The following is a 72089-nucleotide window of genomic DNA, read 5'->3' on the forward strand; positions in this document are numbered from 1 at the left end:
GCACGGCGGTCATAACAAAGGTTGTTATCAGCTATAAGTCAAAGCAAGCATTCATCTTGTCATGCTTTATACAGTATATGCCAGATTGGTACATGTTATACCATGTTATAATGCCTTCATAAATCCAAGCATGTTTTAGCACAACAGCAAGCATAATCATTGGCATTATGAGTGGCTGTATGACGTCTGTGGTGTTGTGTAGTGATCTGATGTGCCATTGTTCCCATGGTGTTGGTCAGAGCTCTTTGAGGGTACAACTGCTATAGCTAGTTTGGAGGTTAATAGGTTTTTTTATTATTATTATAAAAAAAAAGGTTAGATTATGAGAGAATGGCTGTGAAATGATTTCTTGTTTGGACACCATGTAACGCTGACTAAGAAAACAACTGTTTAAACTTCATGCAACAGTCTTGGGGTCAAATTCATGAGGCTGGAATGGTAGACGTGCCAGCTTCTCAGAGACAACTAAGTGGGCTTTATGGCAGAGCATGTCAAGTTCCTAATGACATAACATTGCATTTGCAGCAGTTATTCACCATCACATCACACAGCACTGTAGCTGCAACCTCACTACACAAAATAGGCTCTAGCTCCTATAAAATGACAGCGTCTGTTTTCCCCATTGAGGCCAGACCACAAATGAGCGAGGCTCCACTAAAGAAAAAATCGCTGGACCCACTCCAGGGTTCACACACTGTTTAGTGTCTTGCCTCTCATTCATAAATGCAGACTCTAGCATTGGGCACTAGAGACATATGTAACATGTTTTGTTTATGTTTTTTTCCCTTTTGTTTGTTTTCTTACAGTGCTGCTTGTGACTGCTCCGCCTGCACACGGAGATGTGCTAAAGAGTGTGTGAGGAGTGTGTGAGGACATGCAGGTCTGACCTTGGAAAAAAAAAACACACACACACACTCTGGACTACACACACAAGGGAATGTCAGCCGTGCTTAAAATAGACGTGTGCAGTGTAAAAAATGAAAGTGTAAGGCATGCAGAGAACATTCTAGGTGTGCCACCGTGGCACACAACACCGTGAGGATGAGCAGACAAACCAACTAAAGTGGGAGAATGTAACTGATGTCATTTATAAGTGTCCCTTTCAGAAAATACAGCCTCTCCTAGGGAAATCAGGCGTTCTTCCATGGGTGGCGGAGAAAGCCTTTCGGAGGGACACAATGGAAAATGGATGTGTCCTGCTTTAAACTTCAAACATAATTTGATTGGCCAGGAGTTGGAGTTTCTGTGAGTCATCCTGCACCACAGAAATCCCCACAAATCATTGTGTGGTCACAGAGTCCTCTGCAATCATCACAAAAATAGCCTTTTACAAGTCTTAGACCTGTTTCAAACGCTGGTGAGAACATTGGTCTGGCTTTATTACCAACTTTTTAAGTGAATAGCTCAGCCTTGTACTGATGTAGCTTTGTCAGTTGTCTTCAATCATTTACTTGCATTTTCCATGTCATGTACATACAGTACGTCTATTTTTCCATTCCATCTCCTTCAAATGACAGAGCAACAGCTCATGTCAAAAATCGAATTACATTAGAGTTGATTTGAGTGTCTTACATGAGGTTCTACTTAATTTCAGGATTAAGAATTAGTGGAACAATTAGCCATATTGTTTAGAAAAAGTACTACAATTATGTGCCTATGTTTAAACGAACATGTGGCTTTCTTGTCAGCTGTTCAGTTAAAAATTGATTTTAGAAACTTGGAGTACTGCTGGTGGAATAATGAGAGGTTGGTGTCATGAAGGACAGACAACAACTCTCTGTACACTGACAAGTGCAAATACGATGCAAGTCTGTCCTTGAAATGTTTAGATTTGATAAAATTCTTTGACTGGGCTCCATGCGGAGAGAGTGAGACTTGGAGCTCCCACTGGGCGGATCTTATTTGCACAGACTAGAGCATGCTGGGTGCGGTCCAACACCTGTCCCCTGCCTGCGACTCAAGACTCGAGAGCAAACTCAAACAACTGGCTGCTGCTAATCCCATGGACTTGAAATGGCTGTCATCATCGGGAGCTCAAGCTGCCATCTTTTGCAACACGGCGCAGTCGGAAGAATGCCATACCAGTGACAAAGCTCTCAGGCCCAAGCAATATCAGCACACACTCAGTACAGTACTAGGACAAAAAAAGCAAATTTTCTCAAAAAAAAAACCTGATACCTTGGCAGGAAGTAAGCCATCCATATAACATTGGTTCAAATTTAGTTCAACAACAACAAAAGTATACATTTAACAAATGAAACTCAAACTCTTAGTTTGCCTCTCAGAACCCTTTTAAAAGCCAGAGCTTGACCTCATATCCCAGAGTGCACGGCGGGACAGCTCTGTGTGTCCCTGGGCAGCTCTGAGGCTCGGCCGGGTTGGTCTGCATCCCTCGTATCCTTCATACTTACAACCGTCCATCCACCCCTCCGTCTCTCCCCCCCTACGACTCCAGCAGACTGTGCCAGTGACAGACCTGCTGCCCTTTGGACTCCTTCATCTGTGTCCAGTGCGTGAGCTCCTCCTCGCCGGAGCTGTTGAGTCCCAAAGAGATCCAGCCGATCATCTCCTTGCGCTTGATGCTGCGCTTGTTGTACACGGACAGGATGAGCGTGACGTCCGAGAGCTGGAAGAGGGCCACCTGGAAGACAAACGTCTCCTTGTAGGTGGGGTTGGGCTGCCCACGGCAGATGGACGTCTTGCACTTGGACATCTCCTGACCCATGGAGTTCAGCAGGGTCAATTTGACGAACGTGTCTGGGAGAGGGCAAGTGAAGGAGGTAAGAAAAAAAAAGTCCATTAAATGACTGTCAAAAGAGAGCTTCACTGGCTATATTGGAAAATCCAACACTTACATAATCTGAGGTTAGATTGATATAGAAGTTTGGAGAATTATAGAAAAGTGTATTGTAACTTTATCTCTTTTGAGAAAAAAAAATGACCTCATGAGTTTAGAGCTTATGTTTGTCCACAAGATATGCACATATTCCTGAGAAATCACTAGCGTACAGAAAAGTTATAATGTATATCAATAAAATGAATTGACATCAACTTTTTTGACATGTTTGACTATCAGACATTTGTCTAAATTGTATTTTAAATCTTCTGCAAAATGCCTGGTTGGTGTACAATGTAGTAAATTCAGAGACTCAAATATCACATCTGAATGAAAAAACGTTCAGCATATCTGTCTCTCTTCAGTCCTTTCATTTCCATTCACTCCAACAAACACTCTCGGACCAGACTCAGTAACTCAGCTCAAATGGCAGGAAACTACCTTGCATTCTCCAACGCCTCAGTGAATGCGCAATCCATCGCCGTGACTCCTTTTTGTTTTCGTCTGGGCCTACAAATGTATTTTATGATAATGCAGTCTATTTTCAAAATGTCAGAGTGTGTCAGGGATATGTCAAGGGGCTTTCATAGTGTTGAGAGCCAGATGCTTTTTCGGAGGCGTATCTGCATGCCTTGAATAAAGTCTCGTTTCGCTCTCCTCTCTCACATAAAGAGACCAGCTGAAACACGCTTGATTTTCATTCACTCGCCAGTGAATAGGAACTGACAGTGGCGCTGTCAGTGCCTAAAGTGGCCGGCGGTAGTAGAACTCTTCCTCCGCCATTGTTTTTGAATAAGCCAGAGTTGGGAGTGCCAATTAATGAGCATGCAAGAGTGGCAGGCTGAATGCAGATGGGGCCAGAAGGACGCTGAGAGACAGTCCCTGTTTCCTGCCTCAGCTATGACGTCACACATCTGACGCCAACATCAGCTACTGACATGATGAGAAATTCACTCTAATTATCTATTGGATTGTTGCGCATCCATATATTAGGAAATCTGTTTTGTTTTTTTTAAAACTGTAAAACTGTAAATATATTTACAGAAATAATTCAAAGCCACATATTTTATGTGCATACCTTGTTCTTTTTTGTCATCATGTATTATTATAAACTGGTAGCTCCCACAATCAAACAGAAAACACTGACCACGTAACACTTTTGAGGTAAATATAAATCAAATTCTAAAAGCGCTGAGATCACATCCACGGACACAGTGAGCCCCTGGTAGCCACAACACAGGGAAATAAGACACGTCCTGTAACTAGCCAGGACACTTTGCAAACTAGTGCAGACTGGCTAGTCTACTGAACTGAACCAAAACAAATGGCACATGCTACACAAAGACAAGCGATTTCCACACATTTCCCAGGCAACATCAAAGATGCAAAGCAGCGAGGGGTCTACAAGGAGGCAAGGCGTGAGGGAAAAGCAGCGGTAACACACTGATATGGCACACACTAATGTGCATACACAGTATACCGTACGCGGTAGCACACAGAGTCAAGTGGAAAGCTTTACTCATGGATGGCCTACTTGGGAACATGCCCTCCAGCTGTTATCTACTTAGCCACTCTAAGGGCTATCGCTAACATAACCATCCGTGAGGGAAACTTTACCAATCTACTCCCACTGACAGTGTGAATAATGACAGGAAGAGGTGAAAACAGAAGCACAGAAGAGCACAGAAGAGAGAGAGAGAGAGAGAGAGAGAGAGAGAGAGAGAGAGTGTGTGTCTATGTGATAAGTGTCCAACATTGATAGTTAGGATAGTAGCCAGCAGACACACTTGATCTGCAGAGCTGAGAGACTCACCTCTAATAATATAAACCTGTCCACCTATCAAGTGCTTTAGACAACAGAATAGTCCATCTGACAACAAGGGTTGGGAAGCAGTAAGAGAAACAATGGACCAAGATGTCAGTAACAGGGTGAAAAGTTCAGGGAAGAAGATCAGAGTAGACAGCCAGACAAAACAATCAGAGGGGACAAAACAAAGAACAGCAACAAGGAGAGAGAAACCAGGTCAATGACATCACACAAGGCTTCAGAGTGCGTTTTTGTCAAGATGAAGCTCTCAAGTATGTTCTCTTTCTCCTCACAAGGCAGGGCAGCAGAGGTGATTGGGGGTAAAAACAGAGGGGAAAGTTTGCAGCACGTTGGTTGTGTTTTGATAGGATGTAATGATCTCAGTCTGTTCAGCACTTGCCTGAGTGGCACAGTGGCTCAGAAGTCAAGTCTCATCGTGCACATTCAATATTGTGTCTGTAGGACACCATGTGAAAACGCCACATGGCGAACCAAACAGTAACCATGACATGGTTATTTATATCAATATGAATAGGCAAGAGCCACTTGAATGGATGTGCTCACGTAATGGAATTTTATATCTAAATGTTAGGGTTCAGATGTTGGCTCTGACTGTTAAGATTCACTTAGTTCCATCCACTATCATCCACCATTATTCAAGCTGTTATTACATGTTGCAGTCATGTAATTTTCACCCGAATCATAGACTTCTGTGATGACCTCATTACATGCAGTACATCTGGTGCCAGATAGTCTACGAAACAGTTTAACAGTGGGGAGGAAATACTTCAACCTCTTACCAACTCTTTTTTTTTTTTAAATCTCAGTTGACATTAATAAAAATGTAGAGTTTTAGTGGAGCTGTCAAACTAGACTAAACTAGACTGAAAGTTATCTAACTACAATGGAGGAACAGCTTGCACAGCTGTGCGTCGCAACTGACAAGAAACTGCTTTAGCGTACTTACTGGGTGGCTTGTTGGCAGCCAGATTCTTGAAGTGGCTGCCTTTGATGATCTCCACGGAGAGACGGCCAGTGGTGGCATTGTAAACGAGACCCACCAGGATCTCTGGCGAGGAGCCCTGGCCCGCCGACTGGAATGAGGATGCACTCTCGCTGGACATCTCGGAGATGCTGACCTGGGACTCGCTGCCCTGGAAACCAAACACGGCAGGCAAACACACAGGCAGCAGATGTAGGTCATCAGTGGTTTAATTCTCAATATTTAACAGACCTCCGCTTGAGAATTCACTTAAGTATTTATCACAAAGACTTCTGGCCTATTTGTGACAGAGAGAACATAAACAGTACAAGTGATTGATTGGGACATCAAGGAGGAAATTAAAGGAGAAATCTGGAGATTTTTTACATAGACCTCTGTTTCTCAAGGTTATTGCCTGTACGAAAAAACCCTGTAAACAATCGGTTTTACCCAGATTGAGTTGCTAGTCCCAACAGCTAAAGCAGCCAGGCAGCTACAGCAGCGCTACACTTTGGGGGCATGTCCATGAGATCTATGGGAAAAACAGCCGGATTTCTCCTTTAAACCTTGGTAGCATTGCATAGTGTGTAAAACTAGGTAAAAAGGACTAAAAGTATCCTTCATATAAGTACAAGTTTTCCAGGCATAATAAAGTTGGCAGAGTTGCCTTTCAGTGAGGTGATGTGTTTGAAATCTGTCTCCTTCTAGGATCTCGTGGTATTGTAACTCACTGGTATAGTGGGGCAGGGATCCAGTATGACAGGCACGGACATCTTGCCCTGCAGGTTGAGTTTGGTGAGGTAGAACACCTTCTCGCCCAGCACCTTCTCCTTCTTCATGCGGCGGATGCTGTACAGGCGGAAACGCACGGCGTAGTTGCCGATCATCTCCGTCTCGACATGGCTGAAGCGGAACGTCTCCTTGAACACCGGGCACGGCCCCTTCTGGATGCCCGTCTTGGCCCGCTGCTTCTTGGTGGGCAGCAGCACCAGGTGCACCTGCCAGGAGATGTTGCCCGTGCGCTTGAGGGGCGGGATGTCGGTGACGGACATGACCGTCACCGCGAGCCGCTGGTCCCCTGAGTCATAGTTGAACATCACATCCAGGGTGCCGTACTGGGCCACCGGGTCCGGCTCGTAGCCTTTTGGGAGCTGGGCAGCCGACCCACGCGCTGACATGTCCTGAGGGTCAGATTTGCTCTGGTTAGTGGGGTGGGCATTGGGTGAAGCATGCGTATCATCACAGCATTCCTCTGGTGGCCCAGTTGGAACACGCTAACACAAAAAGCATCTTTCATCACAGTTTTTCTCTTCCTTCATTTCTCTTCTGTCGCTCTATTGCACACACACACACACACACACACACACACACACACACACACACACACACACAAAATGGGTAAAATTGCCACCGCACATTACAGTTGCATTACAGAGCTTGACATTTTTAAAGCTTGTGACCATATGGTTATACAGTGAAATGTCTTTTTAATAACTTTTTATGCCACTCCTGTGGCTCCTTTGCCAAGCAACAGGAGACTAATGTACTCTTGGTGGTGGCACCAGAGAAAAGAAGAAAAAAAAACACAGGGAAAATATCACCCAGCTACAGCGCAATATGCTGCATAAATAAACTTTCCCTCTCGGATTCTCATGGCATTTTCCCCTGTTTGAGCACCGTTACCATGGTTTCTGCCACAATGAGCTTGATGCACACAGCCTCCCTGCGTTTACTTGCGCTCGTTTGGCACTGCTTACCATCACAGTGATCATGTTCCAATATGGAATAAAACAACAGTGGTTTACCTTTTCACACACACACTGTGACAAAATATGATGAAATAAACCAGCAAGGGTCAAGCTACATTCCTTTGCCGTACACATATGTGTGCAGTGAAACATGATTTCCTATCATTTCTACACACTACTCGGTACACAAGAGAAGCCCTCAGTTGTGTGGCTGTAAGGAGGACTTGAGGAAAGCTGCTTAACCTTCTGTGCTGTGAGGACTACTGAAGCTGCCACTGAGAGTACTAATCCATAATGTAGCAGGTTAGTGAATGCAGCAACACACTGAATTATTTAATCGAAGTGAACTCGTTGACATGAAACATGTTCAGAGACATGCATAAAAGGGGAAACAGTTGCTCAGTAAGTCCTGGTGCCCTGGCACGGAAGGACATCACTTGCAGCAGTCCCAGTTGTACCTGATGCCCTTGACCAACATGGCAGCTACTCAATACTGATCATGTTTTGCATCAGGCAGGTGCAGCAGTATGTAATTGTTTTCGACAAACTGAATTATCCATAAAATGGAACAATGCACGCCAATATTTGTTGACTGAAACACAGTACGCATTAGATGACACATGACTCATGATGTCAGGGTCAAAACCATCATGCATCATTAAGTTAATCAGTATGGTATACGCATATGTGATCAGGACTAGTCATATTTAATGTTATATGATCCTCATACACAAAACAATCCCGTCCCTTAATGATCTAACTGATGAAGATGTGCGGAGACGTTAAGTCGTTTGTGCCAGCTGATCTGGGGCGTAGCAGGTTCGTGAGGCCTCACCTCGGGGCTGAGCACCGCCGTGCTGTCACTGGGCACGTCCTCCTCGTAGCCCTTGTTGAGGTAGCTCTCCGTCTCCTGGCCGCCGCTGCCCTCGCTCGGGCACTTGCCGTACGAGTGGCGCGGGCTGTCGCTGCCGTGGGACAGCCCGCACTTGGTGTCGCCCAGGTCGGAGGGCGTGCAGGACATGCGCGGCGAGCCGTCCTCGTCCTGGTAGGGCGGCGGCTGGAGCTCGTCCAGCGGCGGCGTGCGTCTCATGCGCTGGATGCAGTTGGCTGTGAGGAGGACACACGGGCAGGAGAGAGATGAGGAGAGAGATGAGGATCTCCATGGAGACGCTGCGCAGCACCAAGGGTTAAATGGAGAACAGCAACCGCATGACGAGTAGTGATAAGACCACCGTATCAAAATTTGGCAGGTGGGCTTTAGTTTGAAACTTCTAAAGCACTCCAACACCTTGTGATGGTATGCTTCAAAGAAGGCGTGGTGATTAAATTATGAACATAGGATACGGCTCTTGTAAGCCCATGGGCATAGCCCTGTCAGTAAAGGATTTCATTCTGATCCTGATTTCATTTGCCACCAGACATGTGCCGTCATAAAAAAAAAAAGTACAATAGCTATCTGACCCCACGAGACAGGGATAACATATTGGTGCGATATGCAACAATGTACTATGAGTAATGCTAGGTGCTACACACGCAGATCACGAGGACCATATTTCATGTGGTGACAATACAGTTGATCCACCACAACAGCTACTCTGAAGACAGTGAGGGATGAGGAAAAGCTGCAACGTATGGGAAGCCTGAAATGAATCACAAAGGCTGAAACAGCAATAGAAATCCGTCACTAGCACGCCTTACTGTGTCGTGCGTAATAAGGCCACTGTGACCAAAGAGGCTGTCAAAGCATGCTGTTGTGTCAACCACTCTTGAGTTATTGTTTGTAAGGACCCTTACTGTCACTCCCTAACTGACGTAACTCGCGTAGATCTCACAACTAAACACAAAGCATGCAGTCTGTTCAGGCTCCACTGATTCTGTACCCTTGAGTATACGGCTTGTTTTGTCAACAAGTCTCAATTTTGAACCAATTTATTTGACAATAAATCTAGTGCAGCGATTCTTCTGGTGAATGCAAGGGGACAATTTGATGGTAAAATGCCTCATTTGTCAGGAGTGATCACGTATTGAAACCGAAGCAAAACTCGAGAGAAAGACAATTTTCTCAGTCTCAATGGATTCTGGATTCTTCTTTGTGAGAGACTAAATAAGGCAACCACTCTCACAATGGTTCTTCTAAAAGTTCATGTTAGGACTCTCATTCAAACACGGAGCTCGACCTGCTTAAATAAAACATCAGAGATGCGAGCTGTAAAAAATTAACTAGTGTACATTTTAACCATCCTTATATGATTTTTTCAGTATCCCCCCTCTAAATGATTCAGCTGCCCCCTAGCCATCACTAAACATAGTCCTTAAATAAGCTCCCAAAATAGACTTTGAAGTGTAAGTGCAGTCATTTTCGTACGACTCTGGCCTGAATACTAGCAGTTTTGATGGCCGCTCCCATCCACAGCTCTCCCCATCGTACTCAACAATGCTCCGCCATGTCGGAGAGATGACCCAACACGCCTCCTGGCATCAGCGAGTACACATGTGAACTCCATTAAGAGCGGGCGGTGGATTGTCACACGCACATGCACACACACTCTCTCACACACACTCTCTCACACACACATATGCTGCAAGGGAACAGTGGAATGCGGCGGTGGCCGCAGGAATCTGCTGCCGATCAGGACGGGAGGCACATTAGGTGACCTCATCCCCACGATTATCGTCTGGTACCCATTAGCACAACCCCACTGGGATTCAGACCAGCACTCATAAACAAGGCCAGGCCTCAATGGCTCACAGAGCACTGGCAATAAAAAAGCCCCAGCGACAGCTCTACTCTCTTTTTTCTACAGGGCGAGCTGTTCCTAATGTCCGCTCTTTCCAGGCCTCCACACTGAGGGGACAACAGCATGAATAGCAACCACTTGAGGAACTGCGCAGCATTCAGCACCTTGGCCCTGCCACAAAAGGATTCATTCGGAATACTCTAGTTCTGTGACAGACATTCAAAAACGACCTCCTTGAATAGGCTTAAGTTTTAGTCCATGATTTGCAGCGATTCGTGTTCGTCCTTGAATGTCCTTGAATGAATTAATTAATGAATGAATGAAAACTTTATAGAACAATCAACTAGAAGTGCTCAAAAGGATAGAAAAAAGACAAAATAAAGCCCAAAGGCTTGTATTGTGGTCCTTAAGATGGAAGGAGAGTAACAACACATGGACTAAAACGCTGAGGACAAAGGGGAAAGGGATCAACTAATAATCACTGCAAACAAGAAATACAAATCAAAAACACAATAGGTCCTTGGCCTGAGAGTGTGGAGTTCAAACTCAGCACAAGAGGGGTGATGGTGAATTCTGCCCTTGCAGTGTGCTCTAGCAGAAGTGCAGCCTCAACTTGATAGAGCACACTTTTTACCCCCATTTAATGACTTTAAAATGGAGATCTGTGTGGGAAAGGCTTCTTGACGCGAATTTGACTGACACGGGAGGGTAGGATCTGATCAAACGCGAGACGCCATTTTTGAACCCCGGGCTGTTGTGATCCGAGCCGGGGGCGAGCGCCTCGTCGGCAGCGCCCGCTAATTGGGACTGTCACCGTCGCCCCGTCCCTTGCTGTCACAGCGGCTCAGCCTCGCGCTGCCTAACGAGGGGAGGATGACAGGATGAACCCTCCCTCCCCTCCGACAGAGGCATTAATGTTTGACGCCACACTTAAGGAGGGCTTCTTCTCATCATTGGCCTCCGTGTGACACTGCAAGTCGGGCGCGGCGGGGAGAGAGGCGGGGGGGGGGCCTGCTGGGAGATTTGGGAGGTGCTGCTCGTCCGATGTGACGCTAGTCAGCACTTTAAGGGCTGGCAGGGAAAATTACAATACCGCTGTGCAGCACGAACATGAATGACATCTCCACTGCCTCCAGTGGTAGTCCACTACAGCCGTGTCACCTTGAGACCTTCTGGTAAAATATTAGTGGCGGGTCCTATCTCGTGACCTGGTGCTGGAACAAGATGAATGACTACTGTATGTGATGCGAGTCTCTGATCTCTCGGTCTTGTCAGCACACTGAACTGAACAGGACGCATGGCAAAGATCTGGCTGCTGACTCCAGCAGCATACCTGGGCTCCATAGGAGAGGAGCGGAGGTTGAAAGAGAGCTGTCTGTGAATGTAAACAGAGGCAGACCAGACAAGTCTTTTATCAACCTGTCAACACGGATGTCATCTGTGGCAAGATGCTGTTTGTACTCTGGCTTGTCAAAGGACTCCAGACACTTCGGCGGAAGACACCACTCGCAACTTAAAAACAACAAAAAACTTTCTGGACCAAAACAAGACAGAAAAATAAACACAAGCACTGTTCGGCACTGGAGAATGCATCAAAGCGGGACGACTGGTCAGTTCTTTTCCCACGTGACGAGGCGAGGCTTCTTCTGGATCCAGCGAGGCTTCTTGGTGATCCAGTGGCTGCCCTGCTCTTTGTTTCAGGCTGCTGGAAACCGCACGTCTCCTGAGTGCTCGTGATGACGCTGAGCCCAGCCTTGGCCTCCCAGCATCTGCAGCAGTCTCCTCATGTATAATACACATGTCCTCCGGCTAAAGCCCTCCAGCTCGCTCCGTTTCCCAACCTCTCTCTCTCTTTTTCACTCTCTCTCTCACTCACTCACACACACAGGCACACACACACACACAGGCACACACACACACGCAGAGGCACAGAAAAAGAAAAGCATGTGGCAACAAGGCATCACTCTCCCTCTCATTCTCTCTGGCGCCCCCTCCCCTCTCCACTTCCTCTGAATCCCCCTCTCATTCACCCATCCCTCATCTCTTTGACAGCCCCCTTAGTGCAGTTGGAGAGACAGGCAGTGAATTTATCTCATCTTTTCTGACAGGTTCGTGTGGATAAAGACTCCTGCCTCTCTCTGCTGCCTGCCTGCCTGCATGCCTGCCTGCCTATAGAGCTGGCTGGCTGTCTGGCCCGGGCACACAGCGAGGGGATCATTTCTTTTCTCCTGCTCTTCTGTTCCCACCTGAGACGCACATCCAGCATTTTTCTATAATTCCTTTTCCCCCCCTCCTCCTCCCCCTCGATTCACAAATTTACATTTTCAAACAGCCTGAATTGTTTCACATTCAAATGCAGTGTGGCGTGTAGCCCAAAGCACCCCCCCCCCCTCTTTTAATCCACACCCTGCCTCATCCTGGCACTCTCCAGACCTGCCTGCTAACCTGATGTCTACGTTTGGGATGGAGGGGAGGTGAAAAAAAAAACCCTGCAGGAAAATGGCCGCCCGAGCATGACTTTGCCGTCTTCTTCGCTTTCTCCCCTCAGTCAAAGAGAACATGGCTGCCAAAGCATCTCCGGTGACGCGGGGGCAAAAGAACACCGCAGCCCTGCTCTCGCTCGGCTCGGCTCGCGCTCCAGCCCCTCCTTCTCCATCCACACCCCAGCCCCAGCCCCAGCACCAGCACCACCCCAGCCCCGCACCCTGCAGCTCTGCCGGCTGGCTCTGACATGAGGAGCCTGGGCAGGGTGCCCGGACCACCGCTCTCTCCAGGGGCGGGAGCTGGCCCCGACCACCTCGGGGCTGTCAGGGAGAAATGGAAACCAGCTTTTGTTTTGCACTGTGTGTTTTGCAGGGGGACACAGTGCTCCCTTCCAGATTCGCTTCACTCTGCACAATGGAAAAACAGAGCGAGTGTGTGTGTGTGTGTATGTGTGTGTGTCTGCACGTTTCTCAGAAGAGGCATTAAGGGGGAGAAGAAAATATAAATATATGAAAGAAGGTCAGGCCTGTCACGATCTCTCTCTGATGTTCAGTATCAGGTATTCAGTCATGGCTGTATCTGTGTGCCTCATGAAATTAAGATCTGCTCCTCTGCCAGATCAATGCAAACGCATTTTTAACCTTTCCTTTTTTTGGGGGCTAAACTGAGACCAGACTGTACTTGAAACACATCCGGGTGCGTAGCCGTAGCCACAATTTTCAGCTTGGCTTGTTTCGTAGAAGGAGCGAACGGCTCATAAAAGGGACGGGAGTACGAGCCCACCACACCTGGCACACATAATCCTGCGTGGAACAAAGAGCAGGCATCTCCACTCGGTTATGAGGCCCCGCCAGCCGACTTATGTGCTGCCAACGTTCAAATCAAAGAAATGTGGACGCAAAAAGGTATTCAGATGTTACTAATGCTATTTACCTTCTTTATAAATTGGTTCAAGAACAGAGGGTCGTTGTCATCAAAACATGCCCGTTAAGGTCTGCTCGAGCTGTATTTTGTGTCTAACTGCCTGAGCCATCACACAGATAAACTCATTGTGACTGCATATGATCCTAATTGGGCCGTTAATAAACATCAGGGCAGGATTAATGGGCTCCTGTCTTGTCCCATCCATCACAGGCCCCACCCACTCATCTGTCACTCCAGCGCGTCATTGTGAAGAACACACAACGCATTAATCAAGCACCAGTATGCAATAATGTAACACACGTCTCAGGTCCAGGAAAGCCATGTGTGGAGCACCGCTACAGAACTCCAGGACATAAATCAAGACATATCCTCCAGACAGAGCTCTTCACTTTTGGAAAGACCCAGGTGTCCCCCTAGTGGCAGCAGATTTACATACAAGGCATTTTCCAGACGGTCCGTTTCTTAAACATCGCTTGCTTTATAACGACCACAAATCCATTACTCTCAGTCAAAATAGTAAATCTACATATTGATTTGATAAGAGGCTATCTAACTTATAATGCATTTACGGTTTTATTTTGGTCTTTCTATACCTAAAGACCAGATGTCTTTATTTGGTTCTGACAAACATTCTCTGGTGCAGACCTGTCTCGGATTAGCATGGGGTCATATTCAGTTTACTCATGCTATACGCAATCACCGGTTTATAGGACACATGCGCTGCAGGGATTTGAATGATCACAAGGTGGCTGGCTGCATTTTCGATTTATCTCTTAAATTAATTCTCCTCGAGAATCCTATCTAAACAACACGTGTGGCACCTCTGAGAATACTTTTACACTTTCATAAAAGCAGCAGCTTAAAAGTGAAAGTGACAGACTGCACAGGATTAGTGTGATTTGGCTGGGGGCGCAGGGAGGCTCAATTGCAGAACTGAACAGCTTGTGGCGGCATCTTTTAAACACAGGGAAGGAAGGCTCTCTGTAGGATGAGACACAATCCAGCTCGTCAGGAGGGGAAGGTGAGCTGGCGTTGTGACTGGAGCAGCACTGGGTGTAGATTACAAGGCTAAAGGGCAACAGAAGATCTGTGTCTTTGCTAAAATACATATAGCATTGACTGATCCTTTTCTCCTACAATACAAACATTCCTCCTAATTTCATTTCAGTTTGGACTCTTGAAACATCTTCTTATTGCATGTTGTTTTGAAAGGCTATCCAGAGTGGTCACTAAACACTCGACAGTTGTGACCCAGATGATAATACTGTATGTTATAGGGTCTGTAAAGATATCTAAAGAGGAAAAGGAAACTATTCTGCTCAGATGTAGTGATGGTATACTATCAGGAAAGTAAACACTGTTCTTTGCATTGGCTAAATATAGGTGCATGGTGGGAGAAGCTAGACCCTCAAGGGACATGACACAGTTTGTAAACAATCTGCAGTCAAACAAAGTGTTCTAAAATTATTTCTCTTCCCACAAATATAAAGATAGCTCATTATCTATGAAACAAATCAATGAACTATTCTTATTTATTCTACCGATGATTATTTTATTTTTCCCCCAAATTATCATTAATTCATTATATAAACTAGCCACAACACATGCCTGCAACCATCCTCTACTGAAGTGTCACACTCACCACTGACCCTTTGGAGGAAAGGTTCACCACTGAATCCTCCCTCCCACTATTACATTTTGTACTGTACATATTTATTGCTGGTCACTAGAATTTAATCTTGCACTGTTGCACTGTTGGACTTATTTGCACTACCAACTTGACACACACCTCATACTGGATCACAGTACCAATCCTCAGTACATTCATGCACATCTTATCTATAGTATTTTACTGCTCCTTTAGTCATGTTGATTTGTTGATTTGCTTTGTATTTTCCTGTTTACATTGTATTGTATGTTGTGTGTGGTGTCTTAAGCTGCTGGGACCTTGAATTTCCTCTTGGGGATCAATAAAGTATCTATCTATCTACTGTATCTATCTATCTACATTACATTGCATTACACTACATTTTTAACCAAAGTGACTTGCAACATGGTAAAAACATTTAAAGCTTTTATGAGCAGTAAAAAAGCAATAAAAAGCACACAATAAGTGCAGCAATGAGTGTAGTAACTGCATTAGAAAACTCACCGTCGTCGGCCGAGGCCTCGCTGCTGTAGCCATCGTACTCGGCGGCCAGGGGGCTGTACTTCTGACGCGTCTCCCAGCCGTAGCCCTTCGGGTGGCCGGCATCAGCTGCACCCCCACGCAGCCCCTGGGAGCGGCTCACAGCCTCCTGGTACTTCCCGATCACCTCGTCCTCGCTCTCTGACGATGAGCCATGGAAGTCCCCATCTGCAAAGCTCTTATCTGGGAGCAGCGCACAGAGAGGATGCAGAAATCAGTGGAATGTGAGGCACTCTGTCACAGTTATCCTTTTCAGGCCAAATGCAGCCACAAGTGGATTTGTTTGTTTTTGTCTAATATGACACTGGTAAGAAATGAGATGTAAAAGTACAACGGATGCTATCATCTGCAAACCAAAACTGGACACAAGAGGAAGAAAACCTGACCAACTGCACTTCAATCTGTTCACCACTAGGGTTCAGCAGAGTTCCTTCTACAGATGAGACTGATTCCCAAAGTTTCCCAGCTGATAACCTCACCCAGAAGTGAGCAGACCAGATTACAACACCTAATTTACTGTGGACTCCACTGCACTTTCTCTGAACAATCATTATATCAGTATTAGTGTTAATTTTGTCACCTATTTTTAATTTAGTCATAGTCTTAGTCTTGTGACGAAATGTTCTTTTTAGTCTTAGTCATATTTAGTCATTCAATTATCATTTTTGTCAGTCTAGTTTTAGTCGACTAAAAGTCTCATAATTTTAGTCTTGTTTTAGTCAAAAGAAAACTCAAGGTATCTTAGTCAAGTTTTAGTCAAAACATTGTAGTCTTTTTTTATATACAGTAACAATATTTTTGAATAGGCTACTATTTCAGTCAAATAGTGTTTCAGCTATGTGTTTCACACATCTCAATTTTCCCCCAATAATGTCCAGAGCAGACCCAAAGTAGGCCTACGAATGTTTTACTCCGCTACACTAGATGGCACTATGCACCTAAACGCAGTCCCATATAGGGATGGGTATTGATAAGTTTTTATCAATATCGATGGCATTATCGATTCTGCCTATCAATCCAATTCCTTATCAATTCTCTTATCGATTCCCAAAAAATGTAGGCGCACCCACATTTTTCATTGCATCGCCTTTAATGCCAAAAGGTCACCTTTTATCGCTCTCCTTTCATAATGTGAATGATTTTTTAACAATAAGGCGTAGAAAAAGCTTGTCTTTATTTAAAACACAATAAGGAATATACATATTCTTTATAAAGAATTATAAAGATGTATATATAGCCTACAGTATATATATAAAATAATAGAATTCTTTATATATTCTAATCTATACTACTGACATTTCTGATATTCATGACATTCATGACTATTCATATGACAACTCTGCCTCTTTAATTCAGCTGTCGGCTTGAAGCCTCAAATTGTAAACAAAGTAGCATAGTTGGCTAGCTTATTATCGTCTACTGGTTGGACTGTTCAGTTTCCCCACGTGTGTTTAAGTTGCAAGGTAGGCTAATACTTTTTTTCCTTGGGACAGGCCCTTTTGAGTCTTAGTTGGAAAACATTGAGATGATCAGTCAACTTGAATGCAAGAGTTTGAATCAAATTTGTGCAGTAGCCTACGCTATGATGCTAACCGAAATTACAGTGTAATTATAATGTAGCTAGTTGTCTTCTATGCGTCATTGCTTTCACGATTGTGAATGTGCATGTCGAGGGGCGGTGTCCACTGAGCGCGCACGAGAGAGGGAGAGGGAGAGAGAGCGGGCCAAGGGGGTTACTTCTATACAGTTTGGCAAAGTTGCACGCATAGTCTACAATTAAAACTTGTGAAGGAAACGTATGCTTTCAGCGTCAGCCGTAGCCTACTACAACTAATTATGATATTTAAGGATGTCATGCATATTTGTATTCGTTCGTCTCCCGTTTATACCAGAAAGTTGACAAATCAAGGTGCCACATCTGTCGAAGAAACGTCATCAATCGTGGAACGTCATCAAGGAAGCAAGTTGACATAGGAAGCCAGTTAACACTAGCCTCGCGAGCCATCCACGTACTTCCGGCCAAGGATTAGGTGCGTTTGCGATGAACTGCGGCTGACTTAGGCTGGCTTCATACGTCAACGAGAGCTGCAGAGTCTTAGCAGGAGGGGCGACTAGCACACGCAGCTCATCCCGGACAGTCTGACTGAGCTTACGTACCTGAAGTTACTCGCGAGAGACCTGGCTGGAGACCTCGCGGTAGATATCGCGGTAGATATCGCGGGATTCTGTATTAAATACAGTAAAACTTTTATTCTTGCTCATTAAAATGAGCATGGTGACTGACGAAATAAATTGATATGATGTGTTTAAATAAACCACTGTTGTCATACAGTTAACAGGCCTGCATTGCAGCACATTAATTAAATATCAAGTGTTTTCCGTGTGTATATATTTAACCAACAGCATAAAATAGCAGAGTATCCTCACGTTTTCAGTAGGCTAGCCTACCGCTGTTCCAGAAATCACAAATAAGAAGGTATCCGTTCGATTTCTGTTCATTTTAGCAGATTCTAACGTAAGGAGCAAAGATTCTAGAACAGAGCAAGATGGATCACAGGGATAAGCTCTAGCGTCATCCCAGACGTTGGTTTTAGTGCAGTTGAACTGATTCGTCTTGGTCCGCTCTAGTGTCTTGGGTAAGGAGGCAGAACGAGACACCTGTCATACTCGTCATGGGGAGATTCTTCCAAACGGCCCTATCACAACTTTGAACTGACGTCATTGGGGTGGGTTTTTAGGCGCGTTCAAGTTGGCTGCGCAGCACAAAAACTGCGCAGCACAAGATGCACGTGGTTAAAAATCTGTCCACGATGGTCTAGATGGGCGTGTTTTCGACTCGGCAGTCGGTATCACATGGCCTCAACTTATCGCGGGAGCAAGGCGTGGCCAGGCGGCTGCTCCGCAAAAGAGCAGCCGGTTTGGAGGTACTGCGGAGAGCAGCGGAGCCTAGACCCTGCCTTCATGACGTCAGGTCTTTGCCCTAATTGGCTTTTACATCCCTGACGTGTGTGCAGGTGTTTAGATGCCTCCCCATATCCACAAGAGCCCGTGCGGGTCCGTGCCTCGTGATTCGTCACATGGTCAAGTCTAGCCAAGTCTACACTACGGGAAGTAGAGAGTGTACAACTTCATAGCAGCGTTTGCATCCCCGCCCCTGCTGCCACCGGCAGCTCTCGTTGCTGCAAAAGGTCATTTGGAGTTGAACTTGAACACGGCTTTTGCCAGCGCAGTTGCTCAAAAACGAACTGCGCTGAACTGCGCTGGCTGAGCTAAGACGCAGTCTCCCGAGATCTTGTAAGGACATGTGACATGATGTCACGGGGGTAACTCCCACCGCGACTGCAAGAAGTCGGACATGATTTCTAACCAGTTTGCATTTCGTCTGTCCCAGTATGCACTCTGTTTAACCCAGCATGCATCACATCAAGTCAGATCTGCGCAGATTTTCGTCAAGTCAAACGCACCTATTGCCTCCACTACGAGTCTGGCCGTGCTCCTCTGTGGAGCATTCTGCTCGGTAGAATTGTAACAGAACGCCCCCCCTCCAGAAAGCAGCCAATAAACGAAGAGACGGGTTGGTGGGGGCGAAAGGGGGAGGGCGCTCGTGACGATGACGTTAAACGCCTGCGCTATGTTGTTATGAGTAACTATCGCCGATTGGGTGAGAGCTGTCCAATCAATTCAAACCAGAACTGGGCGTTACTTCCCGCTTCCTGCAAGCGCTTCAGAGCAAAGAAATTCCAGATCATAATACGAAATGAAATGGTAGTATTATGGGATGGTCAGGACCAGGCTAAGTTAACACATAACACCGGGCAAAGTTAGCACCCCTCGTAGGCTGTCGAACACATGACACTCTTGGAGCCTAATCCCATGCTTCACGGACAAATGTTTTAACATATTGCTGGTATTACTACCCTTACACGATAACAATATACTACACTGGTTGCAGACGGCAGAATTTTCATCACGTTTAGTGAAATGGAGCCAGGCTTTGGATCTCTTCCTCCTCTCGGGGTTGACTTGTAGTATGAGTCGTCGCAGCCACAGGGTTACAGCCAGCTCTAAATTAACACCCGCCAACCCGCCAAATGCGGGTAAAAATTCATTTTGGCGGGTATAAAAAAACCTTTACTAGCCACTTTGGCTGGTGGTGAGTGATAGAAGAAAAAAATTGCGTCCTGATTAGAACGGTATGACGCCGTCGGCACCCCACCGAGGGCCGCAACAAACTTTCAGTTTTGCACCCGTGGGCTGCGGGACTGCCATCAGGGGTGTCCAAACTGCGGCCCGCCGAGCATGCATTAGTTTATCATAAATCCGGCCGGCCACGCACTAGGTTATCATTGTCTGTTCGCTATTTTTTTCCCAGCAACGATGTTGTGGTTAACATAAAGTAGGCTAAATGCTTTAGACTCTTCTTAGAGAACGTTTACATTTACAATGTCAATATCAAAACAGCATGTTAGATGATAGGCTACTCTTTGAAATATCTGCAGCAAATCTAATTTGCGTTATGTTAGGCTACTATATAACGTTACTCATAACGTAATTGTGAACGTGTTTGAATGCGCATAAAAGGGAGAGAGGGCACCAGCTGGCTTGTCATTGTGACAACTGATATCTCCTTTTTATAAGAAACGTAACAGAAAAACGCAAAGACAACAGTAGTTAGGCCTACACTACTGAAAGCTAAACTGTCAGAGTGCAGGCATAGCAGGCACTGAGTGGAGCCAGTAAGAGTCTTAAAATGACAGTGCACCATTTATAAATGAATTAAACAGCATCATATTAACCGTATTTCTTAACAAATGTATTTTCTACAACAAAATAACTTTCTCATTATTATCATTTAAATAATTATATGTTAATAGGTCAATATTTAATGGGTTGTGGAGAACAAAAAAAAAAGAATGTGGCGGTGCTTGGGAGGTTCGGGGTGTGTGAGTGGTATGGGGTCTAATTTTGGTCAGAAAAAAAATGGCTAGTTGAATTTCTGATTGGCTAGTAAGAAAAAAGATCTACTAGCCAAGTTGGCTGGTGATGAAAAAAGTTAATTTAGAGCCCTGGTTACAGCAACAGCGCGTAGCTAGCATACAGGAAAGCTGCTGAATTCATTTGGACTATTTTGAATGCTTAACAGGTTGCATAGAAATTCTGTCTTCTCATTTTGTAGACGAAAACGAAGAGAGATTTTATCTTAGTTTTTCAATCATGCAAAATATTTTAGTCTCGTCTTTTTTCGTCAACAGTAATGCGTTTTATTATATAGTCTTAGTCAGCGTTTCAGGACATTGGTTCAGTCTCGTCATCGTCTCGTCTTAGTCTCGGGAAAAAAAGGTCGTTGACGAACATATTTAGTCTAGTCTCGTCTGACGAAATTAACACTAATCAGTATAACAACTGTTTGCATATTGTTATTGAACAGATGTTTTTTTTTAAACTTAAATAACATGTTTGTTGCTGGTTCTAGATAGATAGATAGATAGGTAGATAGATACTTTATTGATCCCCAAGGGGAAATTCAAGATGACTTCTTTGGTGTTTTATCTGATGCATACAAAGCATAGAAATGAAAGAAAAATGAAGCATAGAAAAAAAACAAAACATAGAAATTAAGGGAAAACAAAGCATAGAAATGAAAGAAAAACAAAGCATAGAAAGTAAAGAAAAAACATTGTTTTGAATGACCCAATAAAATCAGTCATGCTCTAAAACAAGGCACTGGCTAGGGCAAAGATCACACACCACACCTGCATAAATATTCATGATGGATTAGGGACACTCTGTCTGCCATCCTAGAGCCCCTCCAGACGTGTACATATCGTGAACACATTGTCCACCAGAAACCTAAGCCCCTGTTAGTCTGTGGCGTGGGTAGAGCTTATCTGTCATCCAAGAGCGACAGATGAAAAGCCCAGGAGTTTTTTTTATATACACTTTTCCCCCTAAACACAGAGTAGCTTTTTCTAAGCCCTTTGTGGGAGAAATTGAGAGAGAGTTGAGCATTTGGTACACAGGCAGGTCTTGGCAAGGGTTACCACTGGATACCCTGGTCATTTGTTTCAGTCAGCACCAGTATAAAGCCTTCACTCACTATGCCCCATCAGTGAACATTAATCACTGACTTCTGCTATGCCAGATACAGTATGCCAGATAATGTTAAGCCATGCCAAACAATGTCTCTCTGTATCCATCAGATGCAGCATGAAAGGTTGACAGGAGTCTGCATTGGCACAGTGGGTGAGCTCCTGCATACTAATCTCTCAGCAGGAAGTCAAGGGAAGAGACATGCAGCTGGTTGAGAAGACCAGAGCGGAGATGACAGATCCAGGGTGGAAGTCAGAGCAGATTAGGCCAGTTGACAGACACTGGCAAGATAAGAGAAGCAGTTCACAGAGCAGTCGGGCACTCAGTCCCTCACCTGGTCCCCTGGCACTGCCTCGCTTTGGCCTACCCTTGGAGCTGGATGAAAGGCGTTTGATGATCTTCTCCTGGGTCTTCTTGATTTTAGTCGAGTCCTCTTCTTTCTTGGGCGTACCGGTTTTCAAATCTTCCTGGGAAAGTGAACTCTTGTTGACAACTGATGATCCTTGAGGTGTCAGGAGGCTTTTGTTATCGTCTGAACGGTTTATTTCTTCAGAGCTGGTCTTTCCTGCCTTTTGCGAAACACTGTCCTTCTCTTTGAGACCATCGGGAGTTTGGGACAGGTCACTCCCCGTAGAGAAAGTCTCTGTGGACAGGTCCGTGCCTGTCCCGTAGTCTGTGGTGTAGGCTTCAGCGTGGTGGCTGGACTGGCTCAACGAAGTCTTGCTGTTGAATGAGGCCTTCTGTCTAAGCTGGCCTTGCCCAGGCATGGAGCCTCCCTCCTGGGCTGAGACCACCGTGTGTGGGTAGGGCTCCAGGGAGGCCTCCAGGGCAGCCGCTTGCTTAGCTGCAGCGTCCTTCTCAGCCGCCTCCATCTTCCACAGCCTCTCCTGCTCCTTGACCTGCACCTTGTGGATGACGGTGTTGACCTGCTCAGCTAGCTCGCCACTGACACTGTAGGTAACATCGCCGATGGCAAAGGCCAGGTCGTCCACCTTCTCCGAGACGGAGTCCAAGATGGAGGAGATAGAGGAGATAGAGGGTAAGCTCTGCTGAAGGCTTTTGAAGAAGGCCATGATGCCTTTGGTAAGGCCTTAACTCTGCCTGGCTTGAGGATTTCCTGGATCCGATGTACAATATGATGGACTTTGAAAGAAATTCTCCGGAATCAAATGGGAGATTTTCCTGATGGATTTCTATTCAGTTCACACATGGGTCTATGTGGAAAAAGACAACCAGCTTGGAGTTTAACAAGCATATTCAGTTGTCAAGTTCATCAAGGTCCTTTCAATTCAACAGTGTCATAAGGATAAAAAAAAAAATAAGAAGAACAATCTTAAACAAATCCTTTACTTCCCATACACAAGTTAGTATGCCAGAGAGATCTATACCATCAAATCCCATCCCAGAAGAACAGTGTACTTTGATAAAAATCCATATACTGTACATTTACCAAAAGGTATCACAGGCGAATCTCCACATTTTAGTGTAGTACACTGACATATCTAATCTTTACTTTCGAACAGTGTGTTCTCTATTTTAGTCCCCGTCTCCCAACATAAGCCCTAGACCCAGCCCCATTCATCCCCACTGAGGGAGGGGGAGTCTCTCTGGACAGTGTCCAGAAAAGCACTGGGTCTCATCTACATGCAGACAGGAGCCAGGAAATTAATCACCGTGGGATTCCCCAGAGTCTCCGGCCTCTGCAGCCTGCTCTTAAGCCTGGTCGGACACACGGATTAAAGTTGAATGGTCGGTCACCAGTTGCGCGACGACGTGTTGAAAAGCTGGATGCTAGCATTGATGCTCCCGGGAAGAATTTGATTACTTTTCACCAAGTATAAATTATGGAGCGTCTTGAGTCAACTGCTGCCTTCCGACAGAGTGAGATACAGAGGGACAGCTGAGACGAGAGGCTCAGCAGTCTGCGACTGTGACACTTGCTTAGGCCGTTGAAGAACTTAACACTTTATCCGTGCCAACGCAGTCGCTTGAACATTTATAATGCCGTAGTGGCGAGGGACAATCCGCCCTGTTTCTCTCGATCGACTCCTCTGTGGCACACCCCAACGACCGCACTGCACTGGATAGCGGCCCACTCCTGACTAATGCTATGCAAATCCAGCGCAGACATTTGGAAAACTCTGAATTATACACAAGATACCATCTGTGTTTCCTGACACTGTCATATTTATAGCACCGACTGTGTGCTTCACAATCACTGTGTGCTCTCTACTGATTTATTAGTTCTCCTCCAGCACTGTGGCCTGTTTACAATCAATACAACATGCTCCATATGAAAACTAAACATTGTGAAACAATACTAACTCTGCCCTGCATACAAGCTACAAGCACCTCCACATACATAAAGAAAGAGAATCCATATGTTTAATGGGGAGAGAAATGGAAAGGTTAGCTCCTCTTTTGTGACCTGGTTTTATATTGAACTGACGCCAACCCTGTTTCTGAACTCACATTTGTTTTTTATACGTGAATATGGCAGTGAATAAGACTGGATAAAAGCACACTCATTAACATAACAGTTCTCAGCATACTTCTCTGTATTTAATTCAATAGGTAATTTACCTCTCTGTATTTAATTCTACTACAGCTGGAAAACCCAAAACATTAACAACATGCTTCATATGGCATTCAGAACGGATATATCTTAAAACTGTTACATGATGGCATGATGTGCATGGGGTTGGTTTTGTATGTCCAGAAGGAAAACACAGCTACGTCTACCTACAGTTCTCAACGAGCTTGTGCAAATGTGCTCCAGTGGCTGAGAGCGGTCTCAAGTGTTCACCCAGAGGTGTTACATGAGCCGTCATGATTCATTATTGACCATATTGGTTTGCCCCTGGTGTCTGACCCCTGTGATCAATCACAGAAGTTCAGCTCACCCTTAGCTTTGCTTTGCTTAGTTATGGACAGATTGATAGAGACAGGGAGACAGTCCCTCTTGTACTTCAGAACCTTTTCTTTGGCAACTAAAGCTAAGTGGGTTTTTACACTGGCCAAACAGATTAGGCTAGACACTACTGGCGTGTCCATGAGCATTTCACTGCTTTCTTTACAGAAGTGCAAGATTTAATCTTTTAAAACGCAGCTGCAATACCTGACAGATTTAATTGGACAGAGTGATAAGCACATAGAATTGTGCTAGTAGGTATTTGTGTACGTGTTGTCTGAGAGAGTGTGTGCATGCATGAGTGTGGATGTGGGTGTGTGTGGGTGTGTGTGTGTGTGTGTGTGTGTGAATGTCTGTCATTGCCAAAAGTCTAGGACAAGCACGCCCCGGCAGCTAATTTGATACCCTTTGGAGAATGCTGATTACAGCTCGATTACATCTCGTCTGAGACGCTGGCAGGCATTAGGTGGCCTTATCCCATTCTGGGCCATCACTGAGAACAAGCCTTCAGCCAACCATAGCTGGCTCTGATTTCAAGTGACAAGTCAGACTTTCAGTTAAGAACAAAACAACAATGGACAGATGGACAGAAAATGAAACAAACTGCCAAAAATCCTGTAAATTCAACTGACAGTTTCTGTGGAGGAAGCATGTCCATGGCTTGTGATATCTTATGGACACATATCAAAGAAAAATACACATAATAGAGGGAGAAGCTGTTCAATTGTGGCAGGCTTTATACAGTACTGTAGCTCCAGATGTCCACGTGGGATGAACTTCAACGTTTGGCCTCAGTTACATAACTCCACACGTCTTTCATGACATACTCACCTTGCAGTTCCTTGCTTTTCCTGTAGTCATCAAGGCACGGCAGAGGCCCAGCGTTCTCCAAGGACAGCTTGTTGTTGAGGTATAAAAAGAGCAGGATCATGAGAACGATGAACACCCCAATGGCCGTCAGGAACCCCAGAGCCTCAGGAGACACTGCACAGACAAGGGCAAAGGAGTGAGGAACTGCAGTGGCCTCAGCCACATCATGTATCACAGCATCCGTTGTAAAAACCTTGAACCGACAGTATGCAGCAATTTGGCACTGTTTAAGGTACACAACTAGTGTTGTTCTCGTCCCATTAGTAGCCATGGGCTACTACCGGGATGAGACCTCATGTGTCCTACATAGGGCTCTATTCTGGGACTTAGCACCCTGTTATTCTCAGTACCGGCTGCACTGTTTGCACAGTTTTTGCATGTCTTTGAGGTAACTAATTGCACACAATGTTGATGTCAGCACGTCAACACATGAGAACAGCACGTGGACTACACTGTAGACTCAGCAGCACTTGTTAAGATGAGATGCAGCCATCTGTGACTAATGTGTTCTTACACATGAGGTGCTCTTGATGACCGACTGCCATCCGTAATGACTCAAACTGTCACAGCAGGAGACAGACAGCTCAGGCTCCTCTGGCCCTACACAGGGTGTTGGCGTGTCAACACTCTTGCCAGTCGGAGGTCACGTCAGAGCTATGCACCGAATGACTGAGCAATTAAAAACAAGATGGCGACTTCTAATTAACACACTGTTGATGCTACGATTCAGCAATGCTACGTATGCTTCTCAAAGCATCATAAGAATTGTTTTACAACTATTTTTGTGGATTAGTTAACCATTCACTAATGACTTCTGAGAACAAAAATTCCACAGCCATCCAACACTTCATTTGAGAAAGCTATGAAAGTATAATTCTCGGTGTACGGAATAGATTTGAGAATCATGTTCATCACATACTTTCCGGGTCACACCAATTTATTTATCCCTTTCCAAAGTGTGCATCCAAGTATCTGTTCCAGTTGCAAAGCCATGCATGACTTGGACGCATTGTGTCACTGGCTCTGATTCAAAGACTGAACGCAATTTGGTCTTAGATTACAAAGTCAGCGCAGCAGAACGTTTCACTGGAGATTGGAATGGACAAACACAGGCAGAGCTGTCACTCATTGCTAAAGAACACCCGCTCCTTAATGGAAAAACAGAGTTTCATTCTCTTGCCTCAGAGAATCGGACTCTGTTGAGCTTGTCAATACATTTGTTTTGTTGATTGCTCCAAAGGAGCAATGCACTCTTGAAGTGCTGTAATTTAGTTAAGCCTTAGTACCTTCCGGAACTGAAGGGAGAACGTCTTGTATTTGCACGCATTGAGTGTGCTTTGAAGAATGAATAAAATAATTGATATGCGATAAGCGTATGTTTTTTGTGATGAAAATGAATGGGACAGCTATTTATTGTTTGCTTTGATTTCATATCCTTGGTACTATTGCATGCTTTTCAGTGTATTCCATGCTAGGGCCCTAGCAAGTGATTTCTAAACATGATAGTTTATTAGCATATTATTTCTAAATGGGAAATTGAAATAAGGCAGATATGCATGAACCTTAAGAGAAAAAAGACAGGAAAAGTTTCTGCTCACTAACCTGACAGTACAGAACTATTGGAGCAGAACAGACCAACAGGTGAGGGATGCTAAGAGAGAGATGAGCACAATGCAAGGCAGCCAGCAATGAGAGGAAGGTTCTGCCAAGCAGGAGGACGGGGGTTAATGGGGAGAGATGGAAAGGTCACCCTTCAAAAAACCATGCAGCGGTTGCCATGGCGGCTGTATGCGTAGCACCTGGGTGTCGAGTTGCTACAGGTGTCTCTGATTAGCGGCTAGGCTGTGTTCTCTCGGCGAGAGATGGGGCTTGAGTTAAACAGGACGAGAGGCTGGAGGATGGGATGCCAGTGTCTGCCACAGCCAGGTTGACTCACAGGGATTTGCGAGCGTCTGTTTTGTGTACGGCTGAACAACATGCTCCTATTTTGAGATGTGCCTAATCGGAGATTTTATACAAATATGAAATTATAAAAATGTGAGAAATTGCCAAGCCAAACGATTATCAAGCACCTATAAATAACACATAGCAGTTGGTATTTTAGTCAGAAAAACAAGCTTACGCTCAAGCTCAAAGGTTTTGTTCAACTGAAACCAAAATGGAATTTTGCCTTTCTCAAGTCTCACGACTCTTAGATTGTGGACTTTCTCAAGTCTCAATTCCGTAGTCTGAGGTGTCTATCTGATACCTGTCTTTGGACTGACTTAAGGGCCAGTCTCTTGATTGGCCACTTGTAGACAGATCCTGTTGTTCTGTGCCGGCATTCAGCCAGATTAACTAAGTCTCAAGAGTCATTCAATCAGGCCTTTCGTTGACATCCGCCTAGGCAAAGTGTCAAGCGCTCTGATTTCAGCTAAGATATCATTTTCACCAAAGTTTTATAGAACATTGCACATTTTGTGTTGTCTGTGTCAAAGTTGGTGTCTTTATGATATATTATTGAGAATCAACCAACTTCTGAGGAGGTTACAATGTCCTACATGTGTTGAACTACAAAAGTGAGGTACATCTTCTAAATCAATAAGACTCAGGAAGACAACAACCCAATGTCTGTTGATGCCCTTGTGGTCATCCCTCACCCACTCACTGGATTGTCAGCTCATTCAATCAGGCAGCCAGAGATGCCTTTCATCTGCTAATGAGTACCTGCAGCACATCAGAGTGACCCAACAGAGCCATGCCAAACTAAAGGACATCAGAGGGAAATGTCACGTGTGTGGCTTTAGGCCGGTGGATAGGGTCCATATTTCTGCATCATACAGTGGGGACGAATGCATGCCATTTATAGCAGATCATCAGCTCACTGATGTAACATTCTATCAATTCAAAAACAGATTTAGCTGAGCTACAGCTCAGGAAGGCTGAGTTGGTCATTCATGATAATCCTCTGATATTGGTAAAGCTGGTACTACATCACGTTTTTGCTGTCAGTAATATCTGGAAAAGGTGGACAAAGAGGTGAACAAAATCATGGTTGTGATTTACAGGCCAGAGAAGGATAACCCTCTTCTCTAATCATCTGACCAATCTGATGGCAGTGGGTCAAGGAAATATGAGCATTTAATGTTGTTTTAGTCCATTTCAATATTGCCAATCCCATTACGCTGAGCATCAAACGTTGCTGAGTAGTTCAAAGATTTATGGCCATGTCAGAAGAATAAAAAAAAGTCAAGAGCATTCTTGCAGTGTGTGTGTGTGTGTGTGTGTGTGTGTGTGTGTGTGTGTGTGTGTGAATGTGTGTGCGTGCGTGTGTGTGTGTGTGTGTGTGTGTGCGAGAGAGAGAAGAGGGAAGGAAAGAGTGGACAAAGAGAAAAAAAGAAGGAGAGAAGAACCATTATAATTTTCTGAGATGAGAAAGGAGGATATTATGCTATTAAAGCACACCATCCGTCAAAACAGCCTATTGCTGTAACCCCTCAAATCACACTGACACCGTCTAAATAATTCAAATGCAACAGAAGGTGCAACAGAATCCTGTCCCCAACTCCCCCTTTACTATTTGGGTAGACGTGCGCGTGTGTGTGTGTTTGTGTGTGTGTGTGTGTTTGTGTGTGTGCTTGTGTGTGTGCTTGTGTGTGTGTGTGTGTGTGTGTGTGTAGGGCTGCACAGAAATGACAGGCGCTCATCCCCTATCACTCAGCGTACTGGAGAGGGTCTCCTCTCAGTGTCTAAATGTATGCCAAGGTCTGGTCATTAAGGCGGCTGCTCCCATCTGGTCTGGCGGCCGCGAGGCCGAGGGGGCGGCCAGCTCCTGCTCCAGGGAGCATTAGAGGTGATTCCACAGCCGCGGGAGGCCCCTCTGCGCCAGGACAGACAAGACCCAGAGGCACGCAGGTGCGGCTACTCATTACGGCCTTCAGGAGCTCCGCTTCTTTTGCTTGCGTAGAGCGATAACAGGTTGGTGTTGTCTCCACTGTTGTCTGTTGTACTACAGTGTGTGAGTATGACATTTCTAAGATTACTTATTATGCCTATATGTACTGGTAGTACCACATATTTGTATGGTAAAATTCAGAGTTCTTCCTCTAATAAAAATGTGGAGCTAATTTGATGTGAAAGTTGAGAAATGTCTCGACTCTTGTGTCTTCGAGTGTGATAGATGGACAGGGGGTGTGAAATGCGCACCGTCTGGCCTCGTTACACAAGCGTGTGATGGAAATACTGTGTACGCCTGCTGCTTGACCCTTAGTGTAATGGCCATCACACCAGCTCCTTCTGCAAATCAGTGTCAGCTGTCAGCAACAGATTGCACACACAAACACACACATCACACATAATACACACACACACACACACACACACACACACACACACACACACACACACACACAGAGACAAGACACAGACACATACCACACAGCACAGACACACAGACACACACACACACACACACACACACACACACACACAAACACACACACACACACACACACACACACACACACACACACACAAACTATGGGTGAGATATAACTGATCAACTTCACAGTAGGAGCCTTTAGAACCTGATATGGCGGTATGCATGGCATTGAGAATTAAGCAGAATTATTATCAAATCAGACTCAAAAGGTTTGTGTGGAGAAAAGGGATGAGGACTAATTCACTGATGTCTTTGAAATGCTTTCATGAGTCATGATTACATCTTTCAAAGGCCTATCTCTCTGAATCAGATGTCTGCAGCACACATCATAATGATTGATCCAGAGATACGATGCTTGTGTGCCAGATAGTAAAAGATAAAAGGTGCAAGTATAATTAATTTCTTAAGAGCTCTATTAAACATTAAAAGTGATGACAGTGAAGCTCCTCATGATGGCATGATTCCTACTACTGATTGAACTATCAAAAGTGATTCTTATACAACAATTAACATGATTTCATAAAAAATATATCACATACAGGACACTTTTCAAACGTTTCCCATTTTTGGCAGCCACTTACTGAATACATAAAACAAATCTCTGGACACACTATTACTCATTGTACTGGAATCTATTTCATACAGTCTATGACTGGAACACAAGACTTGTTTGATACTTCATTAATTTTACACTTGGTGCACATGCTAGTCCTAGATGTACAGTAGTCTCTGCACGGTAGCTGAAGTGTTGCAGAATTATACTTAAATTTATTTATTAGGAGTATTTATTTGTAGTTCTTTTGTAGTACTTTTTGGTCTTCTTCTTGTTTTTCTTTTTACTTTCATATATGTCCTCATCAGTGTTAAGGTTCTAGGGTTCTAAGGTTCCATTCTAGCGGTTGAATTTGGTTAAGGTGATATTCAGTAATATAACTTTTATACGTTTATTTGTCTGTCTTGTATGTCTGTGGTGTCATGCCAACTTTGCCTTTTGGTTTTTGTTAATCTGCTATTTTATTATTTGTTAATTTTTGTTTGGTGTCTGTCTTTGTATGTCTTGGTGTCACGGGTATACAGGCGATTACGCCGATCCGTCCGGCATCTTTCATCTTGTGTCTTGTTATTTTGTAAATTTGTTTGTTCATTGTTGCCACGGGTACGCTGGCGACTACGCCACTCCGTTCAGCACTGTCTATGTATTTGTGAAGCGCTTTGCGTTGTACTCTGTGCAAGTTAAATGCGCTATATAAATACAATTACTTGACTTGACTTGACTATAACAACATTTTTGGCATACTGAACTTGAATCTGAACAGATTATGTACAGTTTATGAAACAAATAAAAATATAGGGGGATCATACGTTCCCATCTAGTCCTTACTGGTCCTATGAGTCATTGGATTTCAGGATTATATTTGAGAAATGAATCAAGGAGAAATAGTTAAGTTCCCCCAGAACCAAACCAACCAGAAATCTGGCTTCTGGTTTGGGTTTTATTTGTTTTGATGGTTCTTGTCAGCCATTTGCTGCTCCTTTTGTGGCTTTGTGTGGCAGTCCAGAAACAGGCCTCTCGTTCTGCCTCCTCCTTCCTGTCTCCAGCCTCTGGCCTCAACACTGTGTCTTTCTCTCTCTCTCCATTCGTCCTTATGAAGCTTAACAAATTGGGGGAGCAGTTCATTAAAATAAACTGTTGAACCATCTTGATGTTTTAAATGTGAGCTCACTTTTTGCATAGCCCACTTATTGCTTAAGTCAGGTGTTGGTGATGCAAGACTACTCCTTACACCTTATGTGTGCTGATGTAGTCTACTCACCCAGAGTCAAGTCCACTTCCAACTCTTTGTCCAGGAATGTGTCCAGATCATCCAGGACATTTAGGGCTTCAGTGCTATCCATGGGCGTAGTGCTTTCCTTTTCATAGCTGTCCACTTCGGCTTTGGAAGTCTGGACCTCCTTTGCCTCATTTATTAGGAAACTTTGAAGTTCTGACTTCCTTTTGTATTTCCTTTTCATTTCATCCACGTCATCTTCAGTGTTACTTTTCAAAGTCTCCAGTTCATCCAAAGCTGACAGGACATGTTCTGGGAGCTCATCCTCGAAAGTCCTCTTGTCCAGTCCATTCTTGCCGTGCTCAATTTTCTTCTTTAGCTCCTTTATAAGGAGCTTTTGTAGTGTCTTTTTGGTCCTCTTTTTGTTTTTCTTTTTAGTGTCATCCATGTGCTCATCAATGTTGACTCCAAAAGACTCCAACTCTCTTTTCAATTCCACCAGTCCGTATTTTTTTACGTGTCTCTTAATTTTTTTGTCTTCATTCTGCCGTGTTGCCAGGCAGCAGGCTAAAAACCAGCAAAACTTCATTGAAATAAGATCACTAGAAATCACTGTTTGAATAACAAATCTGAAAGCAGCCAACTTCTACACAAACTCAAGCAAAAGTGAACAAAAATTCCAGTTTAGCCTGTGCAGTGTTCTATGGCATCATGAAGTTGCCTAGCCACCTTTGTGATCCTAACGGAATGGTTTGACATCAGACTATTGTTAGCAGTTCAATGCATCATTCAATGGAATCTTTGTATTGTCTCTCTTGACTCTTTTGACTACTTATCCTCATATCCATTTGACCAGTTTATTTATTTAATCTTTCATACAAAGTGCTTTACTATATATAAGAATATGATCATTCAAATTTTAATAAAAAAGATAGGAGGATGATTCATTGCCATCTTATTAACCTACTACAATACCCTGTGCGTAACTTGGGTGTCATATTGATGACCGACTTAATTTCTCTAAACCTGTAGCATCAACTGCAAAATCATGTCGGTATACCCTTTACAACATTAGGAAGATCAGACACAAGATTCCACACAGCTTCTTGTACAGGCCATGGTTATCTCCAAGTTGGACTATTGTAATTCGCTGTTAGCTAGTCTACCTACTTGTGTATTAAGACCATTACAATTGATTCAGAATGCTGCGGTATGTTTGGTCTTCAATTGTTTAATTGCTATTCTCCTACATATTCATTGTTTATTTCTCATTAGGCTTGAAATTGTATTGTTTATTGATAATATTGCTATTCTCCCTTTTTTGTAATTGTTGTTAAATTAATTTGTATTGTTACATATTTGTATGTCGCTTTGGACAAAGGTGTCTGCTAAATAACAATAACCATATCCATAAGGTGCTGCAAACTACATTTTATGTCTCCACAATCTCCATTGTGGTCTTTTGATGAGACTCTTGACATGATGCCGAGATCCCTTTTTATTAACCTGAAAGGCCTACAGTTGTGCAGGTATTGAAAGTCATAATACTTTTGAACAGAAAATTAATGTTAATGTTGATGAAGGGCTGACGCCTTCCCTCTAGGACTATTACTAATGTGATAATTATATTCTAAAGGCTGCAGCACTTAATTAAATACATCAAATGTGTCCTTTATAACAAGACAAAAGCCTGTGGTCTGCAGCAATGGCACCATAAAAGTGTTCTAAATGAATCCTAGGACCATAAAAGGAACACAAGAGAGAGCTCCATAACTCTCAATACTGAAAGATGACAGACTAATCTGGTGGAGGGACAATGAGATCTCACTGACAAGATGCACATTTTATTCTTATTTCAATTTACTACAGTAACAAACTCAATAAGAGCAGGATCCACAGCAGACCTAGTGTTTGGCATACAGTATGACCATGCCCATCAGGAGTGCACGGGTCCGGTCACAAGAGGCCTGCACTTTATGCCCGATATTTAAATCAACCCAACAGCAACTCAAACCGCAAATTCATTTAAGAGAAAATGAAACTCTCCCAGCGATCCTACCCGCTAATTTACCAAATGTGCGCTTTTGGTTGATGTAGTGTATCCATGCAGTAATCCTTATTGAGCTATGCAAACTTTTACATAAACAGGAGCAGAAAGCCCTCCTTTCTCACATCTGCAGTGCCTACAGGTGTACGTCCATACGCACTGTATCCTACCATCAGGCTACAAGGAGCGACAGAGAATTCCTCTGTGTCACTCCAAGTTGGCCAATCATTATTTCCAGACTCTTCACTGCACTGTAGCATATTAGCAGCATGACATTAGGTCAAACTAACTCATTTATTTGTGAAACGTTATGCAGTAGAACTACACACAGCTGGGCATGCTGGAGAGAGAGTGAATGAAAGCGCACATGCAGAGATTGTTGGCAACCAGCTAACAAGGATGAGCTAAATCACTAAAATAAGAGTTCAAGGTCATGGACATACATTTGTCTTCTGAAAACAGAAATGATGAAGGCAGCAAGGTAGGCAAGAGAGATTAATTGCTGGTCAAAGAGCATAAGAGGGACTAGATTACATGCTGAATGAAGCACAACGCTTTACTGAAGTTACAGTATACTTTCTAAAGTCACAGACACAATGAACTAAGATAACTTTTATGCGCATATGCATAAACCTACCAAAGTTTATGCATAGATGGCTGTGCGTAGTCTCTGTACCGTAACATTTATTCCTGCAGACACATTTTACCCATGTCATCCCTTATGAGATATGAAACACTCACCAACACAAGTTTAATGTAGGTTATACATGGCCTGCGTGGGATCATAAAGATACCGGTGGTAAAGAAGCAGCATTATTTTACTGAGCCACTTGTCAATAGGTCTTGTGCCTAGCTAGCCTAATAAGCTGTTCCAGGTCAGTCCCCCATAATATAAAGCAATATTGCTTGCTTGAGGTCTGGGAATTTAAGTTACTCATTATTCACTTGAATGTCTATTATTCTGAATTCTCATGTCTCCAGCTTCTCTACGGTCTCCAACTTCATTCTTCCATCACTCTGGTAGCCTGACAACTTCATGCTGCATCTATTGAAGTCTTTTAGCTAATGATACCTTGAAAAGCAATTATGACGTGGTCGTCCCCAGTGGTGCCCACTAAGCTCCCAGAGAGATTGTAGCCTAAACAAAGACTGCAGAATGCACATGGTCCTTTTAGAACAAAATTAAAAAGCTAAGCAGAAAAAAAAAACAGGCTTTTGCGTGCCATCAATAATGTAGATTAAGTAGGCCTATCAGATTTTGGCAGCACAGTGACTTCTGCCATGGCTGTGTTTATTAAACAGGATCTTGTCTACCCAAGCAGAGATATCAGTGAATGGATAAATCAATTTGGCAAACGCCAGTGCTCCTCCCTATGTCAGCTGACAGGAAATATCCTCCAACACGACCCAGAAAATACAGACAAATTAGTATTATTACCTCTCTGAGGTAAGCCATTTTAATTAAATACAACAATGCTCCAACAAGACTCGGTTAATAATACGCTCCTCTTCCTTTGAAGTAATCGTAGCCTTCAAAAAGATGAAACGCTTCACCACTATGGAAGGTAGCAACACAGAACAGAGCACTGAGTTTCAAAAGCCATGTCTTGTCTGCTCTGAAGCATTCCAAGTGTCTGTCCTCGCGGTAGATATTTTTAACTGAGACGTGGCATGGCACATCTCCTCCATGTCCTCGGAGTCCGTCTAATGACGGCTGACATTTAAAGGCTGCACACCCTGCGTTGTGGTGCGCGGCGCCCCATGAGGAGATGAGGATGCGTGAGAGGAGCGAACTCCAAATGCGCCGCATCCTAAAACAGCTGCAGCTCTCAGCCTCTTAATTAAACATGGGGTGAGCTCAGGGTTCCACTGCACCATGGAGGGGGAAAAAAAAGAACCTTCACAGATACCTTCACCCGGCAAGCAAAATGAAAACTCTATTACCACTCTACAAGCTGGGCTGTTAAGAATGCACATCTTCATCTCTCTCTGTGAACCCCTCCACCACACACACACACACACACACACACATACACACATATGCATATGCACACATCCATGCATACAAATAGTGGTAGTGCTTGTGGCATGTAAGACATTGATCCTGATAGAGGAAGCCACTGTTTACTTTCTAATCTCATCTGGAAGTGACACAAAGGTCAAGCACACTTTATTTAGAGCACTAAGCTGAGCATAAGCACACAGAGGCACACAAGGGTCTGCTCTGATCTCAGAGTTTAGCTTCTATCTTAGGGCCATTATGCCGCATTGGACTTATTTTACATGTCAAACCAAGATGAATACATATGAATACACACACACACACACACACACACACACACACACACAGTACACACACACACACACACACACACACACACACACACACACACAAACACACACACACACACCACTTACTAATGCTTTCTTTCTCTCTCTCACACACACACACACACACACACACACACACACATAACACACAAACTGAACATTTGAGAATGCAAGCGTCACTGAACTGTTGAAGGCTGTTGGAAAATAATAATGCAATCTCGGCGAAACTGAATTATACTGTAAATGACATAGATGCAACAACTATAACAATACCAAAATGCATACAAATGACATTTCTGTGACAAATGATAATGCACTGTTTGTGGTCAAGCTTTCTTACAGACTAAATCCAGTCTGTAGCTTGCTCACCAGTAACACCTACAAATGCTACACATGTTATGTAATGCCAACACCTCTGTTGCCCTGTGGCTTGGCTATGTAGGTGTTCGACAGCTCTGACTTGTAGTAACACTATTTTTGCTATCTGAACCAAACTATGGTATCATGCTATCTTGCTATAGCTGTAAATCTCATATCCCATCCCATCAACTTTTATCTATGAAAACGTATTCATTAAAACCTCTAACCAATGAATCATCACCTATAAAACATGTCATCTGAATTATAGCAGTGCCCAGGGCAGAACATCCCACTGGCCCAGGACATGTTATAGGCTATCAGGGGCATTAAACTCCTCAGCGTGCCACTCAGGGCTGTAAAGTTGAGCCCTTTCCACAAACGGCTTGTGGTCACGGAGCGACCACAATGGAATGAGTGTTCAGTTAAGAGATCTGCTGCAGCAGCGTGTAGATTTCACATGTAATTAAACTTTCATGTCTGTAATGGAGCTCCCGTTAGGGCCAGTTTGGCCAAAGTCACAGCTCCAACAGGAGCCTCCCCCCTTCAGCTGGTTGTTATGTCTACAGAGTACAGACACCTGACAGGCCACAACAGCTCCTCTTTGATCTCAGCGATGACAAAAGGAGCATAAACATAAACAAACAAATAAACAACAAGCCCAATTATATCACAGGGCCCCTCCTCAGCTGCCCGGCTATTTTGAGGCCCTGTAATTGATTTACTCGCGGGCATTTGCAAAGAAGATGTGATCAATGTGACGGTAATGCATTCCTAGTGCACCATCTGTTTAGCTGTCCCCTCTTACACCCTGCCCATTTCTCATTCTCTTTTGCACATCACTCTCTTCCAAAGAGGCTGTTTGTGTCTGCGTTTTTCATGTAATTCAATAATTGGTAGAGGTTTCTTTTATTTGGATGGATGAAAAGGTAATGAGGTAGACACTAGACAGAGTGGTAGAAATGCCACCAGACACTGGCTTTGTTAGAGCCAGACACACATACCTACTGCCCTTGTTGATCTCTGGACTATATCGTTATTTTTAGGAAATGGAGCAGTTTTAATTAATAGCGCAGCCATGCTCTTCTGTCTGAGACTGAAGCAACAGGCTCATAATTACACGGTTAGCGGTGGCTGTGGATTTTACTATTCATTCAACAGTGTGAACATGGGTCGCTGAAACCAGCATACACACTTCACTGGGCGCATCCTAGACCTCTATACAGGCATTGCATTCTGAGAGACATTTGTCAACCGTAACTGTGTCATCATCAATAACAACAAAGAACAATTGCTCAGATTGGAGATATAATGACAGTGGATGCACTCAGTTGGCCAAACATTGACTTTGCCGAGATAAATTGCATTTTCTGCCAGACAGCAACCTCCTTAACAAGCTAAATATCTCACAAGGATAAAAACAAAGAATGCCATACATCAAAGCTTTCAGTAGGGGATGGATCTTATTGATCCAACAAAGGGGCCTCACATCACTTTCTATCATTTTTGACAGCAGGGTTTCAGATGAATACACCAGACCTATGGCGTTAAGATGGTCATAATGTACAGACAGGTATCTATAATGGCTTGGGGAGAACAAATGGGCGTGTGGACATGATGGACTGGTCAGACATGAAGTCAGCATTTTACCAGATAAAATTCACACTTCCCTTAATGTTCGGGAGAGTGTGTAAACAGCAGATGTTGAGAAGTACAGTAATAGAGAATGAAGTTTGAATTCTGCCTATAAAATGATGTGCTATTTTTTTGTTTTCTCATAATCAGGATTTTTATTTCAATATACCACAATACCTTACTTACAGTATGCATAAACATCACCTAATAAAATCAGCTATTGTCTTATAGTCTCTACAGACTACAGCTCGACCAATAAGGGAACTTTTAGCACTTCTTTCCCTGCATCCCAAACGCGTGGCTGGGGCCCTGCAGTGTGCCTCTGGGACTTGTGTAGGGGCTCAGCTCGGGGTGCAGGGAGGGCTCCGGCAGCTGATGCGCAGTAGCGCAGGCCTAAATGTACTGCAGCGGATGAATCCAGGTCATCAGACTCACACTCGCTCACCCCGGCCAGAACGCAATCTGGGACGAGGAAGATCAGCCGGAAAAGTGAGAAACAGCTGTGCCCTGCAACAGGGCTAGTTTCTCAAGCAGGCCAGGTACAGGAGGAGTTAGGGGTAGACTGAGGGGAAAGTACGGAAAAAGGGTTCCCAAAGTCGCTCTGCCCGCAGGGAACTTGAGGGTGTGCAGATTGATGGCTGAGGGCTATGCCCTAAAACATGGCCTAGCATACAGTATTTTCTAGCACAGCAGTAAAAAGTTACTTTTAGCTTTGATAGATTTGGGTGATCTTACAACCAACATGAGATTTATGCTACATTCTCTCCATGTTAGCTTGCTGTGTACATCTTAATGCTGCCTTGCATATCGTAGTGATATAATGTTCCGGTTGTGTACATTGTTTTAGAACCTGTTCTTGAGCCTGATACTTACGTTTTAACTATTCTGGAGTGACATTGAAACAGGGCTGAATTTGTAACTGTAGTATTACAAGTTAGTGCCAGTATCATTTTTACCTCTGGAGGATCTGAAATCATAGAACCAGCCATATAAAACGCATACAGCTAAACATAACATATACAGTCCATCACAAATAGCAGTATTGTATGTACTGTACTAAAATGTCTTTCTCTATTTTTCACCAAACCACAGGTGCCTTGGTGCAGATGCATAAAATGATTCTGAATGATTATGATTGCCTCCTGCCCTCCCTCTTATCTCGGCCTGTTTCGGTTGGCATGGTAACATGCACATCAAAAAGCTCTGGCCATTTCCAAATTGCACACCAGCGCAGACACCCACACGGAGACGCAGCATAAGCCCTCTCAGGGTCCCACGCCTCCCACCGGCACCACCAAACCCTGGCGGCAAAGCCGCTCCGCCGGACCAAAAGCACATCGCGATCGAAACCGGCGCCCCCAGCAGATGAGCTCAAAACCTCTGTCCAAAAACCTGCTCCAAATCACCCCAACTTTGCAGACCACGGAACTCAGAGCAACACTAATGGGAGAACACAGTTCGTCGGCGGCAGCAGCCTCCGGCAGTTCGCGGAGTAAAAAGTGACTAATTTCCACGAAGAGCCAGAGAGCAGCAGACAACCTGTGCATGAACATGACAATGTGGGCTTTAATTGATATTATTACCAGGCAGGAGTAAGTGGCAGATAAAAGCCAAATGCCACCATTAGTCTGGAATCATGTGAAAGCTGCTTTGCTCTCACAAGCCAGACACAACATCAACAAGTAAAAAGCCAGATGGACACCGGATTTGCTGACAGTTCGGGGCTTCTAAAGTATTATTGATTCAAGTAAGAATTTAATATCCTTAACTGAGGAATTTTATGCAACCTGAAGTACAAAAGTAGGAGGAGGATATCACCTGAAATCACCATTTAAGACTCCTAAACGGTGGTAGGGGAGGAGAGCCTTTATGCGCTTGTCATGGAAAATTCTTATAGCATCAAATTGTCTTCTAAAAAAAGACTGTCGTTAAAATGTATTATGACATACATCAGGGTGTATCAAGTTAGATTAAAATGGGGCCAATTATTGAGTACAATTAGTGTGACACCATTTCCGGAGCTGAAAATGTCAACAGCAACAAACAGGACACACAACGTCTGTCTGGCAGAGTGAGGCTGATAGTAGACATTTCCAGCTGTTTGCTGTCACTGGAAGTCTCTTGTCAGCTTAGGTCAGTGTGTCTGACACTAGTTAAACGGGGCCTCGGGAGGAAATGATCTCCCTTTGCTCAGTTAATCAGCTCATGGAAGACTTAGGTCTGTGTGGAGGTCTAGGAGGAAGAAGGGCGGCTGAAGGGAGAACACTGGCAATTCATCACTGGACTAATGCTGCACATAGGGGTTAGGACATCAAGCCCTGTATTTCTCTCTATTTGTCTTAGCTTCCTAGATTTGGCTTGTTCCTACCAGAAAAAAACAAGTCTACACAAGAACTGAGGCCCCTTAAGAACACACTGTTTTCTCAGCCTTAACAGCTATACACGGAAAAACTTGGAAAGCTGATTTTCAAATCCAGTATCATCATACTGATTTCATCTCAGATCCTAAACTATACTTTTAGTAAAGTATAGCATAGTATAGTATAGTTAATACAGTTAACTAAACTCCTCAACAGAAAAGACACAATACGGTTCAAAATCAAGTTGTACTGCTTGTCTATTTTGTTGGAACTAGAACTTATTCTAGAGGAGAATGTTAAAACCAGTTTTGTTTATCAATGTGCATTGTGGCAACACGAAATATTGCTTACATTTTTGTCTGACATTTTCAAGTGCATGTGATGCTTGCAGTGCCATTGAATCTAAATCTCTACATCATTAACAACATTCTCGCCTAGTGTAATTACTTTTGAAAAAGATGAGTATTCTGGTATCCGCAGTCATTATCCAAGATGTCCACACTAAACAGGGTGAAAAAACAAATAACACATAAAAACGACGGAGACGGACACATTTCCACATGACTTAGAGAAACAGAGAGTGAGGTCTAGCAGAGGACATGACCTGGTGGTGACCCCGTATGCAAGATGAATATATCTGAGAGAGTACTATGCTGTGAGTGTAGTTGATGTCTGAAGGTGACAAGTTACTGGCCACAGATAGGAACAAGTGAGATGGCAGCCATTTCAGATATTGGGGTCCATCTATGACCTGCTTACCTTTTCGGATGCAGATGAGTTCATGTACTCCACAATTACGTTCGCCACCTGGAAGAACAATGCATGTTTTAATGGTACACACCTAGGACATTAAACGAGGACAGACAGAAAAAAAAATGCTGACATAGTAACAGGCAAAACTGCACCAAAGATATCCAAAAGGCACAGGGACATTACACCAAAAGACACACATAAGACACCAGAAAACATTTGATGGATGACAGAAATTAAAACGTTGAAACCGTCCTACTGCTGGAGCATACATTTCAGTTTGAGGTCAGTTAGCTCATTAACTTTCAGAGCATACGAGAGAGAGAGAGTACTGTAATGCTGCTGTCCCTCCATCGATGACCATCTTTGCTGAAGCAGAATTTAATGCAAATTGATCACAATATTCAAACCATATCGCTGGGCAAACAAATGAACATCTGATTCAGATGCTCATATAGTCTATTTAATAAGGCATGAAATTGTGTTCTCTAATCAGACATCTGTCCTAGCCACCTAAGAGGCCAAGCAGGCCAATATCCATGCAGAATGCAAACAGCTGGTAAGCCATCCACCCTGCTGCTCACAAGCCACCATGATCCATGATCTACGCCAAACAGCTTTATAGTCGGGTGATATACACGCTGGGGTATGGAGATTCAGCGAGCGCTGTCAATTCATAAAATCTCCCACAATATTCATTTGCTTTCAAACCCACAAACACTGCATTAAATATAAACATAGTAATAGTATGGTTGAGCAAAGGACAGCAGAATTAGCTTTTGCAGAACACTTTCTTGTCCAGGCCACTGATGCAGGATTAGGTTTTAAACTGCTCTCAGCTTTCAAGTTCAAGTGTTCATCAGATGGAATAGTGACGGCAAGTAACATCTGAAATGGACACCCATTAATTAGCACTGATATTTCCATTATGTATTGGAGAGAGTAAAGCTAACCACCCTCTGTCCCCTAATGATGAACTGAGAGCAATCTGGGTGGCCTCCCAACACAAGAAGCAGAGATGGAAAGCAACCTAGTGGGCTGGTACTGCGGTTCAAAATCAAACTAATAGAAGCTACCCAACCACCTCATTATTCTCATAAAGATAGTCTTACCCAATAAACTCAATTACACAAGTTTGTCTTTATGGCTATGGTGTATTAAGCAAAAGTGTTAAGGTCTTAGGGAAACATAAGCCCTTTGGTATTTTAATAAAAGACCTTTACCACACATTTGCAAGCACTGCACAGAGCCTCCACGCCAGTATATTTTGGGGGATTTTGCTGTGTCTTCACTTGACCTCTGTCTGCAGGCTAAGGTCAATTGAATTAACTTAAAATAGTCTGGGATTTAAGTACAAGTAAGTGTATTAACTGATTGAGAATGCCATTCCCACTATAACTTAAAGAGAGTTGCCTGAAAACAGTGGATCATTCTGTGCTGTGGCTTAGATGTGAATTTTAGGTGTGGCTTGGAGGCCCTTTGAAAAAATGCTAAAGAAAAACATCAAAATCTTACTGACATGCATACATAAAATACTCACAGCCACCTTTAAATAATATAGACCAAAGGCAAAACCAGCAAAGTTCCAAGGTTTTCAAACACAGATTATTCTGTGCTGTATACTGCATAACATGCAAAGGTTTTCTGGCTCCCCGACAGCCATTTTGTTAGTGATGTGCAATGCCACAGTTGAATCAGTGTACACATAGAGGACCTAATGTTTTACTTTAGCTCAGATCAATGGAACATCTGTGAGTGGGTGGTGGAGCATGAAAGCGCCTGATATTCTCCCCACTCTCTAGCAGCCGTACACTGCTACTGCTGCTACACTGCTGCTTCAGGCTAATTGTCATTTTGTTAGCAATGGTTTGAAACAACAAATAATTTGAAGGTCACAGAATAATAATAATAATAAAAAAGACAGATCATCCTTATACTCAAAGAGGTTGTGCTCTAGCAAAAAAAACCAAGTATATACAAAACTGGCCTATTTCATGCATTTCCTGTGCCCTTTCAAGTTAAAGGGATATTCCGCCATTTTTGGAAATACGCTCATTTTCCACCTCCCCTCGAGCAAAACAATCGATATTTACCTTGTTCCCGTTCATCCAGCCATTCTGTGAGTCTGGCAATACAACTTTTAGCTTCAGCCTAGCATAGATCACTGAATCGGATTAGACCATTAGCTTCTCGCCTGCTAGCTTCATGTTTAAAAGTGACTAAGATTTCTGATAATTTTCCCATTTAAAACGTGTCTCCTCTCAAATTAGAAAGTGCAATAAGACCAACTGAAAATGAAACCTGGCGTTTTTCTAGGCTGATTTGACATGGAACTACACTCTCATCTGGCGTAATAATCAAGGCAACTTGCAAACGTACCATAGGCGCAGTGATATCGTACGCAGCATCTGAAAATAGTCCCCATAGACATCAAGCAGTAGTAGTGCCAGTAGCTGCAAGTTGCCTTGATTATTACGCCAGATGAGAATGTAGTTCCATGTCAAATCAGCCTAGAAAAACGGCAGGGTTCATTTTCAGTTGGTCTTATTGCACTTTCTAACTTGAGAGGACACACGTTTTAAATGGGAAAATTACCAGAAATATTAGTCACTTTTAAACATGAAGCTAGCAGGCGAGAAGCTAATGGTCTAATCCGATTCAATGATCTATGCTAGGCTGAAGCTAAAAGTTGTATCGCCAGACTCACAGAATGGCTGGATGAACGGGAACAAGGTAAATATCGATTGTTTTGCTCGAGGGAAGGTGGAAAATGAGCGTATTTCCACAAATGGCGGAATATCCCTTTAAATGATCATTCATGTATCCTCTCTACTGCAACAGTCTGCCCTCCTGTGCCTGGCTGTTCCCTAACGCTCCCCTTTACCACTTGTGTACAGCTGGCGTGGCGCATTCGCATTACCTGTACCTGCTGAGTACTGAGCCAATCATTCAAATGTCTTAGCCATGGCAACACACAAGACAGGACAGAGCCATTTCACTAACCAAAGACACCCACTGCTCTGGCTGAAAAAGCTGAAATCCTTCCCAAAAATACCAGCAAGTGAACAACTCAAACTGCAAACTCAAGAGTCTGAAGGTGCATCATGTTGATATTCTCGTAACTTGGTCATGACTGTTGAGGGTTTTTTTGGCCCTTATTTCTTATTTTTCATCTGATTGAGAAATGTCTCAATGGAGTGTGGGTGAGGCAGCAAGTGTAAACTAAGCCAAGGTGGTGTGATGTTTTGCTGCTAGACTTGCTGTTCTCTCCAGCAGACAGCCACACTTGTATTTTTAGGCTTGTCCCAGATTCAAAGAGGAATCTCCGGCTGCCTGCTGAGGAAATGCAGACTGCGATTTTTCAGGAGCCTGGAGCTCTGCTGAATGCAACACAGCAGCGTGTACGAAAGGTGTGAGTGAAAGACTAAGGTGTGAAAAAGAGAAAGAGAGACAGGAAGAACGTTGACTGAGCTGCCTTGAATAAGGTTCTGTACCCTCCAAACCCAGTCAATAATGTTGAGCATACAAACAGCAACCCCTATGTAACAGGCCTTACTAAAACCCTCTCTCACTTAAACAAGATTTTTGGCCTTTTCCAAAAGAAAAAATCCACCAAACTTTTTCAAGTTCTTCCCCAAACTGATCATCTGTTTTTAATGATGCAACTTGTTGTAATTTTAAAAAATAAATGCATTATTTTTGCTGTGATTTCAGCTTTGATATTGAGCTTTTTGAGTTTTGTGTATGCATTGCAATGAGCAAAACGTCCACATCTTCTCCATGTCTGAAATAAAAAGTATTAATTCCATACTTTTCCAGACCTGCACAAGCACTTTGGCTATACTGTCCTTCGTTTACTCCTTTATCTACAAGTGGCAAGCAACCACTGCGAGCTGCTGTTAAATGTACTGTCGCCACAGGGTCAACACGTCTGAAAATATCATCTTTTCTGCTTAATAAACTGTGATACATGAGATTACGTCCCCACAGCCAGTTAACTGGCGCAGTCTATTGATTGGTTGCCGTGGCTCAGTAATAAGATTGTAATTCACCACTTTGAAATGGTGAGACAGCAAAGTAATGAACAAACACGAGAGGCCGGGAACGATATTATGTGCCCAAATGAATATGAGAAAGTGGATGTGTAGAGGAGTCACACTGTTAAATTAAGCCTAATAAAACATATCGACCACATGTCGGGAGGGGAAAGTAATACAGACAGAAGGACAGGCAAGAAGAGAGAGGAAGTGAGTGTGTGTGTGTGTGTGTGTGTGTGTGTGTGTTTCAGAGGGTGATGGTATGCGTGCCACTGAAAAAGAGAAGAGAAAAGAAAGAAAGAGGAGTGAGTGCTACTCACAGTTATCGCTCCCGAAACGCTTCCAATTAGCATTAGGAGGACTACCTTTGAAGTCTCAGATAAATTAGCTACATTATCTCAGTGGGTAATGCTATATCACTGAGCTAACAAGGTGGTAAGACCTCTATGTGAAACTGTCTGGGTATAAATACCCTCAGCTGACAATCAAGCTCAGTTTGAAACTCCCTGGCAATACTCTACGGAAGCTCTGGCCCCCTCTTCCTCATGTTAAGGACCAACAATTCTATGGAATCTGGACTGATTGAAGACCACACCACTAGAATCATATGAAGAGAGATGACAGTCTGTTCCTATTTGGGATGTGTAATCTCTAACTTGAACTAGTAGCCACTGATGTCCAGTTATGTCACTGGACAGTGGAATTGACTTGTGGAAATGACAATAATATCTACAGTGTAGCTCTTTTCAGTATCAGTGTTTATCAGTTGAAAATCTAGAACAGTCCACATGGGACTTGGCTCAACCTCACACTGGTCTGAGTATTGGGATTACTGAACCTCTGGAGATGCTGTGCAATTCATGAGACTCACACATTCACTCCCTGAGGACAAGATGGGCTTATTTGTTTTACGGATGACAGAATCTTATACGGAACATCCCAGCACTGTCTCGTCTGTGTTGGCGATATCTGACATGCTGCAGAGTCCTGCTACAAAGGCTCCGGTGACAGCATGCCACTCAAGCACAACGTGGTCAACGTGTTGCCATGGCACAGGCTTTTGAGAGAAAGATGGCAGAAATGTCCTTTAGCGCTTTCCTTAGAACTAAGGAAAAAAATTTTTTGTGAGGGCTAATTTAATTAATCAAATACTGCTAGGGTCATTTGTTACCTTACCAGTTGAGTTACCTGAAAAGTGACAAATGAACTGCTTTCACAGAGACTGTACCCATGAATGATGTTTGCTGTTCACTTTTCACACACACTGAACAGCTGACTATATAACGCAGTTGGGCTGTATAATGCAGTACATGATTTAATGACATTAATGGGGAATTAATGACATTAAATCAAAGTTTAACAAGACCCCTGCCTGCTAACTACGATAGTTTATTTGCATTGTTACATTCATTCTGACAAAAACTGCAATTACCAACTGCGCTGGCTCCAAATCCATACCCTTAGGGGACACTGATAATGGAATGGATTATTTATCTTTTTCCTGTGTGTGTGTGTGTGTGTGTGTGTGTGTGTGTGTGTGTGTGTGTGTGTGTGTGTGTGTGTGTGAGAGAGAGAGAGAGAGAGAGAGAGAGAGAGAGAGAGAGAGAGGGGGGAGAGAGAGAATCAGTAAGATGAGTAAGAATACAGTGATACTTTTGTGATTGTTCTGAATGTCAGCATCAGTCCAGCTTTGAAAGGCCATACAAAAAACAGTAACACAATAAATTATATATTTTACATTTATCTAATCATGGCATCACACCTCTCCAAAACAATACTCATACCATTCCTAGCCACACTTTTTTTGTCTGTATGTAATCCTTGGTCCCTCTGTTCTAGGACAGAAACAACAGCTTACAGGGTTACCTCTAGTTACTTGGAACCAAACATAGTCATTTTAACATGCAATCCACACCCTGAAAGGGTATCCTGATCCAAACAGACTTGACAGCGTTTAACTTAATCCTTGTCTGGCCTTGCCGTACAAGGGCCTCACCTGAGGTTAATATCGAATGGCACGCCAGAGAGCACTGTGCTTCTCGCTTTCAAGTGGAGTCTGTTGACTGTTGCAATGTAAATCAATGGCACCGCTGCCACCAGGGCAGCAAGGCCGACACCAAGCGCCACACTGGGCATCACCATGAACAACTTGTCTTGTTGAATTAAATCGGCACGCTGCAAATCTGGGAAACCTTGAACATTTCCATCTGCCACACATGCGGGAAACAATGCAAGAAAGAACAACGAGGAACTCCTCCGAGGAGCCTAATTCAATATTAAATAGTGCTATTAGTCGACACTTACACCCCCATAACTCCATGCACCACTCATTAATTAATCATGCAGGCTGATTTGGTGATATGGCTCCAGACATTCTGGCACAGGGAGCTCTCCAGAAGTAGAAAAACAAGCATCCCTCCATCCCTCTCTCCCTCCCTCCATCCCTCTCTCCCTCGCAGGAGACAAGACACCAAGAAGACCAACTGAAGCACAGAGGCACAGACACTAAATGATGACACACTGTTGCTTAACTCAGCATTGTTTGTTGAGGAGTACTGTGTTAAATCTCAACTAATTACCTGCTGATGAGCAGACGCACTCAGTATATCCGGACATAATCAAATTCAGTGTGCCCATGATGAGCAAAGGGAAGTAGTCACGTCCATAAAGGCGGAACATAATGACTTCCTTGTTATCATCTTGGGCAACATTGAATAAACTGTCAACTATTGTGAACTTTGGGTCATGCGGTCTTGTCATAATATTTGCAGAACATAGACGATAATATTTTCCGTTTATTGCTCACTGTGGAAAAGCACAGTACACAAGGAGGCAATAAACCTGAACATAAAGCTAAACATAATCTGGTTTGCAAAAACTATCAGCAGTGATGAGAGACACAAACTCAGCTTGACGTTTAGACCACAGAGACAAATGTGTCCTAGAGTCTCATTCCTTCATTTCACACTCTCCCACCACAGATGGTGTAAGTGAACTTTATATAGAAGTTATGCACAGATGGACTGATATCAGTTTAATTAGAGTCTGCAAACACCAAATCTGAATTTATTGAAGAATAAGACGGGCACAAGCATTTCACCTAATGATGCATTTTCTAGCCAATCAACCGTGCAGTAAATCTCCCAGTGTGCGCTTCATGCTTCTCTCTCTCTAGTGGTTGTGGCAGCTACCAGCACTGCCACAAATGGCTGACCACCCTGTTTACTGCAGTTGCGTTCCGAGTGCAACGCATGCAGTTTCAGACTCCCCACAGACCTCGGCAACATGGCACACCAATTACCGCCACCTCCACCTCCTCCACCTCCTCCTCCTCCTCCTCCTCCTCGCGCTAACCCTGCTCCCACCACACCAACTCCCACCTGAGAGGGCTGTCAAGGAGGCTGTTTTCAAGCCTCCCTTCTTTGGAGAGTTGTTCACAGCCGTGGTGGGAGTGCTGGGCGCTCAGCGATCCACCAACCCACTGGAGAGTGGAGACACACACACACACACACACACACACACACACACACACACACACACACACACACAGGCTCCATGGCAACTTCAGGGACAGTCGCAGTGTACAACATTGTATACACCAGATAAAAATACAGCTGTACATTTCATTAATAAAACATGAGGTACAGCCTTTCACAGGTACTGTAATGTAGTTACAGAGCACACACATGGCAACTCCACGCGTGGGTGCACATATAAAAACAGACACAGGCATAAGTGCAGATGCTTAGAGTCATGACTCATTTGTGTTAAAGAAAAGAGAGAGAGAGAGAGAGAAAGAGAGAGAAAGAGAGAAAGAAAGAGAGAGAGAGAAGCGACGCATGAGAGCACAACACAGACACAAGGCCTGATCTGCTCTTCCTTTCACTGGCTTGGCCCGCGTCTCACTCCATAGTCTAATCCCCGCAAGCCACAAAGCCAGCAAATCCTAAAGCTTGCGGTCTTAATGGATATTATTGTTCACATTTCCCTTTCCCCTTGTTTTAAACTCGGCGACCTCGGTGTTGGACAGGCTGTTTTTTATGATAAATAAAGTGTCCCGTGGGTGTCTGCTGAACTCGGTGTGCTGGCGGTTTGTCCCCTGTTGACAGATCCTGCAAAGTGCTGATCCTGTGTCTCCTCGGGCCGGTCCTAAGGTAGAGGTGCAGCTGACCCTCCACCCCTTTTCTCTCATTAGTCATAATCCCCGCTAATACACTCCCCTCTGGACACACACCTGAGGGATGGGCTCTCTGACACACGCACACACACACACACACACACACACACACACACACACACACACACACACACACACACACACACACACACACACACACACACACACACACACACTATTCATGCGTCAGCACACATGCGGAATGTGTACACGATTACCAGTGGGACATCAGTTTAAATACATGTTTGTTCGCAGGTACTCCATGATTTATGCGCGTGGCGCCGGCCTCCCCATTGATGCTCGTATCTCTCGATCTCTTTTTCTGCACAGCTGCCCTCCACGCCTCATCTCCTCTCGCTCACCTAACGTGGAGGGTGACGAGGCCAGCCGGGGGGCCGTGGGCAGTTGGCCCTGTTGGTCCCAGCGGGCAGAGAGCAGCGCTAGCAACCACATCCCACATACAGAACCAGGTCCAGGCCCTGACATCGCTGTAGCCACTGTACCCCCACTGGGGCAGTAGGAGCACTAGCACTTCACCCTGAACCCAAAGGCAGGTGAAGGGGATCAGACTGCTGTCTTTGTCAAGCACACCATCTCCATGTTGCCTGCGTTTGGATCCAGCCCTAATGCAATCACTTAGAAACCTTTCCACTGGAGGGAGAGTGATAAACGGCATGCAGGGTTTTTCTGAATGATGCCAGTGAAAGGCCCCGCGACAGCCAGGGGGACCAAATGCACATTGTTCAACATAATGTCGAAGTGAGTGTGTGAGTGAGGAATGGCAGAGCCTCGGATGCTGTCAGGAAAGGCCCGTAAGCGCCCGGCCGCTGAAGATGAATATCCTCTTAATGCCACTTTGACGGTCGGCAGGCAACATTAGTTTAGTAGCCAAACAAACAAAAAATCAGACATGTCTACAGTCAAGTCAAATTGGCTCCAGGTTATACACGGCGGAGTGTGAGATGGTGACTCAAACCCATATCTGAGTCCAGACAGCCGAGTGAGGAATTCACACTTCACCACATCTCAGTCCCGACGACTCCGTCTTTTTCAACACTGATTATACCAGCCATGCTAATGCTCTTTTATATTCATATGACAAATCTTTTAGATAAGAATTTAAATCTAGGTCTTATCTAAACTTCAAAAACACCTCGCAGTCGCATCTCTTGATCTAGAAACGTGGTGATGGAAAATCAAAAGACTTCTCTGCCAGTGGCTCTACTACACAGGGAACTGTCTTGCGGTGAATCTCTGTAACTGATACGGGTCATGCTGGTTTCACAGTGAACTCAATGAACTCTACTGCACTGAGTTTGTCCTCACACCATAGTTAAAGTTTAGCTTGAGCAGCTATGAGGATACCACAAACTCCACTAACTCCCTTAATTAAAACACCCACAAAAATTCCGTAAGGGGTCCCTCACATGGAAGACAATCAATTTCCTTCACGGAATGTGGAGCTCTCTAATTATTCGGCCGGACGAGGTTAAAATGGAAAAACCCTCTTCAAATCAATCAGGGGAGTCACAAGTTGAAGGTTACAGCACGTTTCATTTCCTGTTTGTGAGTGAGCCAACACCGAACAGCACCTGGTTATCTGTTGATTAAAATCTCTTGCAGAAGAGGAATGAGACATAACTAATAATAAATACTGTGAAATATAGCAGTCATTTGTTTTTATCACTTTACCACGAGGAGCGAACAGCCATGGCACATCTCTAAATTAGGTCCCTTCATGACGCACATTCATAAGGCATATCTGAATGACAGCAGCCCACCTGAGTCCGCTAGTGAACAACAGCAGCCGCCTGACTGGCTGAATCCCCTTCATTCAGAGAGCAGGGCCAGCTCGCCGACCAGAACCCTAAATCTTACAGCTTCATCGCCACCGGGCCCACAATAAAATATGGCAGCGGCTGTTGGCACCGCTGTCTTTTCGAGAACGGCACACTGAAAGATGAGCCCGACTACAGAAAAGTCGATAAATAAGGCATGCTCTTTCAGGCTGCCAGTGCCAGTGCACGCTACACGCCTGCAGGGAGAGCTTGCTGCATAAAAGGGGGTTGTGTGCATCTTTGAATGGGAACAAAACTTTTGAAGAGATGGCTGCTGCTCTTTTCTATTTGCACACTTGCCCACTGTGCATGCTGCTGTCCTCCAGTTTTGTATAATAAAAAAATCAAAGGTTTCAAACAAAGGTTTCAAAAGGTCTACAAAATTGTTTCCAGCTACAGAATATGTATACTGTGAGAAGTACACGTCTCACTGAGACTACAGTCTATTTTGAAAAGACATATGACAACTTTGTCTATGGTACAGTCTTTATGGACATTCTCCTATCAGGTTACAATAGTCAGCACTGTAGATGCAATGATTATTTGAAGGAAGGCGATTTTGGTGCCAGCTTGGAACAGAAACCTTGCTGGATCGCGCCACACTGGCTCATGAATGCAGGCTAAAGATGGTTAAACAAAACTAGTGTGGATATTTAGAACACTACAATGGAAAAATGGAGCAATTTCCAAACCAAACCGACAAGTACTTAATTTTGCAAATGAAATATATAGCTACAGTACCACTATGTCTCTAAACGTGAGACTGGTGATTATCATTAGTGAGTTGGGTCCTTGTCAACAGCTACTGCTTTTAGAGAGCGAAAAAGTCTCTGATTGTATTAGGCCTAATCAGCTTCCAGGGTACAGCATCCCCAGCCAGCAAATCATATTTAGTAATTACAGTGCACAGATTTGTCAGAAAATTCATAGCAAGCACATAAACAAACACATTTTCTTCAGATATCTTGTAAGGGCATGATGAGAGCAAGAAACTAAGGAAGTAAACTACAGAAATGTGCTCTTGCTGTTAACAGAGGTCCTCTCTGGAGAAAGAATAATTCAACAAAGACGTACTACAGGAGAAAGAAAAATCGCACGTGCACCCAACAATGCTTCAATTTTCCACTCTATGGGATGCTGTTCCAACATATCTCTGTCTTGCATGGATGAAGATTTCAGTTGCATCTCCTTAAAGCACACAGTACGATTAATATTTCATCGGGCGTTGTGTGTCAGCAGGCAATGGTGGCAAATGGAATTCATGGTTAACCTGGGTGGAGAACTTTGCTGTTTCCTTGTTGGAGTAGCATGACTTATTCAGTAGTCTCAGGCACGTGCCCACTGCCTCATAGAAGCGTATCCTAGTGCAGGGGTTCTCCTGCATGTCCTAAGTGCCCTGCGTGCTATTGCAACTAATCCACTAATACTGTATACTGAGATCAAAACTTGATGCATTATTATATGGGTTGTGAGCACCATTAAATCCCTTGTGCCAATTTCATTAGCATGCTCTCCCCTTTCAATCAGCTTTTCAATCACTGTATTTAATTTATTCAGCCCATCTAATAGAAGCCACCGTATGCATTCTGACTTTTCATTCCATTGTAAGTTTCAACACTAGGAAAGGAAATCTTAAATATGAGAAGAACAGAAGAAATATGCAGAAATAAGAGACTGAGGTTTAGCTTTTGCAAAAGCTTTTCATTTCAGATTGTGTAAGCCATGTAGGAGGATAGGCGAACAATATGCTGAAGACTTACAGAACAACACTAATAAATGCAAGGTTGCCAATCTAAAAAAATGTATTAAACCTCACCACATGTGTAGTGTGTGAAAGCCTAAGTGGTTCTGCTGTTCAGCTAGAATGTATATTCAAAGCCATTGTTATTCATGATGACCTGTAGCAATATTTTCCATTGGCAACACGAAGGGCAAAGAGAATAGGCTACTATAACAGCCATTGCTTAAATGCAGAGTAGGCTACAACATGTCTGCTTTAGATATTGAGAAACGACTTCGTTAACCTCACAACCACACTAAGCCAAAGACTCCTAAAGGTCGGTTTGTTCTCAAACAAACATGTTTGATAACGAAAACAGAGCACTGTCTTGATACAACCTGTTTGAATGTCATTACCGCCTGCAAGGACGCGGCGTGGACTGTTATTACAGTAAAACTGATTCGTATTACTATGCTGTTCACTTTCACGAAGTACAGCATAGTAATAAGCTTTCTTAGCTTTCTTTCTAAATATGTAACAACATGCCATATTAGAACACACAAACACACACCGAAATAGAGAGAGAGAGGGAGAGGGAGAGATAATAGCTCGATGTAGGCTACAGAGATAAACACAAATGCTAATTTCGCGCGTCCCCATGCACACTAGTATGAACAAGGAAGAAACCCTTCACTGCAGAAAAGTAGTGATCATTTCGTCAGTTTTCACTTACAACCATAAAGCTAGTGACCAGATAAACACACACTGTGGACCGATGGCGAATTAAAAAAACCTAAAACTACATAGGAGAAGCTTGAGCATGCCTCTATCAAGTAGCCTAGACTAAACGTGATCGAAAAGAAATGTAGGAGCTGTCCTTTCAGTACTACATGCCTGGACCACAAACACAGCTTTTCAACTGTGCATACTCGGGATTACTCTCTATCGTCCGCCTTCAATCTCTGCAAAATTGCAATCGCTTCAAACTTTTAAAATCACCAAAAAGGCAGAACGACATCAGCAGTAGCATTTAAACCACAATAGCGAACATCTATAATCCCAATCAGCCTAAGCGAAATTACTGTTAACAAAAGAGAAGTTAAATATATAAGAGGAGGAGACCGTTATTGGCCTACTCACCATCAATCGCCATGATGTTCTGTTTGGACTCAACCAAAGCAAGTGTATAAAACGGGGAGGGACAGGATGTTGGAATGCCTGAGCGGAGGAGAGGGTGCTTTACAGTGTGGTATGTTCTAGTGGGCTATTATGAAACACCTCGCTTACCTCCTGATATGAATAATATTGTCCGCACCACCTACATTTCGAGTGTCTTGACTAGCCTTTCTCCGATGATTGGCCTAATCTCAAACGCAAATTTTGACACACCTATATGGACTAATCCTATGGGCTACTCCTACAAGAATGGTTCATGCCTCACATTGCTTCATTTAGACGTAGCCTCAAGTAAAAGACAACCTTAAGATCATTATTTTATTAAATAGATAATAATTTCATATAGCCTGGCTATCATAATGACCTTCAGGAATGTAGTCTTTAATGTTCAACTCAAGTAGCCTAATTCAGCTAAAATGATTTCATTAAATCTACATGCCCCTCTTTTCTTAATCCGATAGCATTTCTAATGCAAAACTAAAATAGTTTAACAATTTAACAAATTTTAACAATTTAATTTCGGTGATTGCAGGTCCCCAGCATATTGTAGAAGATTATATGAAATTATAAATAGCATCTAGATATTTTTTAATTCTGCTGACTGCCTAGGCTACTCTGAGTGACCTATTCATCAGACGTATTTTCATTTTTCAAACTTGGATATCGGACGATAATTGTAGGAAATTATGATAAATGATGCAGGAAATACATCATGGAAATAGACCGAAAACTTTGACAAATTGAAAGCTTTAGTGCTTTGCCCCGGATGATAAGTGCTTAGGCTACTGAGACCTCCCTTTTCTCCTCTAATCGCTAATTTGTTTTTCCTCTGCAACAGCCACCATGCCTGATCAGAATGTTGTTATCAAAGAGAGCACATTTGAGCGTATTTGAACAAGGATGTGAAGGCAAAATATGGATCAATCAGAATCGACATTCATTACAGTTACATAATCCACAAATGTAGTTTAAAATCTGGTAGACGTTTCTGCACTAACTTGATCACCATGGCAGATGTTACATAAGACACTTAACAATGATGGAACAACAGTTCTGTTGTGGCCTAGCTCTGAAGCTGTAAAAATAGTTGAGTAAGCCTTAGCAGGCAGAAATGTCATCTTTCTGAGCTAATTACATTATTGCATGTTATGTGTATGTAAGCTTGGTTTCACCGATTTCAATTAGTGCTGACCACGTGGGGTTGCAGGCCATACCATATGTTTTAATTAAGAGCAGTGCTATGGCCTCCAGGCTATATATCAGTGTTGCATAGTCAGACAAAAGTTCCTGTTTCTCCCTCTGGCAAAGGTAGCAGTAGTGAATCCAGGTCATTTCTAAGAATACCCCTGCACACTGGGGTCAGATATGATGTAACCTTTCAACTGACTTGAAGATCCCATGCATGGTTCAAAAAGGATTTCCCACAGTAATGGCGAATGGTCAAACTGGTTGAGTCTATGAGGGGATGTTTGATCATTTTATGGTCTCAATCCCATGGCATGTGTTTGGATTCAAACCTACCAAATGGAGTGAATAGACCTTTGGAGAGCAAATCCTGATCCCAGAAGTGTTAAGCATCCTCATATTCTCAGTAATGAGGGATGTGTTGTATGGCAGTCTTTCCTCTCCTCTTCCTCTCTCCCTCAGTCTCGCCATTGTTTTGTATTTCAGTTATTTTTGGCTTGGCATACTGAGTCCCATCCTCACGGTTCAACAAGCTTTTTTGCTGTTGTCATAGTGATGCTCTGCGTCTCTTTTTAACCCTTGGAAAGGCAGCAAAGCCACTCTGTGTGTGCGTGTGTGTAGGGATGCAGGCAATTGCTCCCATCTGTGCACTGGAAGGTTATCTCTCACAGTTCTGCCATTAGAGATGCTCATCAATTCACCCAGACCAACAAATAGGTCAGTTCCTCTGATGATTTACAGACACACATAGCTAGTGATGTTAATGTGAGCAAAAATGATCAACATGAAAAATGAAAAATGGGTTTTCAAAAGCCCCTCTATAGAGTGTTTGTGAGTGTGTGTGAGTGGGGGGGTTGTTGGCACACTTACAGTATGAGACTCCCTGACCTGCGGGGGTTGTGACATCAATGATGCATACTACTGATGTGTCAGTGACAAAGGCCATCGACAATTCCTCTGAGTAAATCATGCAATTTATGTAATGCTTTCATACACCGATATAGATCAACACTGAAATGGGAGGTACGAAACATCAATGGGCCTCAGTAATCCACGCCATTTGACGGCTATGGACGCAGTGGTACCAAGTTGGCCATGTTAACCCACGGCCCGGGTGGCAGGACTGCTGGCAGAACAGGCTCCGGGTCCCCCACGGATACGGCCATCTTCATGTCAAGGAGAAGTGCCTCTGAGGACGAGGGACCAATCACGGCGCAGCCCCTGAGAACGGAATCAGCAGTCTTGTCAGGTCTGGTGATTTATGCGGCCATCACAGCAGATGGGGTATGGTCCGTCGAGGAAGGTCACATTACGCCACCGTCCCATCCCATCCACGGGCATAAATCTCCGCAATCACCTCAGTCCACCCCGGTGATCATCCCAGGATAACCCACAGTGACCAAGGTTGCGGGCCAGATGAGGTTACCCAAACTAATCTGGCAGAATGCAGAGGTTAGATAAGTCTGTTTATTTTAGAACCAGTTTGGGGGTGAGCTTTGGAGGAGAGCTGCTGGCTCAACCTCCTGGTGATACTTGGCTTCTGCAATCAGTTGTTCTCTCCATCCAGCAAGCCTTTTGTGTCTCTCAGCACCAGCCTGACGCCAACAACCACTCCAGATCAGCCCTCATCCGCAGACACGCGGGCCGCCGAGGCGGGGTTGCCACGGTAACAGGCTTCCCACTCACGGGTAAACTAACGCGGCGGACGTGGTGGAGAATAACAAAGAGCGGGCGGGGGGTCCTTAATGGATGGAGGAGAGTGAGGTCACCTTCACTGACCAGTGAGCTCCGAGGACTCACAGACAGGAATGCGTGAGCCACATTAACGCATCTGCCCGCCCTGCCTTACACGCATGGCAACGCAAACCTTGTTTTTCATGAATATCTCTGCAAGCTGTTAGCCATGGCTGAATGTTATGATCATTCATTTAAGATGGTCTAGAGAGCCTTAGATGCGCTCATGTGGTCTGGGTTTGCTCAATTAATCGTTATGGAGCTGGGACTTCAGAGTGTGAAGGTACCATGAAGGATGAATTATCACACTGAATAATTCCGCTGATAATGAAGACCAACTGATTAAAGTAAAAGGTACACAGGCAAAGGTTAACAACTAGAAGCAAAATGCTCACTTAAGAGGGGTAACACTTTGCCTGCAAGAGAGGTGGTCCCTTCCCGTAAACAATATTGGCCGTGGACACTCAACACTGCCTCATCCTCAGTGGTGCATGGTATCCTCCAGTGTGTGCGGTGAATACATTGGACACCCTTTGACACCTCTCGATGCTCCGTTTCAAGCGGAGCTTAACAAATGGCCCACCCAACCTGGTTTAAAGTTTAATGAGCACCATTCAAGTGGGCCAGGAGAGCAGCCTGTGCTGCAGTGCTTTGTCATACTATGATCCAGCTAGGTTAGGGCTATATACGGCATCCAGAACGATGCGGGCAACACAACATATACAGCAAGACTAGCCCTGCTCCAGCAGTTGCATTTTCAGACATCATTTTACATACATCTATTATTTCTATGTAAATGGCAATGTGTGTGTGTTTGTTTCTTTGTTTTGGGGTGGGGGATTCAATCAATACTCTACCATGAATGCCCATTTCCAACTGACAGCCAGACTGGTGAATTAGGGTGGGGTTGGGATGTGAATGCGCCTGGACTGGACCAAGGCCAAGCCACACAAATGGGCCGGCCATATTCATTATTCACCATGGCAGTGTGTCTGTGCTCCAGGAAGCAGCAGCCACTTCATCTCCCCGCTGTGCTGACAAGTGAGAAACAGAGAGTGATGGATGGCCAGAGAAAGGAGGCTATGGAGTAGGAGAGAGGGAAGAGGAGAAAACAAAAGCACAAGTAGAACGAGAAAGTCTGTGGAAGCGCTCAGAGTCCATCTCTCACTCCACTCTGCACACTTGCATCAGTCACCATGGGGTCTGCTTTAACTGCGGTTGGGAACCGAAATATTACAATCAAGCAGAATCGATAAAACCCGGAACTAGAACCGGTTATCATGTTCAGGAACAGATAAGCAGATAAGCCCTTTAGTATTGCAAACAAAGACAAGAAAAGATGCTCAAGTGTGAGACCTGTTTTCCAAAACAACAAGGCCAAAGCCATTAGCTGCTCTAGACTGATCTGTGTTTATGTGTCTGTGGATCAATAGTTAGAAGTATACAGTATTCACCTTTTGAATGTTCAGTTAAGGCTTAGGATAAATATATTTGTGTAATCTTATTTGAACAATTTACCATCAAAATGACAAATTGAATAGGAATTGGAATCAAATTTGAAAAGCCCTATACTATGCCCAACCTTACTGTGAACTTAAAACCAAGAGCTGCTTACATCAACTTCTGCTCTCCAAAGATAAAGATATTCTACGTTTTTTTCTAATACAGCTTTAGTCCCCATAGCTCGCTGGTGCACTGGCCTACATGAACTGTTGAGTAGACACTCTGCTGGGTTAAATGTCAGCTGCCCTTCCGCCCTCACGCTGTGCTCAGTGGGCTCCTGCATGTGACAAGGCCGCTGACATTATTACACAACCTCACAACACCCCAGGCCACCGTGCCAGGGGAAGAGCGGGCGGGCGGGGAGGAGAGGGGGTTTTCCAAGAGGGGTTAGCACGTTCTAGAGCAGGGAATGGAGGTTGAGGTTGCTATTGGAGTTGTAAATACTGTACTGAAAAAAAACACCATGTCACAGTATGGTAAAGGGTGTGTGATGATGTGGGGCTATTTTACTCGCAAAGGCCAAGGGAACTTTATCAGGATGCATAATATCCTGGATTCATGAAATAGCTGGCCTTTAAAAATCTGCCACTATAGGAATTCAAAATCGGGGGGCAAATACTTATGCCCCCTGTATTTTCAAGAAGATTTAAAATGTTTATTTTAGTCAACTTTAGCAAGGGGGCAAACACTTTTTCACAGCACTGTACACTGCCTTCAGTGAATAAATCAAGGGCTAGGTTCAACTTGGGTCTGACAATCACATTTCTGAGGCCTGACCTGACAGCCTGCAGCCTCTCTGTGATGCCAGCAGTCGATTTTATCACCAGTTTGTCCGGAGAGAGAGGTGCATTGACGGGGAGCTAATTACATAACATTAAAGAGCCAAGCCGCGTTCCAATGGTTTCTACATAAACGCTTTAGTGACCACAGACCGATGTTCAGCTCAATGTGCAATTAAAAGGGATACAAGACACACATATGGACAGGGCACAACATGGCTGGACTCTGGAGGCACTCTACCTTTCTCTCTACTGACGTCCATTTGCTCAGTCACTCCTACAGCAAGTGTCCGACTTTGATTTCCGTAGAGTGTGTTTGTAGGTGACCTCTCCCATGATGTAGGGCTGAGGGGATTAAAGCCAGCCAGTCGAGAGAGACGTCAGCGCTCTTAGTGGGGGGGTGAACAAGGGGCCGCAGCCGGGGGACTGACACGCGGCCCGACCGAGACCAGGCAGGAGGTCAAGCTGAAGCTTTTAAGGTGTCACCGGAAGGATCCGGAGCCGAGCAGCCACCGAGCGCTGGAGAAGGTGACTCCTGCAGCACATCTGTGGGTGGATGTGTCTATAAGTGCTGCTCGAATGATGTAGTGACTCTCGCAGGGCTGATTGGCGTCGACATCAATTATAACTGCTGTTTCCGCAGCAGCCAGGCTGAAGCGACTGCGCTATACTTAATCATTATTGTGACACATTCCCGTTTTTTGCTCCCTATTCACTGTGGCGACTGGGTATTCCCTCACCGAGATGACTGACACAAGCAGAGAAATTTGTCAATATCAGACCTGCCCACAGCTCCAGTGGCCCAGCCCACCCATCACCCCACGGCAGCCTTATGAAGACGGATGCTGCCCAGGGACAACTGCATGGGAGGGCGGGGACTGCACTTTGGCGCCGCCTCTGGAGATTAACGCCGTAGTTTAGGAAAGGGCACACAAGTCGATATGTCATAGGCCTCCTTTCAGCATTAAGCCGAGATGAGTGGATGGGGGCGTTATGGGTGATGCAGGCCGGAACCAATGTTCACACTTCAGATGACTAAGAGATGTGATGACTGCTTATGCCCAAAGACAGACACTACCTTTTTGGTTATTTGGGAAAGACTTAAATAATGTTATGCTTCATAAAGCAACAGGAAATCTGCACAGCTAAGGTTTTCAGCACACTGTATACAGTAGCCTTTAGGTTGCTTAAATATCAATTATTGAGCCAATAACATACCAGCCATCTACAATTTACTGTGTAAACAGTGTAAACTGTGTAAAAATAAACTGTGTAAAATATCTGTGTTGACAATATCAAAACAATTTATTGACTATACATTATGTACTATACAGTACATGAAGTTGTGAAAAACACAAATGTTAACTGTGGTGTATAATGTGACACCACATTGTCTTCATCATGACGAATCTGGAGAGTCAATTTAAAAAATAATGATAAAGAGATGAGCTGCGTCACAAGTCCCGAAATATTTCCAAACTGATCTGTAGGAAAAGAAGCGCCAAATCTCCACACCCTCAAAACCCACAGCAGATGCACTTTCCGGCAATGATGGACGTAACCAACATCCTGCCCATTTAACTGCAATGGCACCATCTGCATCTTTCTCCATCACACACACAGGCACAGACATAGACACACACACACACAAACACACTCACAGTGCCACTGGCATCCGGAAAAGGTGTGACGGAGCAGACTGACTCCTCGGCAGGCTTTTCAATTTCACAGAGCCCTTCAAGTCAGACAGTCAGACTTGACAAAATGAACTCCCATTTGCGCTCCATTTAGGCCTGAGAAGGAGGACAAAAAAAACAGCTGCTTCCTTCCCGCGGCAGAGCAGAGTTTAAATCGGATCTGTGTCTATTCTAGTGGCTGCTCTTGCAATGCCTACCCCAGTCCAAACCTCTTGTCCTCTTGCATTCTCCCTCTCCCTCTCTTCTTCAGTCTCTCTCTCTCTCACGAGGCCTTGTCCTCCCCGGTGATGAAGAGGTGTACGGGCTTCTTGGACTGCAGCATCTGGGCCGCCCGCTCAGCTCCGGCGATGGCCGCCAGCTTGTGGGCGTCGTAGCGCGAATAGAGGGCCGTGCAGGTCCAGCTGGCTGCGTCCACTCCGTCGGCGCCGGCCTGTAACATGTTGCACACCTCGCTGTAGAAGTGGGGGTACGTGGGCAGCCCGTAGAAGATGAGGTGTCGGATCCCTTTGATGGTGTATCTGCAATATAATATTGACCTCTCAATTATCCTCCTGTCAAAATGCATGCAATCATTTTCATTGCATCAATTCTATTAATAACCTACATTAGCTTGTATCCTTCATTGCAAAATGAATTACATAATTTCTATCTGTCCATCATCTTTGTAGACAAAGCCTTTTCTGATCGTAGAAAAAACCCTCTTTATTTGCACTAGTCTCATAGCACACGTAATCCATGGCTAGTAATCTCATCAGGAAAAATCCTCAAATCCTGTCAGAGAATTCGAAATGTGACAGAAGTCAGCACAGCCTGTGTTCAACACTGAGCTACTACACAAGAGCATCACTTCCCCCAACATGTTCAGGAAGGGGTGACATTTTATGGTACAAGACGACCTCCGTTCTATGCTCTGTGCTCACCTCTTGTAGAAGTGGAAGCGCTCGCTGAAGAGGAGGAACTGGATGTTGCCCCTCTGGAAGTAGTGGCGTGCCCGGGACACTTCGGAGCGCTGCGAGTACTCGGAGATGCTGGTGAAGTTGGTCTCCTCCTTCTTCAGGTAGTTGCGTAAGCGCACAAAGTCAAAGTATGAGGGCACGTAGATGAAGGTGTGGGACATGACCGAGTCTCTGTACTGGGGCAACACTTTGTCCACGAAAAACTGAAACCTGTCAAAAGAAAGCAGTCAGTTTAATGGTAGCATGGATCCATGTATAAACATCTCTAATAATTATTATCTTTTTATCAATTGTTGTCACAGAGCAATAAAAAAAGAACACTTGAAACACTTGCAAACCTAAACCTGAAGCAGATGCTTTCACAGTAAGTAACAAAAACCGCTGTGATCAACAGCACCCTCTAGTGTCCATTATGCTGCATTTTGATTTCCCATGAAACGCACCTCGCATCCTGGTCCATGAAGCTGTCTGCACTGAATAACTGGAAGACGTGCGGCAACTGGACAAGCACCTGGCAGATTGAGCCTGTTTTGGGCAGGTTTTTGGTGGCAACCTTACAAGGACAGACATAAAAAAAGAAAATACTAGAAAATGTAGATAGAAAAAGAATGCAATGTTTTTGAAATACAGCACGGCTCGGTTTGTCACACTGTTTGCCATTTACAAAGCCAGGTCTTTGCAGGAGTTTTTTTTTTTTTTTTAAAGCACACAAACAGGAAAGCAATAGCACATGAGCACAGCTGTCCTCACCTGGCCTCGGTAGTTGAAGCAGTGCTTGGTCAGAATGTTGTTTATCTGAGGCTCCTGGATGGAGCTGAAGACCAGGGTCTGCCGATAGTGCTTGGCCCAGCTGTTCAGGTTCCACATGCGCACTCGAGAGAAGTCCACTCCATGGGCATCCAGCGGCTGCAGGTTCAGGTGCTTCATGACATGCTGACGAATAAAACAAAACTGATCAGACAGCCATTCAACATGAACAAGTTTGTTAATTCCATCATAACTGCATGTGAAAGTCATGATTTCGATTCCCCTGGAGGAAGGCATTACAATGGACTGTACATACTTGAACACTAGCCTTTAACCAACGATAATAAAGTTGCCCTTAAGACCTGCAGCATGTGCCAGCACTATTGAAACACATTTCATATCAAGTTCAACAGGCTCAAGCTCCTCAATGGGCTGTTCTGACTGTAACGTCACGCAGGCTCAGTAGCAGCTCCAGCAGGGCACTGTGTCTTAGCCGGGTCTTACCAGCACGTGCTCCCAGTTCTGCATGAGCAGGACGTCGGCCTGGTCCAGCACCAGCACCTCGATGGAGGACAGGAAGTCAAAGTCGCGCTTCTTCTCGCCCTCCACGCCCAGCAGCGTGCGCAGGCCCAGCGGCGAGGCGACGATGATGTCGGACGAGTAGAAGGGGGAGAAGAGACGGATGCTGCGCTTCAATATCGACACACCTGCAGCACCACAAACACAGGACAGGGCGGGCCACTTACAAGGGGTGGACAAATACATTGCAAGTACACTACAAGAACTACAAGCAAAAATAATTCTCCACGTTGACTAATTCACTACAAGTACACTACAAGAACTACAAGCAAATCATTCTCCACTTGGAATATTTTTTGAGACATTGGTGGTCAATAGCAAATGAGTGGTCACTCACCTATCCTGAAATGGTCATCCACGTTGCCAGAGAAGATGGCGTGGTAGTCGTCAGGTCGGATGAGGTTGGACGGCCGGTCCTCGGGATCCTCGCTGAACTCGTCCTTGAACCTCTTCTTGTTGCTCACGTCCATCTTCTTCTCTTTGGGCTCCAGGAGGTGGATGAAGGTCTGGATCACCTGCAGGGCGCCGTCTCGGAAGGGCGCCACAATCAGCACCTGGCAGCCAAGAGCAACATGAGTACATGGGAATCCAACAGTAAGGAGGTTCAACTTATCCAAACCAGTCAGTGCATTTTTGAAATCCCACATATTACAGTTTGTCTCAGTCACTTTGGTACAATTCTCGAATTATCCTCAACATTTACAAAATGTCTCATTACATTTCTCAAAACAATACGTACAAATAGCAAAGCACCATGGATCACCTGCAAAAGCCAGTCTCTTGTTAAAACTCCTTAGCTCTTCCCTCAAAAGTAAATATCTGTGTCAATGAACATGTCAGTGGCATCAGAATGACAAGTCCTTGAGTCATTGTGTACGGATTAGACAGTCAAATTGCTGTCATGGTGTCAATATAACAGTGTACTGTACTCTGGAGGGATGTTCTGATGTAAACTATGGCTAACATTTTGATTACAATTATTGTAAATTGTAGGTTAAACCTTAGTGTAAGTTTGGGTAAGTGGGGGTTTGATTGCAAGAGACTGAAAAAGAGACTGAACAAGATTCACATTTACAGTTTTACTATTTTTTTTTCTGTGTTTTTCATTGCGATAAGAAAGGAAAAGACAACACTGCATAGCACAAAGCAAAGATTCTAGAGCGGAGCTCTGTTCTAGAATCTTTGGTACAAAGAAAAAAAAGTAGAAATGTGACCATAGGACAATCTCCTTATAGGGAAAACTGTACATGCAGTGCTGTAGGAATCACAGTGCAGTCTTCCTACTGTACACCTCCTGTCTTTTGGGCCACAAATTCTCATATGACAAACTTGTTCAACCATTTTGCATGTAAAGACTTATGCTATGAACCAATGCCTAAATGTTGTGGGGGTTCAGACAATTCAGCAGAGAATTGTACAAAATAATTTGCATGGATGTACCAACATATTTGCAACTTGTCCAGAGAAATGAGAAACACACAATGACATGAAGATTGAGCAGATAGTTTTGAAAATTTCAATTCTGATCTGAGAAATGTACGTACCAAAGCGACTGAGAAAAAACTTAAGACATTATCTTCAGATATTTAAGGGATATATGACTGTTACCTTTGGTCTGGTGAGGCCTTGGTCTCTGGCATCGTCCTCCACAATCTTGCCGTCTTTGAGCTGGGCGTTGTGTGTCAGCACGTTGGAGTTGGCCTTCAGCACGTGGTTGAGGACATGCAGGCAGTAGGCGCTCCTCACCTCCTTGGCATCAGTCAGAGGCGAGCACTCAGGGACGTACACATCCCTGTAGGTCCCCATGAGACCCAGCAGCTCCCTCTGCAGGTCACTCAGCTCCTGCTGCGGGGCACCCTGCGGCTGAAGGGCTTGGTTCAGGGAGGCCCAGTTGGCCTGAAGGGCCTTGTGGAGAGGGGGCATGCCCACGCTGGATGCTTGCCCTGGGGCTGGAAACCTCTCCAGGCAAGAGGTGCTGAGTAGGTTGCCCAGTCTGGGCCACTGTATGGAGGAATGGGATATGTTTACACATGAAATAGGATATATTTAAAAAATGTGAGGATTTTGTTTTTTGAACTCTACAAAGTCAGGCGAGAGTAACACATTTCATTTAATTTGAAAGACATACAGTATGTTTGAAGACATTAAGACATTCTTCATTTTGACAAGAGAATTTCTGTAATTTGACCTGCTGATAAAAAAAAACAAAAATAAAAATAAAGAAAATAATAATAATAAAAATCTCTGCCAAACTTAAAACTGTTTAATTATCCACAAAGAAGTTTTATCTAAAACACTAAAATCTTTAAAATATGAATGAAAGGTCCCTAGATTTGAGAATCCGTCTTGAGTTAGCCAGGTCAGTTGAGCACAGCCGACTAAATAAGGCCTGTATCCAGATCGAACACCATTCTCTGAGATCCCATTAATCTGTGCATGTCTGTTAAGAGGCATATGGCTCAATCACAATCAGGTCAGACTATTCCAGAGCTTGAGGCTTACCTTGACCTGGGTCTTAGTTCTTCTACCATCTGCAATCAACTTCACCTCCTCTTCACTAAGTTCTGTATCCACGTGTTTCAAGAAAGGGTCTAGCAGGAAAGTGGAAAAAAAAGAATAAAAAAAAAAAAACATAATCACATCATTAAGTCCTCATTCCATATCAGGCTCCCACATCAGTATATTGCTGATATGACAAATACTTCTATTGGATGATATGGAATCTGGAATATTATCTCTTACTTAAATAGCAGAATTGATTTCCCTACATTAATGTGCATAAAACTCACATAATGAATGCAACATATTAACAAAGTGTGTAAGTAAGTGCGAGTCATCCCTCACCTTCCTCCCCTTGAGTGGTACTGTCGTCTGCTTCATCTGGATCTCCCTCGGCTGGGATGTTGCTCTCCAGACAGAACTGAGTCTCGTGCTTCTTGTCTGTGAATTCATCTCCTGGCTGGCCTACCTCAGTGTCATCGTCCTCATCCAATGCTCCACCAGCTTTGACTGCTACTTCATCCTCCTTATGAACCGGACCAGTATCCTTCTCCTCCTGATCTACTTCTTCTTCTTCTTCCACACCATCTTCCTCAGATTCAAGTTCACTTCCCTCTGCAAGTGATTATCATAGGTTGTGCATCATAGACTGTGCAGGAAGAAACTACTTTTCAAAACAAACCAGGTGAGGAAAGGATTGCGTAGGCCATAGGCATAGTATATGACAGCTCTAGCCATACGAGCAGAGCCCGTCAGGTCATACTTTACCTTCTTCAATTATTTCTTCCTCCTCTTCATCGCTCTCGTCCTCCTCGCTGTCAGTCTCCGGCTGCATCAACGTGCCCAGTAGTTTCTGATAGGCTGAAGGCTGCTCATCCGGCTCGAGATCATCATCATCGCTTTCATGGACATTCTTTCGCGGTGGACTGTCACGCTGAAGTAACAGGAAAAACAGTGAGGTAACCAAAATAATATCATCTTGGGTAGCAGGTCATCAGCAAAATGTAATGATTAATTCAGTTCAAACACGGATGGTTACTCACCAGATGTACAACCTGTGTCCTCTCGGTCTTGTCACTAACACTGAGAGAATTAAAGAGAAAAATAATTAGTACTCGAACCAGATTTTATGTGATAAGTATTAGCTTGCTTGCTTACTAGCTGTACAACTCTCTTACTAGCGGCGTGGCTCATTTGTACACCAGCGGAGCAACAACATCTTCCAATAACCTTGTTCTGTAACTTACTTGTCGTGGAAGGGATGTTCTTCGCCAAACTCCTTCAAGTGTTTTTTCTGCTTCTTCGATAATTTGCTAATAGTGTCGTTTTGTCTATTCTGTCTCTTCCCCATGTTGTTGACACGCTTGCCAGCCAACCCACGTGTTCTAGTGAGCTCTCTGGTTTTTCCAAAATTGCATCCAGAAGATACGCATGTGCTGCCACCTTTTAGATCGGAGTATGCATGACAGGTAAATTAGAGCACCCTCTTGCGCATGTACAGAGTACTAGACTAATTGGATAATATAAAGACAAGTGAAGGGCATGTCGTTTGTGGCATTTGAAAACACTTCACACGATTCCCATCGCAATAAAAGAAATATGGAAACATCAAGGACTGAACAAATGAAACGGATTTCCCTGACTAATTTAAGTTGGAGAAATTCAGCAATTTACTCATTTAGGGTAGCCTAATTGAAAACAGTTGCTGTTCTGATGGAATCATAGATCTCTAAAGACTATTCAACTAGTTGTTTCAGTTTTAATTGAATATTTCACAAATTCTTAGGCAAACACATTAGATTTTCCCTAAAGTCAGAATGTCATGAGAATGGTGTCTTTTGGACTCATGAGTGTGTCTGCGTGTAGCTCAATTTGGCATGTGTCATGACAAAAAAAAAATGGGATAAGCATACTTGGTTTATTTCAGACCAACTTCCCTCCAATTTTGATCAAGCAAAGTGCAGCCGGTTTGATCACTGAAAATTGTTCCATTACAATAACTGAGAACATCTGCAGAAAAAAGTATACAGTACATTTTAATGTTAATAATTTCTTTTTTTGTTGCACCAAGGAACTGATTTCAGTTCCTCCCACCCATTACCATATGCTAGCCTGATCAAATGCCTCAGATTTTGAAAACATATGCCCTGCTTGTGATTAAAATGGCTATTAATATCTCGGGGGCAGCCATCCAGGGAAAACAAGTAAGGCTGAAATAAATGAGCCACACACTTAACTGCCTAAAGGTGATTCATAAACACTCAAAAGGTTAGGAAAACATGGTGCAGTGCCAGGCCGATGAGGGAGTGAACCAGCCCCCCATACTCTCCTCTACTCTCAGCCTGTCAAAGAGGGGGCCGAGGAGCCGTAAGTCCAGGAGGGAGCGCTGAGTGAATCATTGGATCTCCGTCCACTGGAGGCGGCCCATTCAGAGTCGGAGTACACAGGCGTGTCCACAAAGGTCGCAGGCTGGGCAACGTTCCACTTCTTGACGGTCTACTGGAACTGCGGACATGTAGAGGTCACTCAGAGCCCAGGATGATATCAGGCCCTGGTGGACTGTATGGGGACGGTCCTGCCAGAGTGTGTGTATGCTGTGGTGTTCTAGGCCGCTATGACACAAGGCAAAGAGGCACTAAAAGCTCATGAAAAAGAGCTGTTATACTAGGAGCATTCCTACATTATTTGCACATGTTCTGGCACACTGAGCCAGCAAAGGAATCTCTACACTCATACACTATTCGGGTCCTTGCATGCAAATATTTTTCCCTTGCAGAATCTGTCATTTCATCACTCTAAAAAACACAATCATTTATAGTGACCTCTGACAGCTGGGAAGCATGTGTAGGGAAAAGATTTACTTGAAGTGCCTTCCAACTTATTAAAAAATACTGAAGACGAAGCAACCCCAGTTTGTGAAAAAGAACATGTTTACAGGGTACTTGTTAAATTGCCCACATCAGAATCAAAGTAGCTATAAATTTTAATTGGGAGCGGTGTACGCTTTGCAGTCTGGCTGTTCCTTTGAGAAATCAAGGCTTGCCCAATGGCAGATGTTTGTGAAGAGGGTTGATGTGTGTGGTGTGTGTGTGTGTGTGTATGTATGTGTGTGTGTGTGTGTGTGTGTGTGTGTGTGTGTGTGTGTGTGTGTTGTATGTGAGTGCATTTGTGTATGTGTGTGTGCCTGTATTCAGCACAGATGTTGAATAATTTACTAAACTTTCCTACGCATAACCCTAATTTGTGTCACACTATTTGTATCATTTATCTCACCTCAGACATGCATTAAAATAGTTTGGCTTCTGTGGGACATCAATGAATATAAAACGTTAACATGAACTATCCTTGTCCTCATCTCATTTTGACCTCTTGACAGCAGGTAGTCTGCAAATATATGTTCATTAACTCACCTTATAATCCTGAGTTGTGTGAATGTACTTTATCAGTTGACATGTTCCTGCTTAATGTATGGGTATGTGCTTGCATGTGTCGTATCATTGTTATGATCAGCATACATGTGTGTGTGTGTGTAGCTAGACAGGTGCCAAGGAACATGCACAAACATGCTCACCTGTCATGATTCATTTGGTGCAACTGAGCTGAACTAAAGTGAAATGTTACATCTATTTTTGCTTCCTATCATGTAACACACTCTCATAGATTGTACATATAGAGATAAAGGTTTAGGTTCAGCTCCCAGTTTATCAATTCATGGTTTCACAGAAGGAGAGAAGTTAACAAGATGCTTTGGCAATGGGACCACACACGCACCATTTAGGCAGCATCACACACACACACACACACACACACACACACATACACACACACACACACACACACACACACACACACACACACACAGACCCTCCAGGCCACTGATGACAAGTTTATGCATATGATATTGCAAAACAAATTTTCCCCTTTGTGTCTGCATGTACTTTGGCTCTAATACAATTGTTTTGTGGGTCTAGACACGTATTTAATATTCCGCAGTTATGACTCATTAGGTAAATCAAATACACCCACAAAGATATATGTTGATGCAGCTAAATTACCAGAACATTTCTGTTTTGATTGGACAATATAAAACATACGACAGACTGCGTCAAAGGAGAAGCTGCCACAACTGGTAACGTCTTTTAAAAAGGTGCGTCCCTCCTTTCAAAGGAATCCCAACTAGCCCGAGGTATGTTTTCTGGTTGGCATTCAGAGTCAAAAACAGCCCACTCTTCCTCGACACCCGTACGCCTCAAGTGGCAACAAGCTTCCACATTCAACCTTTTATTGTGAATCGATGTTGCAACAGCAGGCTGAAACTGGAGAGGCCGCAAGAACAAGTGCTGGTGAGAAGCCAGTGGAGTGGCCCCGAGCCTAGGACTCACCTGCAGGAGCACACACACACACACACACACACACACACACACACACAGTCACGTATGCACACGCACACACACAGTCACGTACGCACACGCACACACACAGTCACGTACGCACACGCACACGCACACACGCAGTCACGTACGCACACGCACACACGCAGTCACGTACGCACACACACACACACACACGGAGTGGAGGAGGGTTTTTTGATGCCTCCTGATGAATAGAGCTTTGTGTGTGAGTCGTGAATGCTCACGTTGTCTCTGTCCGGGTGTCTGTGTTTGCAAGCGTCTGTGGAATGAGGCCTGTTGCGTCCCAACTGCTTTGTGCGTTTCATTTACTTTGCCACTGTGCCAACTGAAGATACCTGTCCTGAAAGCAATGAATAGATATGATAATAAACCCACCCACACAGCCTGTCTTCCATTAACCACCTTCAGAGCTATATGGCTGCTGAAAGTATTATTAATGTGATAACTTCATTACTTATAAATGATTAAAGAATCAATATATTGTTCATTACGGACTGCTGTGCTGCAGTGCTTATGAAGGCTTTATCATTTGTCATCATCTATCAAGTTTGTCATCAGGGAAAGGATATTTCAGGATAGTCCTAATTAATCAAGTCAGGCCTCTTGTTAGAGTACTGAATTGACCTTGTGTTCTTATTGAAGAGATGACAGATCAAAGCTCACTGTCCAAACCTAAAATGCCGACAGGTAAAATTTCACCGCCAGTCTGTCCTCTTTGGCCTCAATGCAAAATTAAGTGTTTCATTTCAATATTAATGTGCTTAAAAATTGGCAGTGACTGATGGGAATATGAGCCCATTAATGTACATTAATATGGGCAAAAGATGAATTGAACCCTCTCTAAATGCATATTTTTTCTGGCTGATTGTCAGTCTATTATCCCAATTAGAAACGGTTGTTCACATCCGTTTATCATTCTTTCAAGTGACCACCATGCCCATCACAGTCCTAGATTCCATAGAGCCCCCTGTCAGCACTTGACAGGATATCAGAGCAGAAAGCCAACTGTGCATATCACTGTCCACACAAACCAACTCACGCGGTTCGCACTGCTTATATTATAACTTAGTGGGAACCCACAAAACGAGATCTACAAAGTGGGGCAGCGCCGATCGCCCAAGCCACGGTGGTTTTCGTTGCTTTCGTTCCTCGCCCACCCTTTCATCCATCCCGCCGTCTTTTTCGCCCGGCTCCCACTCAAGGTAAACATTGCGGCGCAGTCGCACAGTTGTTCATTTCTCCTCTCGGCAGGGCGGCTGTCATTCAATCTCGTCCTTGGCTTACTTTTTGGGGATGAGGCTTCGCATCCTCACCGGGGTGCCCGCGTTTCTGGGCATCCACCGCGCCGCTAGCCAGCGCTTCGGCTCTCCCGGCTCGCCGTCCCTCCAGAGGAGCGCGTGTGAAAAGTGAGATGTTAGAATAGCAGTCCGCACAGTGGCACACAGGCCATGGGTGTTTTCACTCAAGGAAAAACCTCACAGGTCAAGCCAAGTTATTTTAATTTGAAAACGTATTTTTTTCCTTTCTTTCTCTCTCTCTCTCCCTATCTCCGTTTCTGAGAGCGCTCGTAGCTGGGAAAATATGAGCATATGTGTGGCACGCATGGGAAGAAGGGAGAGACCCCCACCATAGGGCAGTAGGAGATCTCCATATCTCATCCCACAGGCCTACAGCAGTTAACACCAGGATGGATCGGGCCTGAGTGTGGCGTAGATCAGAGGTGACTCCACATTCTGATGCAGGTCTCCTCTTACCCTACGGATGCATCCGGGGTGTCACAGGCATATTTGAAGGTAAACATGT

At 44.1% G+C, this 72089-nt stretch overlaps 2 protein-coding genes across 4 annotated transcripts; both read right to left on the bottom strand.

Moving 5' to 3' along the window:
* Window positions 1-1990: 1990 nt before the first annotated feature.
* Window positions 1991-51313, bottom strand: syt14a (synaptotagmin XIVa). Of its 3 annotated transcripts, none has more exons than XM_062522947.1 (8): window positions 51243-51313; window positions 41257-41304; window positions 25540-25692; window positions 15672-15890; window positions 8209-8480; window positions 6357-6806; window positions 5611-5797; window positions 1991-2757 (listed from the first exon to the last, which is right to left on the bottom strand). In XM_062522947.1, exons 3-8 carry the CDS (start codon window positions 25637-25639, stop codon window positions 2444-2446), a joined length of 1542 nt encoding a protein of 513 aa, XP_062378931.1. In that variant the 5' UTR covers window positions 25640-25692; window positions 41257-41304; window positions 51243-51313; the 3' UTR covers window positions 1991-2443. The 3 variants fall into 3 exon arrangements, with proteins under 3 accessions (XP_062378931.1, XP_062378929.1, XP_062378930.1); XM_062522945.1 differs by lacking the exon at window positions 51243-51313 and adding an exon at window positions 47864-47918; XM_062522946.1 differs by lacking the exons at window positions 41257-41304; window positions 51243-51313 and adding an exon at window positions 40945-40990.
* Window positions 51314-60684: 9371 nt separating this feature from the next.
* Window positions 60685-67275, bottom strand: utp25 (UTP25 small subunit processor component). The gene is made up of 12 exons (XM_062523310.1): window positions 67122-67275; window positions 66918-66957; window positions 66643-66808; window positions 66220-66489; window positions 65878-65966; window positions 64984-65376; window positions 63713-63929; window positions 63301-63503; window positions 62800-62982; window positions 62493-62602; window positions 62014-62259; window positions 60685-61611 (listed from the first exon to the last, which is right to left on the bottom strand). The coding sequence occupies exons 1-12, from the start codon at window positions 67223-67225 to the stop codon at window positions 61356-61358; spliced, it is 2277 nt and encodes a 758-aa protein (XP_062379294.1). The 5' UTR covers window positions 67226-67275; the 3' UTR covers window positions 60685-61355.
* Between the last annotated feature and the right edge of the window lie 4814 nt (window positions 67276-72089).

Source organism: Sardina pilchardus, chromosome 20, assembly GCF_963854185.1.
Source record: "Sardina pilchardus chromosome 20, fSarPil1.1, whole genome shotgun sequence".
Classification (NCBI taxonomy): Eukaryota; Metazoa; Chordata; class Actinopteri; order Clupeiformes; family Clupeidae; genus Sardina; species Sardina pilchardus.

Excerpts from the sequence above, each read along its gene's own strand:
- syt14a (XM_062522945.1), bottom strand. The coding sequence starts at position 47,900 with ATGTCCGGATATACTGAGTGCGTCTGCTCATCAGCAG. Across the intron at positions 25,693-41,256 it reads ACTCATCTGCATCCGAAAAG|TGTCTCCTGAGGCTCTGGGG; the intron begins GTAAGCAGGTCA and ends TTGTCTGTGCAG. Across the intron at positions 15,891-25,539 it reads GAAAAGCAAGGAACTGCAAG|ATAAGAGCTTTGCAGATGGG; the intron begins GTGAGTATGTCA and ends CGCTGCTCCCAG.
- utp25 (XM_062523310.1), bottom strand. The coding sequence starts at position 67,225 with ATGGGGAAGAGACAGAATAGACAAAACGACACTATTAGCAAATTATCG. Across the intron at positions 63,930-64,983 it reads AAGGCCTCACCAGACCAAAG|GTGCTGATTGTGGCGCCCTT; the intron begins GTAACAGTCATA and ends CTTGGCTGCCAG. Across the intron at positions 62,260-62,492 it reads TTCATGGACCAGGATGCGAG|GTTTCAGTTTTTCGTGGACA; the intron begins GTGCGTTTCATG and ends TTCTTTTGACAG.